The 71,260-nt window shown below is 45.4% G+C and overlaps 2 protein-coding genes and 1 non-coding gene across 3 annotated transcripts in view; 2 read left to right on the forward strand and 1 right to left on the reverse strand.

The window, feature by feature from the left end:
• Positions 1 to 7,323: 7,323 nt before the first annotated feature.
• On the forward strand, positions 7,324 to 7,430 carry LOC130038689 (U6 spliceosomal RNA). The gene has a single exon (XR_008794758.1). It is a non-coding gene; the product is annotated as a U6 spliceosomal RNA (small nuclear RNA).
• A 9,323-nt stretch (positions 7,431 to 16,753) lies between these two features.
• Positions 16,754 to 42,951, forward strand: BMPR1A (bone morphogenetic protein receptor type 1A). The gene is made up of 11 exons (XM_056130468.1): positions 16,754 to 16,972; positions 22,088 to 22,250; positions 25,424 to 25,526; positions 30,898 to 30,994; positions 31,126 to 31,225; positions 34,509 to 34,653; positions 35,281 to 35,473; positions 36,986 to 37,283; positions 38,352 to 38,527; positions 41,082 to 41,212; positions 41,299 to 42,951. Exons 1-11 carry the CDS (start codon positions 16,906 to 16,908, stop codon positions 41,422 to 41,424), a joined length of 1,599 nt encoding a protein of 532 aa, XP_055986443.1. The 5' UTR covers positions 16,754 to 16,905; the 3' UTR covers positions 41,425 to 42,951.
• Positions 42,952 to 54,108: 11,157 nt separating this feature from the next.
• MMRN2 (multimerin 2) overlaps positions 54,109 to 71,260 on the reverse strand; it is an 18,027-nt gene continuing 875 nt past the window's right edge. Inside the window, exons 2-7 of the mRNA XM_056130508.1 lie at positions 63,342 to 63,470; positions 63,143 to 63,249; positions 62,977 to 63,057; positions 62,243 to 62,401; positions 59,955 to 61,811; positions 54,109 to 55,327 (exon numbers count right to left, since the gene is read on the reverse strand). Of these exons, the coding sequence (XP_055986483.1) occupies positions 54,954 to 55,327; positions 59,955 to 61,811; positions 62,243 to 62,401; positions 62,977 to 63,057; positions 63,143 to 63,249; positions 63,342 to 63,470 (2,707 nt within the window). The 3' untranslated portion in view covers positions 54,109 to 54,953. The remainder of the gene's footprint in view (positions 55,328 to 59,954; positions 61,812 to 62,242; positions 62,402 to 62,976; positions 63,058 to 63,142; positions 63,250 to 63,341; positions 63,471 to 71,260) is intronic.

The raw sequence follows: 71,260 nt of genomic DNA on the forward strand, positions 1-71,260 counted from the left end.
TAAAAAGTTGTCCTTTCAGGGCTGGAGCAATAGTTCATTTAGGTCATTTCTGGGAAGAATCTTGTCTTGCATGGGGCTGAACTGGGTTCAATCCCCAGCATCCTTTATGGTTCCCTAGTCCCTGCCAGGAGTGATCTCTGTGTGCAGAGACAGGAATAACCTACCTGAACGCCGCCTGTGCCTTCCCACCAAAACAAAGCAGAGCAAAACAAAAGTGCCCCTTGGAAGTATAAAAAATACACTTCCTTGGGAATATCCACCAGAATATTATTAGATCCAGAGGCCCACTTCTGACTACTGTATTCTATAAATTTATTTGCCCAAACAACAATATCTAGTCAAGTTTATTTATTACAGCATCTACCTTTAAAAATGTAGAAATGACCTAAAATGTGTATCATCAGAAAAATGAATAAATAAAATGGTACAATATTCAGAGAAGAGGTAGAAGAAGTAGTACAGGAGGTAGGTGCTTGCCTTGCATGCGGCCAGCCCTGGTTTAATCCCTGGCCCTGAGCACTGCTGGGAGTGATTTCTGAACCAGGAGTAAGCCCTGAGTTTTGCCAGGTATAGCCCAAAAGCAAAAAAAGGGAAGAATTGTGATTTCAACAGCCTCTGCTTCTTATTTAGGGCCAGTTTATGCAATTTATATATAAACATTGCACCTGACTTTTACTTGTGTCTGTTTATTAAAAGTTTGCTGTTTAGTTTAGTGTTCTGAAGTTCTCCTTTTTTAGACCACAGTGTTTGTACCAAAGAGAAAGCTATGTTTTCTTTCTGTTTGTAATTATTTCCACAATTATTTAACTTGCTATAACTGTGGTAGTGTGAGAGTATAATTGAAGCCATTATTTGCCTTAAGCAGTCTTTTAGCTCCTGGGGAGTGATGTTTACTTCAACAGACCCTTCTTAAAACCATTTAGTTTATCTCAAACAGTGAAAACAATGGAAAAAACTTTTCATTGAATCTTAATACAAGTCAGGGCTTGAAGTGAGCAAAAGGAAGTGGTATGGTTTTTGTATCATTTCAGTTGTGTTGTGATAAGGAAATGGATGGTTTATCTACTGCACAGCCCCTTTGGGAAAGTCTTATATATGAAAGGAAAAGCATTGGCACAGTGTTTTAAATCTTCCACTATATTCATTCATTCTCTTAGGAAATATTTATTCAGCACCAGATATATGCCAAGCACTGTTCTAGGTTTTGGAAATACACAGTGGGAGAAAAAAAAATACGCTCAACTCCCCTCTTCATGTAGAGCATACATTCTGGAGCAGGTGGCAGGCAACAAAAGAAATAGGGTATTATAAATTAAGCTGTAGGTAGGCAGGTGTTAAAGAGACAGAATTACATCCGTGAGAGAAAAAGGAATGCCAGGGATGAGAATAGGTCTGTCTGTAGTTTTAAATAGGGTAAGCAGGAGCACTGTCAGTAAGAAAATATTTGAGTGAACGCGTGGAAGAAAGCAGCAGGTCATAGAGATGTCTTGGGAAGCAGCGTTTCATGCAGCGGGACCTGTAGGTAGGAAGACCAGTGTTGGTGCAGCCTATTTTAAAGTTACAGTTGCACAGTTAAAAACAAAACAATAAAAACTTGACATAATGGTCATGTCCCACTTTTGAAGAAATTAATTTTGTAAAAAATAAAATTGTCACAGATGCTATGTGATGATTGTTCAATGGAATACATTCATATTAGGGCTGTTGTAGACATAGGAGTTTGTGGGCCTCTGTAAACCTGCACTTTAAAGGAGTTGGTGAATCAATGGAGGGTTCGAACAGAATAGTGCTTTGGTGTAATAATGCTTTTTGTTAGCCTCACTTTGTGTACTATATTGAGAATACGCTGTAGACTAAATAACGTAGAAGCAAGAAGAGACCAGTTAGGAGGTTATTTCTATAATGCAGACAAAAGATGTTCGTGGTTTGGACCAAGAGGTAACAGGGAAGACAGTGAAAAATGCATTCATTCTGGATATAGCTGAGGTGAGAAAGCATGAAACAGACTTGAGCGAAAGGAGGCAGAGCAGGACTAATAAATCGAGTAGCTGCTGGGGTTGGAGCTGTATGTAGAGCAGGTAAAGTGCTTGCCTTGCACTCAGCTGACCAGGATATGGTCCCTTGCATCTCATATAGTCCCCTGTGTATCGCCAGGGGTGTTTCTTGAGTGCAGAGCCAAGAGTGAATCTTAAGTACCTCTGGGTGAGGCTCAGAAAGGAAGAAAAAAACACAGTAGTACAGAGGGGTAGAGCATTTGCCTTGCAGGAGGCCAACCCAGTTCAATTTCTGTCATCCCACATGGTCCCCTGAGCACTGCCAAGAGTAATTTCTGAGTTCAGAGCCATGAGTATTTAGACCCTGTGCAATTGCTGGGCCCCGAAAGACCAAAAATTAAAAGAAATAAAAGAAATTTGGTAGCTGCTAGAAATGTTAAGCCACATTTTATACTAATTGAGCTGTCTTTTAATTTATTTATTTTTTGGTCATCAAGTGTCCTTCGTTATGTTTTTACTCAGAATTATTAAAAGTGCTATCTAACCCAAAGCATTGAAATATTTTTTTCTTTAATTTTCTTATCAGTTGGAATGGTTTTGGTTGAAATAGAAAAACTGTCTGACCTGGGGAGGGAGACAACAACTTGGGGCGGGGTGTGCAATGGTTCCTATAAGTTTAGGCTTAATCTTACTTAAATATTTAGACTTCAGAAACAGTTGCTTGGGCAGCTTCAAGGATGTGGATTCTTTAATCTCTTGATTCTGCCTGCTGATTCCTGTTCTGGTCCTAACAGACCAGAGAGAGGCCAGTGGCCTCTGTGACTGCTGTGTTACTGTTTGTTTGCTTTTGGTTTTTAATTCAGATGTGATTTGAGAGAGTGACTTTATCTTGTAGCCCAGCAAAAGTCCTGAGAATGTGTTAGACTTGTTTACCTCTGAACTTTTCATTTTAGCACAGAGGATTGATTATGCCGATTGGCTTAGCCTAGGGCAGAGCCTTTCTCCAGGAGTTTGGGAGACACCTGAGTGCTTTGAATTTTCAAAAATGTGTAAATTGTGGGGCCAGAGAGATTTACAGGAGGTGTATAGGTGATTGACCTTGATTTGATCCCCAGCACTGCATTGGTCCCCTACCACTGTGAGGTGTGATCCCTGAGCACAGAGCCAGGAAAAAACCCTGAGCACAGCCGGGTGTGGCCCAAAAAACTAATAACAGGGCCTGAGCGATAGTACAGCAGTTAGGCTTGATCCCCAGCATCCCATATGGTCCCCCGAGCACCACCAGGAGTGATTCTTGAGTGCAAAGCCAGGAGTAACCCCTGAGCAACGCCGAGTGTGAACCAAAAATCCCACTCCCCGAAAATAATAATAATTTTAAATTATAAATAGAAGAAAAATAGGAATGGTTGTGTTTTTTTTTTAATTATTATTACTTTTGCAGGAAAAAGAAGAGAGAGTAAGAAGAAAGTGCCTCCCATAGAGGAAGGCTGGGGTGGGAGATGTGGTGTTGGGGGATGGTGGTAGGAACGCAGAATTTGGTGGGAAATGTGTACTGCTGGAGGAATGGGTGTTGGATAAAGATAAAGATAAAGAGCGTTGATAAAGATACATTTTGTTTTGGTTCCCTGAGTTAAATGTGGGTCTTTTGTATGACCGAAACCCAATTATGAGCAGCTTTGTAATTGTCTATCTTGTGGGTATTTTTTTTTAAAAACTACTTTTGCACGTACAAGCTTTATGGTTTTAGTGGAAGAAAATTATTTCTTTTAAAAGTGATGAAAAAAAGGAAAGTGAAAGTAAAGTACATCCATACAATCATTTAATTGAAATAATTTTCTTCTTGGAGGACTACAACACTGTTTTTTGAAAAATTGGAACTGCAGAGGAGTCCAGATTATAATAGGATCTCTTAGTCACTGTAGTTGAGTATTACAAGGAGGGTACTCTTGATGTTTGGCTTGTCCCTATACATAGAATTACGTTTTCATTTTTGTCCCTAATCTCTAACCCTCTGATACTCCAGACATTATTTCAACCAAAAGTTAACCACATATTTTCAGGTTTTCTTAGGCGTAGGGTCAATTTTCAAAAACTTGTGACTTTTTTTTGAAAGGGTGTTCTTCCTACTAGAGCATTGATAAAGATACATTTTGTTTTGGTTCCCTGAGTTAAATGTGGTCTTTTAAAATATTATTTTTGAAGCTCAGCTTTATCCCTTACCCCCACGTTCTAGACATTAGATATTTTCCCTTTAAATATGGATCTTTTTTTGCTTGGTGGAGGGCCCCCATATCTGGTGATACTCAGGGCTTATTCCTGGCTCTGTGTTCAGGTTTTACATTGGAGCAAATGGTGCTCCTGGGACCATTTATAGTGCTGGAATTGAACTGGGATTGGCAATGTATAAAAAGTCGAATGTCTTACAGTGAGTCCAATCTTAGCCTTTAAAAATTTTTATTTCTAAAGAATTTTTTTGGGTGGGGGAATAAAGGGATATACTGAAATAACCTAATCCCAAATGCCTTTGATTAAATACAGTATTGCTTAGGGAGAAGAGAAATTTGTCTTGTCAGCTAACTTTCGGTATTAAGCAGTTCAGTTTGTGTCACATAGTATGTTAGAGTAGAAAATCTAGGGAATCTTGAGCCAGTTTCTAACTTTGATAGATTTTAATTATTTTATCATAAAAAATGAAGTGTGCAGTTGATAAGAATCCCTAAAGCCAGAATGTTTTTGAATTCTCTGAATATATTAAAAAAAATTTAAGTGCTTAGAAAACGTCATACATATCGGTAAAGAAAAAGTAGTATAAATTTGTGTGTGTGTGTATGTTTAATCTGTTACTCTCTCAGATCCATTATCTAGTAAATAATATTAATCAGGATCCATCCAGGATAGCTGATGTCCAAACTGATTGTTATTGTTTAGATTTTGGACCAAATGCAGTGGCAGTCAGTGGTTACTCCCAAGGTGCTCTTGGGGACCATGTGATTGCTGGGGATGTAACCTTGGAGACTCCTGCATTCAAAGCAGCATGTATTCTTGCCCTTTTGAGCTATCTTCCTTGTCCCACATAGTTTATTTTAACAGGGAATTTTGTATAGGGAATTATCTTCACATGAATTAAGAGAGTTGAAAAAGCAAAGGAATACTAGGATTAAACAGAAATGGTAATTGTAGAAAGCAATTATAACTTGTTAGAAGTTGAGATTTCAGGGGCTGGCATGATAGCATAGCAGGAAGGGCATTTGCCTTGCACACGGTTGACCCGGGTTCGATTCCCAGCATCCCATATGGTTCCCTGAGCACCGCCAGGAGTAATTCCTGAGTGCAGAGCCAGGAATAACCCCTGTGCAAAGCCGGGTGTGACCCCAAAAGTAAAAAAATAAAGAGAAAAAAGAAGTTGGGATTTCAGAACCTAGAGTACGGATAAGTATGCCCCCTTTGGCGTGTGGCGAGATAGTACGGTAGATAGGGCACTGCTTACAGCCAACCTGGTTTCAATCCCCAACATCCCATATGTCCCCAAAGCATACCAGGAGTGATTCCTGAATGCAAAGCCAGGACTAACCCCTGAGCATCCTTAGGAAAGGCCTAAACCCTCCTCCTTAACCTCTTTTCAAAAAAAATAATCTGGCAAGCTTATTATTGGGACTGGAGGGAGAGTACAGTGTCAGGCACACAGCTGACTTAGGTTTGACCCCTGGTATGCCATATAAGGCTGAGTTCTGCCAGGTGTAGCCCCCAAAAAGAAAAAACAAAAATTATACCCCTATGGATCCATGACCCAGTCCTCTGTGGAGTGAGCTGAGCTTTAAAACCCAGTTACTACTATCATTTAAGGAGGTGACTCTCATAGTTTGATGCAAAGACATTATTGGGTCTGAATGGATCCCATAAGGCTGGCCTGGGAGTATAGAGGAAGTTGAAAACTGGAATTTACTGTTGCAGCTAGGGTGAAGGTGATTCTGACCGTGACAGCAGACAAAATCAGAATGAAGGAAGTCCTTTCTCACTCACATCTAGTTCCCTGGTTGACCAAACCTGTTGGGAGTTAGTAAACTAGATCACAAGGCAGGTGGCTTGAGAGTTATGTGGCGGGTCATCTGACTCCTGGCTAACCAAGTGTTGTAGGTGATTGTAGAGGAAGTGGGGAGAAGGAAGGTGGCCTTGAAAGAAGGGTGCTTATGCTCAACCCACAAGGGAAAGTCCCTGGGTTGTGTTAGGTCTGGTTAGGTTTGGACATGAGTGTTCTTGCGGCCTCTCTTAGGCAGCTTCTAAGCTACACCTGAAGTCCACTTGATCTGCATGACGCAGGAACCACTTCTCACCACTCAAGTTTCCAAATAAGGCTCGAGTCAGGAATTGCTCTTCGCAGGAAAAGGAAAGTCAGTCCTAACATCTGCCCAGGTTTTCTAGAAATACCACCTTCTCTTGCAGAAAAAGAATTTTAGGAGACTAATATTTAAGTAAAATAGTTTTACTTTGAGTAACATGAGGGGTGGAAGTGAAGGGTGAGAGGGGAAGGAGACCCATGCATCTCAGTTTGATGTGCCAGGCAAATCTCCTTACTCTTTACTCTGTGCTCAGGAATCACGCCTGGGGTTGAGCCTGGATTGGCCACTTGCAAGGCAAGCACCTTACCCTCTGTAAAAACTCCGTAAAAACTGCCCCTTCTGGGGTTTTGGTGATAGGGTGTGGCCAAGGGCCCTGCCTTAGACTTCTGATAGTCCTTCAGTAATCTTATCAAAAGAAGGTGACCTTCTTTGGGAGTCTTCTCTGAAGGGGGTGCCCTTTTCTGGGTGGTGTCTCATTTTTTCCATTTCTAAAACACTGTATTTGTATCTCAAAGGGACGTGGGCTAGTAAATTCCAGGTAAATTCAGTACCTGGAGCCTTGCTCTGTCTCCCTCCCTACCTCCTCTTCCTCCTTTTCTTTTTTCCCTCCCTCTGTCCCTCCCCTGCCTCCCTCCCATTCAGTGATGAGTCGAATTAGGGCTTTGTTCGCAGAGTGTTGTGTGATTTGGGACAAGTTTCTTAATTCTTTCCTTGCCGAATTATAAAGAATAAAAATTTTAAAATACATAGCTTAATAGAAAAAAATGATTCTCTATTTCCCTTTGATGTGCTTAACTCATACTTACTGGATAAGAAACTCTGCATTTGGGGGTAGGATATTTGGATGTTACTTTGCCTCTCTTGTTCTTAGCTGTGTGAAATTCTGCAAGTCAGTTTAGTTCTCTGGGCTTTTCTCTGTAAAAGTAGGGATAACTTTATTTGCGTAAGGATTATTTAGATTGTATAGAACACGTAAAAATAGTTTGTAATTTGTGCTCGCTTCGGCAGCACATATACTAAAATTGGAACGATACAGAGAAGATTGGCATGGCCCCTGCACAAGGATGACATGTAAATTCATGAAGCGTTCCATGTTTAAAAAAAAATAGTTTGTAATTTATAAAGATGGTGATTGTGCCAATACAAGAGTTTTCATTAAGGGCCAGGGAGATAACTCAGTAAGCTGGAGCAAATTGCTTGCATACAAGAGGCCCAGCATCATAGGGCCCCCAAGAATTTCTGGGTACAATCCTAGAGGTTTGTAAGGTTTGTGAGGTTCAAAAATTAGGGTTACCATTGAATACTATATATCAGCTTTCTAATACCAAATTATACATTATCTCTGTAGAAATGTTGTGCCGTACTGAATCACTTTATTACTTACCGTACTCCACCTATAAGGATAACCAAATCGTGTCCCTTTCCAGGCATTTTTGCAGTCACCAGTCACTTTACATGAGTTTCCGTCATTTTTGCTTATCACAGAGGAGATACAGAAGGAAAATACCCAAGATCTCTAAGCTAGCAGGTGGCACTAAGACTTTCTGAGCAGCCAGGAAGAGGGTTGAAAGGACGAGAAGACACGCTTTGTGTATGGGAGTCCTGGTTTTGATCGCCGGCGCCACCCGGGTCCCAAAACACAGATGTGCCAAAGATTCAAGTGTACTGTCAACTAATTCTAATTACTTGTGAGGTATCCTTTTTGTTCAACACGTTAACACATTAAAAAAGATAAGCGCTGGGAGATGCTAGGTTAGGGTTAAAGTTGAAAGGTGTTTTGAAAATAGATTTTCTATTTCTAAATATGCTTATCAGTAGAATTTACTGTGTGTCTGATCCCTATAGGGATATAAAACATAATTTCTTGGCATAGAAGGAAAGTGAAAGAAAGAGTTTTGAATGAAGAGGGGAGACAACAGAAATAAAAAGTTTAATAAATAATCGAGTGTAGAGGAAAGGCCAGAGTCTAGTCAGAAAGTAATTTTAGGGATGATGAAATTCGTGACTTCAAAGGTATGAAGATATGACAGTTAGAAATGTACTGATAAAAATGCCATTTCCCCATCGTAGGTCATTTGATCTAGATGATTGGTTCATTTTGCTCCTGGCTGGTTGGTATTACTTTTCAGGCTTTCCAAGGACTTCATCCTGAATGCCTCACCCCTTAAGGTCACAGCAGGGACTCCCGAACAGGCTTTTTGGGTTCCCTTTCCTTTGTGTGTCTGCAGATGCACTCACATAGTCATTTACTCAATCATGTTGCTTTCTTAAGTTTAGATTTGAATGAGATTAGCCCAGCAGGATTGCTCCCGTTAAAGTTGCATATGTTAGTTTAGGAATTGATGGAGATGGCGATTTACAAAAGCGGGGAAGGAGTGACTGAGTTGCTCGTTAAGGGAATAGGCAGCGTTCTGATGCTAGACCGGGCTCTAGCTGAGGAGCCAAGCAGCCATGCAAACAATGGCTGTGGAGCCAGAAAGTCTGCTGTGAGTTTAGGCCTTCTCCAAGAGCTTGTCAGACCAGGCGCCTGGAGCTGCTTAGGGGGAGGGACCCCTGGAAAGAGAAGCTTTCTCCTTACTGCTTTACGGAATTGGCAGCTGGCCAGCTTGTTGAAAATTCCCAAACCTCTCGAGAAGAAAGTAAAAATTAAGAATGGGGGGGTTGCTTAACAGGACTAGGAAAGAATGACTTGAGTCTGTTTTTTCAGCTGACTTCAGCCTTTTCCTGTTTTTCAATTCTGTTTGAACCATTGCTCCAACCTTTTTGCTCTCTGAAGAGTTTTTAATTATTTTTATTTTAAAGAAAAATATGTTTTATTGAAAAGCTTGCCTTAGTGCTGTTTTCTTGAAGAAATGGCACCAATTTGTGCATATAGCAAAGTAAATTTATTAGATGAGGGCCCGCTCGAGCAAATCGAAGAACAACGGGAGGACAGTGCTAATCTTGAGGGGAAGGAACAGGGGACTTTTATGGCAGTGCAGTGCTTGGGGGACTGTGTGGTACGAGGCACTGAACCTGGAACTCCCACATGCAAAGCCTGCTCTCCAACCCCTTAAGCCATTGCCCAGCCTCTACTTAGAATACACTTTAGGAGCCATGTTGGTAGCTTAGTGGTAGAGTTCATGCTTTCCATGATGAGGCTGTGGATTCCATTCTTAGCACCAAAATGTCTTGAAGCACAATCATCAATCATTAATCATCATAAAGGGGCTGAGAGCAGTTGTACAAAATGCAAGAAACCCATTTGCCTTGCATGGGGCCAACCTGCTTTGGTACCTGGAACAGTCCCTGTGCTTGGCCAGGGGTCACTCCTGAGCACAGAGAGAGTAGTACACAAGAATAGAACCTATTGTAGGTGTGGTCCCCAACCCCCAACCGCCCCCCCCAAAAAGGCCCCCAAACTAATCAACACTTATTATGTCATACATTTTCTGAGGAGTTCACGGGTTGATGTCCGACCCCATGTCCAGGATGGCTCACTTGTGTTCCCTGACAGAGACCTTGGTTCCTCTTTTCTACATGAGCTCCTCTTTCAGGTTGCCTGCATGTCCATATGACTTGGCATCTAGCTTCCTTTTAAACATGTGTTCAGGGAGCAAGGAGGAAGCCAGGTTGGCGTGATCTAGCCTCAGGAGTTCCATCTTATTTTATTCATTAGAAGTGTGTCACTAAGTCACTAAATCCAAAAACTTCCACGTTTTGGAGCTGAAGTATATTCAAGATGATCCCAATGATCTTTTCCTTGTATGATTTTTTGGTGCCACACCCAGCTGTGCTCAGGTCTCACTCCTGGCTCTGTGCTCGAGAGACCATACATGGGATTGGAATGGAACCTGGCCCAGCTCTATGCACAGGAAGCAACTTAACCCTTTGACATCTTTGGCCCCAGATTTTTTTTTAACTAGAAAAAGAAAACTTGTGAATAAAGTCTACTCTTACTATGATGACATATGCTACCTTATTGTACATGGTACATCCTGGATCATGAAATATATTTGTGGTACTAATGCTTTTATTAATCCAGTTTTTTAATAAATGGAATATTGTATATACCTTTTCTCTTTTCATTATTAGAAGACTATATTATCTACAGTCATAACTTTGAATGTTTGATTCAAAGTTGACATAACAGATTTATAGCTTCAGTCTAAAATTTTTTTAAGGTCCAAAACAAAATGCTCACTAGATTCCCCTTTGAATAATCTCAGATATCTAATTTGAACCTTCGATCTCTTTCTCTCCTCACTTCTTTCAAGATCCAGTTGCCCTCTTTTCAGTACTTGCTTAACTAGAGATGTAGGGATCTGTATGCCCTAACTCCTGTGTTGTCTCTCTGTGAAATATATATCCTGAACCCATTTTACCATACCACCATTACTCCATTCTCAGCCACTAATTGTCACTCTACTAAATCACTTCAGAATCCTTCCATTGGTCTGTTTACATCTCCTTTTGTACCTTGCACTCTTTTACATAGAAACCAGATCATTGCCTTCCCATTCCAATTATCTTTAATGATCCTTCATCGCCTGACTTGGCCCTTGTCCTTTTTCCTTTTGAATCTCATCTACTACCTCATTGTCCTTCAGTCCTCTTTTCTTTTTTGCAGTGCCAGGGATTAATTTCAGGCCCTTACAAATGCAAAGCAAGCGCAAAGTGCAGGCTCACTGAGCAATATTCTCCTCATAGATGAATCTTAACTCCCACCACACTCTCTGATTCTGTTTATTTGGTGGTGGGGTCATATCCAGTAAGGCTCAGTGAGTACCCTTGGCTGCTTGCTCATTTACTCAGGTGTCAATCCTGGTGGATCTCAGGGACAGTGTAGTGCTGGGCGTGGAATTGGGGTCTGCCTTGTAAGCAAAGACTTAACCATTGTACTCTTTCTCTAGCCATACCCCTTATCAACACTTGGAATTTTTTCCCTTTGCTTTTGTCTGCCTCCGTATCTTTACATGGTCTGTTCTTTATGCCAAGAATTCCTATCTGCCTACCACCTGTTTTTTTTTTTTATCTGGTTAACTCTTTTCTATTCTTCAAACCTTCATGTTACTTCTCAGCATTGCTTCCCTTGGCTTCAGTATCCATATTAAATTAGGCACTGTAGGACCTGGCTCTTTTCTCTACACTCAAAACAGGTTATGATTACATGTTGTTTATATCATCTAATTCAAGATCTGAATATATTGTCTTGTTTATTGACTGTGAACTCCAGGTCAGTTTTGCTTTTACCACTGCATTCTCATATCTCATACAAAAGCAGTCATATAAAAGACAATCTAATAAATCTTAGAGAATAAATTAATATTCGGTGGCAAGAACAATTCACACAGCACTCCATTCAGAGTTGGAAGGAATCGGATGAATCATTTCATTAATGTAGTCTCCTTTGCATCTTGCTTGTCTTATCCTTTATAAAGGTGCATTCAGACTTTGCTCCTTTAATATTCTGAGCAAAGACACCATCACACCCCCAGCCCCTGACCCCCAGTTCTCTCAGTTGGATCTCAAGTGTATTATTTCTCTGACTCTTCTCAGAGTATTAAGGCACTCTTCATAGTGGAACAAAGTCAGACAGTTACCCTCTTTGATTGCAGCCGTGGGTCTCTATCAGTGCTTATTGAGGTTGTCTTCATGTCTGAGCAATTGTCAGAAGTGCTGTAGTCATCAAAAACTGATAGTTCTTCTATTTGGGGGGGGTGGGGCGGGGCATTGAATTACACTTGCCAGTGCTTGGAGGTTATTCCTAAATCTGTGCTTGAGACTTGCTCCTGGTGGTACTCAGGTGACCGTTGAATGTCTCAGAGATTGAACTGGGCCACATGCAAGGCAAGAGTCTTTACCCCTGCACTATCTCTCTGGCCCTAACTTTTTCCCTTCTTTTTTTTTATATATTTTCATAAATTTTATTGATTCCACTGATTTTATATACTCTTCTCATCCAGCTGCAAGTTGATTATCTCACTTTGTCCACATTGTAGTAATTAGATTGCTTACTTTAACGGCATGGTAGCTTTTGCACAATTTTTTCCCAGTGACACTGCTGACACAGCACGGTTTATCTTATTTACTGCATTGTTATTATTTATTCTATAACTAACTAAGCTGCTTCTCTTGGCAATTGGCTGGGGTGCAAAGTCTCATTTCTTTCTTTTTTTTTTTAATATTCCTCAGAGAACGAGGGGTGGGAATGGGGTACACACCCAGCATTGAATTTCTCCTGGCTCTGCACTCAGGAATTACTTCTGGTGGTGCCTGGGCACCGTATGGGATGTCAGGAATTGAATCCAGATTGACTGCATGCAAGCATCCAACTGGCTGTACTATTTCAGTACTATCTACCTCAGTTTCTTCTTTTTTTTTTTGTATTTGGTTTTTGGACCGCACCCCGGGGTTGTTCGGGGATTACTCCTGGCTGTGATCAAGGGACCGTATGTGATGCTGTGAGTGGATCCTGGGTCAGCCTTACCCACTGTATTCTCTTTCCAGTCCCAATTTTTTTTTAAAAGGCATTTTCATTGTTAGCTTATAGCGGAGGCATTTGAAATCACTTTACTTTTAGCCTTCCCTTGACTGATAGCTGCTCTTCATACAGGTTATCACAGCTTATTAAAAGCCATCTCCATAGTCCTCACAGGTGTTTTGGTTCGTAAAAATTACTATAGATGGTGTTGTCATGGATAGCATACACTACATCTTTTGCCAAGTTGGCAAGTGTGTTATAAACTTTTATTGAGCACCTATTCTGTTCTAGATGCTCCTAAATACTTTACAATGTGTTTTTTCCCCCATTCTACAATACCCAGTAGGACAGAATAAGGTAGCACATGATCTGTGAAATCAGATCATGCCACTTACAAAATTTGTGGTCTGTGTAAATTCCTTTAACTTTATTTGTCTTGGTTTCCTACATCTGTAATATTTTTTTAGATGTTGGGCTGTGGAGAGAGTGTAGTGCAGAAAGAAAGCGGAAGTGCATGCTTTGCAATTTCAGAGACCCGAGTTCGATCAGCAGGAGTGCAGATCCATCCCACCCCACCCCACAACCATCACCAGCAGCACTGGATGTGGCCCCCCTCAAAGAATGAAAAAAGCAATGGGACTAGGCCTATCTTATAAGGCAACCTTGACAATTTGATAAATTGCTATTAATATACTTGTAACATTTATAACGGTGGGTGATGTATACCGGTGTATGTGTTAGATAATATTTTTATTTAGTCCTCAGAATTATGGGCTACTCCAGCCCCACTCTTATAAGAGAAGACACTCACTGAGAGAAAGGTTAGGTCATTTATTAAAATAGATCTAAGATTTGAACTTGTACTGAGGATAACAGAGTCATCGGTGTTTCTGTAGAAGGAATCGTACATCGTTCCTTTTTTTTTTTTTTTTTTTTTTTTTTGCTTTTTGGGTTTGGAGCGATAGCACAGCGGGTAGGGCGTTCGCCCTACACGCGGCCAACATGGCCGACCCGAGTTCGATTCCTCCGCCCCTCTCGGAGAGCCCGGCAAGCTACCGAGAGTATTCGATATGCCAGACACAGTAACAACAAAGTCTCTAATGGAGACGTTACTGGGCCCGCTCGAGCAAATCGACGATCAACGGGAGGGCCTTTACCTTTTTACCTTTACCTTTGGGTCATACCTGGCGATGCACAGGAGTTACTCCTGACTCATGCACTCAGATGCACTCAGGAATTAACACCTAGTGGTGCTCTGCTCAGGGGATATGGGATGCTGGGAATTGAACCGGGGTCAGCCGTGTGCAAGGCAAATGCCCTACCCACAGTGCTATCGCTCCACCCCCCCCACCCCCCCCCCCCCGTACATCATTCCTTTCCTCGCAAAGGGACTGTGAGCCTGGCAGCAATCAAGTTTTATTGATTGCTCTGCAGGATACATTAGTTATACCTCTAGTGGGACAAAACTACATATAACCATTTTTTTCCCCTTCCCAAGCCATGCTCAGGAGGCCTGAGGTCTCCTTGCAGTTGTTGGCAGGCTGGCATTTCAGTGGGATGACCCAATGACGTGGCGTTGCTTGGGCCCCGCAGTGCCAGGGGTTCAACTTGTGTCTTGTCACGTGCCTTAACTCCTGTGCTATCTCTCCTGTCCCATTAGTAGAATTACTCATTTATTTTAATTAATTAAATTTGGGGCTTGGGGCCAGCAATGCATACTACCTGGTTCTATGCTCAGGAATCACACTACTCCTGGTGGGCTTGGTGGACCATATGGGTTTCCAGGGATCAAACCCTGGTCAGCCGTGTCCAAAGCAAGCAGCCTACCTGCTGTACTGTTGCTCTGGCCCCTTAAAAATTTGGTTTATAGTTTTGTGCTACTAGGGCTTGAACTGGAGGTGGGGTGTGTGGGGGGTCACACATGCAAGGCCAGGGCCCTGAGGCAGAGCCACGCTCCCATCCCCATTACTTGGCAGCATTAAATAAATTTATGGAGAAACCCTGACAGGAACAGGTGGAAGCAGTAATGATGGTGTGTTTCCCTCCCATGTCTGTGATCTTAAAGGAGAAGCTGTTACACTCATACTTGTTTCGAGCATCTTGCACTGATGTATGATATGTACTCAAAAAATGTTGTTAGTGGATAAGTGGATTAATGAACAAATAAGGGGAAATATGGAGTGGAGGGAGCACTAATGAGGAGGATGGAAGTAACAGAGCTTTGTCGTGGGTGATTGGAAAGACGGTACCACATTTTACTGTGATGGTTAACGGCGGACGATGAGCTAGACCAGAGCAGCAAGAAAAAAAATTAATGAGTTTAACTTGAAAAAGGTAGAGTATAATTCTAGTAGATCAGGGCTGGAGCGATAGCACAGCGGGTAGGGCGTTCGCCTTACAAGCGGCCAACATGGCCAACCCGAGTTCGATTCCTCCGCCCCTCTCGGAGAGCCCGGCAAGCTACCGAGAGTATTCGATATGCCAGACACAGTAACAACAAAGTCTCCAATGGAGACGTTACTGGGCCCGCTCGAGCAAATCGACGATCAACGGGAGGGCCTTTACCTTTTACCTTTTAGATTTTATTTTTAGTTGAGATTCTGGTTTAGTTGAGCTGTTACTAATGATAATTCATTGTACACACTATTCCAACACCACCCCCCATCACCTGTGTACACCCTCTCTCTCTCAAGGACCTCAAATCCCCTCCCCCAACTCAATTATGTGGATCAGGTATTAGCTATACCTCTAGATATTTAAAGAGCAAATAGAAATGAGAGTGATCGGCATTATAAATTCAGAGATTTTTAAATGAAGCCATATATAATATGCATAACACGAATAACATCTCACACTGTAAACCTTACTTTCTCAGTATTGAATGCCTTTGGAGAACTAATTGAAAGAAAAAATTCTTAGGTAGAAAGTTCAGCTTATTTATTGTAGAATTCATGCCAAGAGCAATTGTATCATGAATAAATAAAATTACTTTCATTCAGGATTTTTATTCAGGTCATTATGCAGTAAAACTTTCAGGCAGTAAAACTGCCTGAAAGAATAGGGTGAGAAGCGGGAAACAATCAGATTCATTATTGCCAAGCCTTCATTGGATTATATATCATATCCATCTTGTTCATTTTATCCCAATGGAATAAAATTTAATTTTTTGGAAAATAATATTGGCTAGGTAGATTTCTGCTGATTTTGCTTTAATGATGAAGCAAACTAAGCATGTGTGATAGTCCAGGTGGACTTTTCTATCTATAGAGCGAATGATTTAAAAGGTTCAGGATTCGTACCACAGCTCCTAGGATTTGAAAGATTACTGATGAATCAAATGCACAACGGTAGGGCATTTGCCTTGCACGCAGCCAACATGACCGACCCGAGTTCGATTCCTCCGCCCCTCTCGGAGAGCCCGGCAAGCTACCGAGAGTATCTCGCCCGCGCGGCAGAGCCTGGCAAGCTCCCCATGACGTATTCGATATGCCAAACACAGTAACAACAAAGTCTCCAATGGAGACGTTACTGGGCCCGCTCAAGCAAATCGATGATCAACGGGAGGGCCTTTACCTTACCTTACCTTACCTTTACTGATGAATAGCTTAGCTTTGTAAAATTCGGCTTTTCCTGCTTATCTTAAATATATATTTAGAAAAAATTTTGATAGTAATAAAAGCAATTTACTTTAGGACAGCCAGAAGACACTACTGAGATTATTTTATATATTTATTTATCTATCTTTCCATAGAGTGAATCCAAAGTTAGGAGTGGTGATGACCTGCTACTAAAGTGATTAAGCATTTGGAATACAAGTGCCTTTCCCCCCTCCTTAACAAAGTTGCTTTTAATTTTAAAAGGTATTTTATTTGTTTAAGGGTATATTTGGATAATTATTTTACCTTATTTCAGATAATACCCCAAAATACATAACTTTAAAAAAGTTTTTCTTTTCTTTCAGGAGTCGGGAGAAAGCAGTGGAAGTTGAAGTTATTGTCAGATGATTGAGATCTTTTACAAGAAAATCCCATTGAATAAATGTCATTGTAATTAGTGACATAACAGAACCACTTATTAAAGGTTACTCTACAGGAAAAGTTAAAATTAAACAATGAGTCATCTGTGTATTTACATCAGATTATTGGGAGCCTGCTTGGTCATCATTTCTCATGTTCAAGGTAAGTCAGTATTCACTTAAGTAATCGTAATCTTACCTTTTTTTCAGTATGTTTCTTTTTTTCAGAAGCAATACTGTTTTATATCATTGTTTGCGATGTCTGGTTTTACATTGGACATCTGTTTGTACTACTTTTTGATCACCACCACAAGTCGAGTCTTCCATACATCACCTTGTAGTTTAATATCCATCCCCTTTCCATCCCCTCCTCCCCCAAGTCCTCTTTTCCTTTGTTAACCTCCATCCTGGCTTTGTTTTATTCGTTCTGCCATTATACTCTGTCCTTGGCCCCTGAGTCTGTTCTCTTATCTATAAGATATGCATGATCATATGCAACTGTGTGAGATAAAGAATATTTGTTTTCTTACTTTTAATTGGGGCCTCTCCCAGTGATGGCTCGGCTGGCCCAGCCCAGCAGTGGTACTTGGGTGGCCGCACAGTGCCGGGGATCAAACTCAGGCCCTTGCGGATGCTAATAGTTTTCTACTACTCCCCTGGCCTCTGAAATAAAGTATAAAATAAATACCTGGCCTGTTGTCGGCCATGATAGGTACTCAAGACTCAGATTCAGAATTGCTGTCTCCCGCAGGGAGAAAGCAACAGGGTCAAGGGCATATGCTTAGGATACTGGTCTTGATTCTGGGTGGATCCCCAGGCTGCATGACCCCTCGCACCTCTGGGCATAACAGTCATGGCCCCAAGCACTGCAGGGGTGACCCTAACCTTCCGCCCTCTGGCCTGGTTAACCAAGTATCCCTGGGTTTAACTCCCCCACTCCCAAGGCCTCCTTCCCCCTCACTTAATAAAATTCCTGTTTTTTTAAAATACAAAGAATACTTTAAGTTAAAAATTATTTCATTGTTAAAAGCCTTCAAGTGTCTGTGGACTTGTGTGGGAATACTGAAAACTTTCATAGAGTACTGTCGTTTTATGACCAGTATTAAAATTTTACTGTTGTGTGTTCACAGCTTGGGACTTCCAAACAGGAAGTTATTGTGATGACTCGTAGGATCAGATGGACTCTATTTACGCATGAACTTTTTCCTGTATGGTTTAATTAGGACAGTATTTTAAACCAGAGAGGCAGTACTGCTTTGCAAAAGAACTTTAGATAGAACTTATTAAACATCTTTATTCTCAACCTTGGCTTCACATATTACCATTTCAAATACTCTGCTTTCAGTATTCTGATGATAATCAGAAATATTGACGGTAAATATCTTTTGGCTTTTTTATTTAAAACATGAATATGCCTGAAATCTTACTTCTGTTTTTCTTTATTTTGGTTATTTTCTGTTTTTCTTTTGGGGGTAGAGCTGGCCGTGGGATATGTGGTTGGAGCCACATCCTGTGGTGGTCAGCACTTACTCCTGGCTCCGTGCTGAAGGATCCTTTTACTGGGGGAACCATGTGGTCCTGGGGATCAAACCCTAGTACAGGGCAGGCAGGAGCCCTGCCCACTCTCCTGTCTCTCCTGCCCGTCCACAGTGTTTTGTATTTAATTAAGTCCTCTATTCAGTTATGAGGTTTCAGTTTGAATCCAGCCATAATCAACATTTTTACAGGCCCAAGAGAGTACAGCAAGTAACCCGCTTGCATTGCACCTCAAAAAACCCAGGTCCAGTCTCTAGCATTACATAGGTGCCCCACACCTGACTCCTGCCAAGTGTGGGGGGGGGAGGGGGGCATGGAATAACTCGTGGTTTGTGGATGAAAATTAGGACTTGGATCCTTGATTTCTCGGTGTTATTTCTATCACTTGTAATTCTTCTTTTATGCAAGTAGTTTATTAAAAATCAATTGCATGTAATTTTGATGTTTGTTTTCTATAGTTAAATTGAACTTCCTTCTATTGTTATAATAAGATTGGGGAGGGGGGCAGGCACATCCGGGGTACTCAGAGCTTACTCCTGGCTCTGTGGATCACTCAGGGATCACTCCTGCTAGTGCTCAAGTAACCATATGTGGTGCTGGGAGTTGAACCCAGGTTGGCCGCATGCAAGGCAATTGTACAGTTTACCTGCTGTACAGTCTCCCCAGCCTTGGAAATAAGATCTTAAAATTGTTAAAGACTCATATGCCCTCTAGTTCTACACTCTGAGTAAATGAAGGAGGCCTGGAGAAGTGACATAACTTGTCCATGGTCATCCAGCTGACTGAACTGGACAACAGTAGACCAGAATCCATATTTCTTGGTGGATTTTTTCCTGCTTCCCTCTCAGCATCTCCCAACTGTTCCCTTACAGTTGATGTTTTGGGAGTTTGCGGGGGCGGGGGAGGCGGTTTGGTCCACACTTGGCAGTGCTTAGTGGCTATTCCTGGCTATGTGTTTGCTGGTTGTGCTGGTTATTCCTGACGGTTTTGCGGACCATGCACTTTTGGAAATTGAACCGCAGTTGATTGTGTGCAAGGCATGCAACCTAACCCCTGTACTATCTGTACCTTGAGCTACAATCCAAGTTCTTAGCATCAATGAGAACTTTTAAGTTCTTTAGCATTTTAGAGGATTGTGAGGACCTTATTAAAATTTAAGGCGGGCCAGTGATATATACAGAAGGTAAGGCATCAGCCACTGCTCTGGACCTTGATTCAAATCCCCAGCACTGCAGATGGTCCCCTGAGCACTTCCAGGGATCACTCTTTAGCACAGAGCCAGGAGTGATCCCTCAGCACCATTGGGTGTGACCCCAAATCACCACTACCTCCAATTTTAGCGTATGGAGTCATTAAAATTTATTTAGCAACAATTACCTTCCTGTTCCCAATATATGTATATGTATAATTTTTTTTTTAACTTACATGTATGTTTTGGGTGGATGTCCCAGGAAATGTTCTGGAGGCCTGGGCTCGTATCTAAGCAGTTCTCAGCTAACTGGGCCTGAAAATTAGTGTGAGGGTCTAAAGACGTGATGCTGCTTGGGCTCTGCAATGTGGGGGATTGTCTAGGCTGCTGGCAGGGCACCTGGTGATACTCAGGGGACCATGTGGTGCCGGGGTTGTGACCAGGGTCAGTAGCATGTAAGGTGTAATCCATGTGCTCTCCAACCTCTATAATGTATTACTGTTTTTCCTTTTCAGTGGTTCATCTCTCCAGTTTGACTAAATTTAAAGTCACGTTCACTGTGCATTAAAGCACTTATTTTTTAAATGTTTATAATAATACATAATTTCTCTTAATATTTCATACCTTTTGTCTCTACATTTCATTTCCTCTGTATGGAATAGTCTTAATCAATTTCAGCTGATTCAGAGGAAGGAATTACTAAAACGTTGTAATTCTGTTCTACTCTTATAAGCCCGTAATATTTAAGTCCCAAATATGGCTCTCCCTGAGAGAGAGAACACAAGGGATTGCCCTGCCACAGAGGCAGGGTGAGATGGGAGGGATGGGGGTGGGAGGGATATTATCCATGGTGGTGGAAAATAGGCACTGGTGGAGGGATGGGTATTTGATCATTGTATAATCGAAACCCAAGCACAAAAAATTATAAATCTACAACTGTACCTCATGGTGTTTCACTAAAAATTAAAAAAAAATTTAAAAAAAAGGGACCAGAAAAAAAAAATATGGCTCTCCCTGTCATTTGAAACTACTAGACTTTCAGGAAAAGTACAGTTTTATTTCTCTAAGCTGGCCATAGCCCTCCAGTAACCTTCAGATTCTGGCAGAATGGTCTGGATTTGAACCAGTGACCTTGAGGTAAGAGGCACCAGATAATGTGATTAGTCTCGCACTCTCACAATTCCCTTACTCAAGCAGCTCAAGTCTAAACCAAGGTGCTTTGTAGCTCCAGGGTCACATAAGTGGCACAGATAAAGGGCTTGCTTTTTAAGCTGGTCAAAGCGTGAACTGAAGCGTTTAAGCAAAGAATAATGTTTTAAAAATTGGAAAAGAAAAAAACTGATTGTTAACCCTCCTTCTTCTCTGTTTGCTGGAAGTGGCAGTGTTGCTTTGGTGATCAGGGGTCTCATGCACTTGGCTGTGGTGCTTAGGAACTTGACTGTGGGAGTTTGAATGGCTGCGCATGTCATTGCAGTGCTCAGAGACTTCATCCTGGTACTTGGTGCTTGGGCACACTTTGGTTTCTTTGCTCTCCAGGGAACACGCATTTGGTTGCAGTGCTTACTTGCTAGTTCTGCTGCCTGCTTTGGTCACCTTCTCTTTGTTGGATGAACTAGCATACTGAGGATTGCACACTTGCGGGGGCAGTGGTGATTAAAAATAGCAGTGACAGCGAGGTCACAAACGCGGGGCAGTGCTGGAGATCCAACTCTTGTGTTAAGGCTCGCAAAACAGGCACACTGCAGCTGTCCCCTTCACCCGGCCTACGGCCCAAGAACCTCCTCCTTATTATTTTATTAATAGTGTTAATTTGATTTTAACCTCCCAAACAGTGGCCTGGCATCTGGGCCATTCCTAATAGTCCAGTGCTCAGGCCGACTGGATGCATTGCTGCTTAAGGCCACACCCATTGGTGCTCAGGGGTCTCGAGGGCTACCCACACCAGTGCTTGGGGGCTATGTGCTAAGGATCGAATTCAGGTCCTTGTGCATGCATGGCGTGTGCCTTTGACCACTGAGCTTTCTCTCCAACCCATGTAGCGGTTTTTGTTGTTTTTGTTCTTGTCCCCACCCCCACCAGGGATTCAACCCAGCACCTCAAACATGCAAGGCAAGTACTCTAATGCTAAGCTACCATCCTCGGGCCCCAAATGCTCTATTTTTTAATGGTTGGCAGTAATCCCAGCCTTTCCTGAAATTGTTTCCCACTTTGTACCTTCGTGCAAGTTATGATCATATTGTACCCTTTCCCTAGTACAAAAATTGTGACATTGTTACGGATTGCAGTACATGGGATAGTAGTTTTGTGCATACTGGATTATTAGTAGATGTGTGTTAATTGTGTGGATTTATTTTTTCATTGTCTCTTTGATCAGGTATTCATTAAAAATCTAGCAGTCCAAAAGGATTTGCCTTTTTGAAATTTGGTTTTTAATTAGCACATTAGCTTCAGTCACTGTGATAAGAAAGCTCAATCTTTTCCTTGTTGAAAATTGAAATCAAAGAATTAGCTTATCAGAAATGGTTGCTTTACACATTTTATCTTTGAATACAGGGCAGAATCTAGATAGTATGCTCCATGGAACTGGGGTGAAACCGGACTCCGACCAGAAGAAATCAGAAAACGGAGTAACCTTAGCACCAGAGGATACCTTGCCTTTTTTAAAGTGCTACTGCTCAGGACACTGCCCAGACGATGCTATTAATAACACATGCATGTAAGTATTTTATACAGTCCTTCGGGTTATAAGAATAGGGTTACACTTAGTGCTATTTTAAGAGCTGTTTGCATTTTCTATTCTTTTTCCTTTAACTTTATATAGTATCTAGTCCAAGAGCCAAAAAGCTTCTTACTCTGTTCAAAGGAATGTTTATTACCACTAAGTGATTAATGGCTACTTTCTTAGAATAAATTGTAATATAGCTTTTTAAAGTAGAGAATAGGAACTTGATATTTGTTCAATATTTTTAGTTTATTTGGTGATTCCTTTTTTGTTTTGGGGCCACACTGGTGGTGCTCATGAGTTACTCCTGGCCCTGTGCTCAGGGATCACTCCTGGTGGAGCTTGAGGGAGCATATGGGTTGAATCCGGGTCAGCCACATGGAAGGCAAGCTCCCCACCTGCTGTGTACCTGCTCCGGCCCCTTCCTCAATAGTTTATTGTAGAAAATTTAGAGGTTACCCCCTCCTCCTCAAACTAAAAACAACACATACCTACATGAAAATTCACTCAAAGCATTTTGAATCTACCTTCGTTGAAATATTTTTTAGACATATAACACACATCTTTTTTTTTTCTTTTGGGGTTTGAGGTTTGGACCACAATATTTTTATGCTTAGGACCTATTCTCAGCTCTGTTCAGGGCTTACTTTGTTTTTGAGGGTCTTTTACATTTTTAATTTTTTGAATTTTTTATTAATTTGAGTTACAAAGGGTTGTTTACAGTAATTGGTTACATTCAATATTTCAACACCAGTACCACCACCATTACACCTTCCCATCCCATTATTTCAAATTTTCCCAGCACCACCCAAGCCTGACCCAAAAGCAGATGCTGAATAATTTATCTTGTATTGCTTGTTGGGCTGGAGTGATAGCACAGCGGTAGGGCCTTTGCCTTGCACGCAGCCAACATGACCGACCTGAGCTCAATTCTTCCACCCCTCTCGGAGAGCCTGGCAAGCTACTGAGAGTATCTCGCCCACACGGCAGAGCCTGGCAAGCTTCCTGTGACGTATTCGATATGCCAAACACAGTAACAACAAAGTCTCCAATGGAGACATTACTGGGCCCACTCGAGCAAATCGATGAACAACGGGAGGACAGTGACAGTGACAGTATTGCTTGTTATGAATAATTGACTAAAAATGCTCCCAAAAAGTTTCCTTAGAGGAAAGTGTGTGAAAATTGTTGTATCTCATTGTGAAACCGTTTAGTCCCTGTATTAGAGATCATTAACATGTTGTTAGAGTTTTGAGTCTTGTGTGCCAATATCTGTGTATATATACATATATACATATATATTTTTTTTTGGGTCAAGATTGGTTGTCTTCAACCTTACACCCCATCAAATGTGGTGTGCTACTCTTGGTCTATATATCAGTGGCAAAATCGTATGAGCTGTGGCACGGCAGCCAAAGCAGCATTGGCTGACTTTAGTCAGCGCTTAGGAGACACGTGCAGTGCTGAGGGTCAAGCCAGGGTCAGCTGCATATACGACAACTGGCCTTAACCCTATACTAACTCTCTGGCTCTAATTTTGTTGTTTTTTTTTTTTTTACAAGAGGCTTTCCATTTAAGTAGTATTACGTAATCCTCTTAATTTCCCTACTTGGTTATATACTTTATGCTAAAGTTTATACTATGTACTTTATGTTAGACCTTTTATATAGGATCATGTAATTATTCCTATTCCATATTCTTTGGAAAGATTGAAAAATTAGCTTACCAGCCCAAAAAAGTTCTTTGAAATACTTAGTTTTACTGTTAATCATGTCCCTGTTGTAATGATAAAGGTCAGTGCCTTGTTTTATACTTTATTAATAATTTTCTGAATGCGACCAGATATAATGCACAGAAGTTTACAGAAACTTGAAATCATGTGATGTAAAATGTGTACTCCTGAAGCCATAGGATGCTTTATCATGCCTTATTTACTGTTCATTCCCTGGGGGTTGTTGACTTTATTGTAACCGGTGGGTGGTCTACTGTATGTAGGCAATGCTTGCAGTGCTTCCCAATAGCCATCGCTAATTTTTTCATCAAATTTGTCTATGATACCTGTCCGGTATTCATGGGCTATTTATCAGTGGCTAGTAAATCAAAATAAAAGCTCAGCTATCAATTATATCACCATTTCACCCCTCTTATCTCCTCACAGAAAATTGATAATTCTGTACTTTTTTTTTGGTTTGTTGTTTTTTTTTTTCGTTTTTGGTGTTTGGGTCACTCCCAGCAGTGGTCAGGGGACTGGTCAGTGCTCGGGATTGAAGCCAGACCTCTAGCATGCAAGGCATGCACTCCAGCCCTCTGAACCATCTTCCTGGTCCTAGAATCCCCTTTTGAAAGAAATGTAGTAGCTAGTGATTAGAAAGCAGGTGGGCTGAGGATGTAGCTCAGTGGTAGAGTACCAGCAGGGCTGAGCACCAAGCCAGGAGCCTCCCCTAAGTACTGCAGATGTGTCCCCAAAACAAAACTGGTTATTTCATAGACTTTTATAAGCCAGCGTTCATAACCCCTTGACCATGGTTAACAAAGAGAAGTTACATTGTGATAGTTCTTGTTTGGGCGACTTATTTAATAGAAGTCTTTTCCAACTGACATAAGACTTTTTTGTTTTCAATTATACCTTTCGGGCTAGGCTGTGGCATCACAGTACTGCTTATTCAATTTTTGTTTGTGTTTGGGCCACCCTCAGCATTGCTCCTGGGCATCTCCCAGTTCTGTGCTCGGGGGTTGCTTCCTGCAGGCAGTGCCTGTGGTGAAACCTGGCCTGGCTGCTTGCAACATCAGTGTCTTACCGCTGGACTGTCTCTCTGGTTCAACAATTTTAATTTGCTTTGAAACCCATGTGGTGTTTCCAGTAAATCACACGTGAGTGTAATTCTAATTTTATTTCATTGTATTGCATTTGGGGTTACACCTGGAGATACTCGGGGTCTTTTTCTGGCTCTGCTGTCAGGAATCACTCCTGGCAGTGCTCAGAGATGCCGAGAATCCAACCCGGCTCAGCCACATGCAAGGCAGATGCCCTACCCACTGAACTATCACTCCAGCCCCCGCAATTCTAATTTTAAAAAAATCAAGGCGTTCACATTCAGACTCAGATTTAATTAATTCTTTCTGGGGTGACAGTATCACTTATTTCTTTTAACCTACTTTTCTTGTAGAACTAATGGACATTGTTTTGCCATCATAGAAGAAGATGAACAGGGAGAAACCACATTAGCTTCGGGTTGTATGAAATATGAAGGATCTGATTTTCAGTGCAAGGTAAGATTTGATTTGCATCCCATAAAGAAAGCGAGCAGAGCCTTGTGAATCGCCTTGTGAATCGCTGATTTCCACCTCCCCACCCCAGCCCCCAGGAGAAGTTCTCAGGATTGGTAGTAACTTGGAAGGTTGTGTGTTTCAGCCTCTTGGCTGATGTTAGAAGCCCTCACACAGTGCATGGCATCTATGTACTTAGATTCAGGTACTCGCTATTATCTCCAGTAACAACCTGATCTGATCTGTGATGCTTTTCCTGCCAGTACTAAAAATCTATGTTCTGGCCTCTCTTTGAACCATAAGGAGTAATCTGAACTCTCTTTAATATGAAAGTCACTTATGATGGGACAAAAGTGGGCTTTCTTTCGGGGAGGGAGTCCTGGTTTTCTCCTAATACCTGTCAAAACATGTCAAAGAAAGCGGTGGTTAGAGCAGCATTTCTTAGCCAGGGACTATATAGATGCTATGGGACCCAGATATTCAAGGGGGTCACAGGTAAAAATGGTGTCAATGGGGGGCTATGATGTTAGGGCCATAGAAGGCCTGCAGAATGATTTGGTCTGGCCTTGGTACCTGATGGGACAGACAGGCACGCTTCTTGTCAACAGTATTCTTGTCAGCAGCCCATAGCCATCTGTCTCTGTTGCATGACCCGCAATGATGATACAAATATCCAAATGGCCCTTGGTAGTAAAATAGAGTTTTCTGACATATTCTTCAATCGCAACTGGGGTCAGTCCAAAATTACTTCTAGAGGGGGGCAGAGTGATAGTACAGCGGGTAAGGCATTTGCCTGGTACATGGCCAACCCAGGTTTGATCCCAAGTACCCGGTTATGGTCCTCTGAGCCTGCCAGGAGGAGTCCTTGAGTGCAGATCCAGGAGTACACCCTGAGCACTGCTGGGTGCACACTCCTGCCATAGCAGCAGAGGGGGCCAGGGGCGGGAGAGGAACTGGGACATTGGAGGTGGGAAATAAATATACATTGGTGAAGGAGTGGCTGCTGGAACATTATATGACTGAACCCAACCATGAACACCTTTGTAACTGTATCTCACTGCGGTTCAGTAAAAAAAATAAAATAAAACACGAAATCGAAATTTTCTTTATCCTCTGTTGCCTACTTCTTGTTAGCAAAACAAACGTTACTTGTAGGGATTCTCGCACTGCTAGAGACCCTTTCTTGACTTTTCTTTACATTTTCTCTGAGTAAAGCCTTAAGTGCCTTTTTTGAGGTTTAGCCTTCCTGAAACTTAGATGCTTTGCACTACTTATTCACCTGTATTTTTTTTCTTTCATCCTTCAGTTAAGTTTTCTTGAGATTATTTCATCTGTGTAAACTGCTAGCATAAATCCAAGTAAATCCAAGTAAACCTGAGGAAAAGGCAGAAAATTATAAATAATCGATATAGCAAAGAAGCAATACTCTTGACCTGTCTTCCCTGACAGAATCTGCAGGGTTTTTGGAAGGCGGGGAGGAAGGCACATTTAGCCCTGTTGGGGGCTGCGCCTGGCTCTGTGCTCAGGAGTGCCCCCTGGTGGTGGTTGGCACCACATCTGCATGTGGTTAGTGAATAGTATCACGTGCAAGGCAAGTGCCTTAATCCCTGTTCTATCCTCCAGATTATTCTGATAGAATCGTGTTTGTTTGTTTTTTTTTCCTTTTGGTGCCTTGGTCACAGTCAGGGATGCTCAAGAGTTACTCCTGGCTCTATGCTAAGGAATTACTACTGGTGGTGCTTGGGGGACCATATGGGATGCCAGAGATTGAACCCGGATTGGTTGAGTCCATAGCAAGTGCCCTACCTGCTATACTATCTCTCCGGCCCCTAATAGAATCTTCAGTCCTGATTTTATCATCTGTCTAGATTGGTGGTTCTCCCAAGTAGTACCAAAATGTCAATATTCAAGTTAAGTTGCTGGATGCTCTGTTTTCAATCAAATAAAACTTCACACATAATTGCTAATGATTACAACCTTTTTGGTTCATTTGTTTTCGGGCTATACCAGACTCTGCTTAGGGGTTACTCATGACTCTACACCCAGGAATCACTCCTGGTGGTGCTCGGAGAACCACATGGGATGCCAGTTGTCAAACCCCTATCTGCCATGTACAAGGCAAACTCTCTACCCACTATACTATCTCTCTTTTATTTGGTGTTCATCTTATGATAGTTAGTGGCATATTTTATATCTGGTTAGGATTTCTTTTCTTTTTTTCTTTTTGGGTCACACCCTGCAATGCTCAGGGGTCACTCCTGGCTCTGCTGCACTCAGGAATCACTCCTGGCGGTGCTCGTGGGACCATATGGGATGCTGGGAATCAAACCCGGGTCAGCCGCATGCAAGGCAAATACACTACCTGCTGTGCTATCGCTCCAGCCCCTGGTTAGGATTTCTTAAAAATCTCTCAAGGACATTGTTTTGTTTCAGGAGGGGGAAAAAAAACCTTGTGAATCCTTAACAAAACCCTTCTCATAATCTGGAAGCTTCCCTGCTTTCCCCTTTCTTAAGTAAATTCTTTATGAATTTAACAAAAGAAACAATGAAAAACTGGCAGTTTAAAATCTTTTAATTTAATTTTTTTAATAACATTTTTATATTTTGCCATTTTCCTCACCAGGAATGATGCGGCTTGCTTTTTCCACTCCAGGTTCATTAACTTCAAAACAGTTCTTTCAGTCCTCAGTTCTGAGCATCTACTACCTGACTGCCTCTCTTTTCTTTGCACTTGGACACTCGTCACTAATCTTACATCTTCTGCATCTCAGTCTCGGGGTTACGATAAGATCATCATTACCCTGCTACGTTATTGCTGTAATAAAACAGACTGTCTTTTTTAATTAAATATGAAAAGAGCTTTTGACCTTTTCTTTTTAAATTTAAACAGTTATTGTTTTTATTTCCTCCCCTTTCTCTTCATTGTTGTTGCTGTTGTTGTGGCAGCAAGCAGGGGTTCCACACATGCCTGTCTTTGATGTGTGCACGCTGTTAGCTGTGATGGTTGTTTGGGGTCGCCCCTGGGGCTGTAGTGCTGCTGTGCTCACCCTGGGGCATGGTGTTTGCACATGTGTTCTCACACTCTCAGCTGAGACGCCCAAGGTATGGGTGTGTGCTTGCTGGATATCTCTGTTTGACTCACACACATGCTCTCCTGACTTCAGACTCCATAACTGTGGCATTGACACATGTTTTTAGTTGTGGTACATGCAGGGAGGGGTACACCTTTTTGTGGTGCTCGCAAGCCCATCTGTAGTCTGGTCAGAGATCCCTTGCAGCACCTGGCATCACAGACAGCAAAGCTACGAGGCTTCCGCTTGGCACACACGGACTCCAGGCATTTGAACTCATGACCATCTGCTTGCAGGAGAAGCATTCAGAAATGCTGAGCCATGAGCTCATGACTTTAGAATACTTCCTTTTTTAAACAAGCAACGGATTAGTATGATGAGGCAGACCAAAATTGGACTGAGGAAATTGCTCAGGGGGCTGGAGCTGATGAATGTGGGAGCCCTGGGTTCACTCTCCAGCATTCTGCATTCTGCAGTCCCTCGAGCACCACCAGTGTGGGCTTACCTCGTCTGCAAAAAAAATTAGGCCAAGAGTTTGGTGGAAAATACTTACAAGCAGCTAGAGATGGAACTCAGTGGTAGAGCACTTGCCTATGTGTTCAAGGCTCTGCGTTTGATCTCTAGCACAGCCAAAAAGGTAATTCAGAAATACTTATAAAACTTCATCTAGGTTATAGTCTGTATTCCCACACACATGTAGGTTTCCCCCCCCCTTATGATCAACTAGCTTATGATTTTCACTATTTTCGCACAGTATCTCAGTAATTGTTTTTGCTCCAAAAAATATTTGGTAGAGGTAGGGGGGGCGGGCTGCCAGGCAGTGCCCGAATGTTCACGCTGCACTGTTCAGCTGAACCAGCGGCTCAGTGAAAGGGTCTGAAGATGGGGCAGAATAATCAGGCCCCACAGATCCGGGATTACCTAGACCCCCCCTGGAGCAGTTTGGTACCCCCCAGGACTACAACCAACATTGCCCAGGGCCCGAGGTTTGTGCTTGCATGCTTAGGAGACCATCTAGTGCCAGATCGAACCTAGGTTAGACAAGGCTAAGCATGTACCCTTGCTACTATCCTTCCTTTAACTAAAGTTTTATGCATTCTTTTGATATACCGAATTAGAAATTGTATTTTTATATTTAAAAGAATTGATTATTTGAAATTATATTTCAAATAGGTTATTTCTATATTACAAATATATATTTACTGGTTTTGGCATATCGAATACCCCACAGATAGCTTGCCAGGCTCTGCCGTGCGGGCAGGATACTCTTGGTAGCTTGCCAGGCTCTCTGAGAGGGATAGAGGCTTTTGGGGCAGCCTCTAATCACCCTTGTAATATATTTATATATTTACAAATATATAAAAATATATATTTGTATTTCAAATAGATAATCAATTCTTTTATTTTTATTTATTTAATTATTTATTTGTTTTTGCCTTTTGGGTCACACCCGGCGATGCTCAGGGGTTACTCCTGGCTCATGCACTCAGGAATTGCTCCTGGCGGTGCTCAGGGGACCATATGGGGTGCTGGGAATCGAACCTGTGTTGGCCATGTTGGCTGCGTGCAAGGCAAACGCCCTACCCGCTGTGCTATCGCTCCGGCCCCTAATCAATTCTTTTAAATATAAAAATACAATTTCTAATTCAGTATACCAAAAGAATGTATAAAACTTTAGTTAAAGGAAGAACAGTAATTAGGGTGCATGCTTAGCACTGTGTCTAACCTAGGTTCAATCTCTGGCACTAGATGGTCTCCTAAGCACGCAAGCACATAGCCTCGGGCCCCTGCGCACTGCTGGTTGTGGCCCTGGGGGATTGTCTATTTGTCACAGAGGGTAGGGCATTTGCCTTGCACGCGGCCGACCCGGGTTCGATTCCTCTGTCCCTCTCGGAGAACCTGGCAAACTACCGAGAGTATCCCGCCTACACAGCAGAGCCTGGCAAGCTCCCCATGGCGTATTCGATGTGCCAAAAACAGTAACAACAATTCTCACGATGGAGATGTTACGGGTGCCCGCTCGAGCAAATTGATGAACAACAGGAAGACAGTGCTACAGTGATTATCTGTTTAATTGGAGGGCAGGTTTGGGCCACATCCTGTAGTGCTCAGAGTCTACTCCTGGATCTGTGCTCAGGAGTGAGTCTTGGTGGTGCTTAGGGGATCGGATGTGGTGTAAGGGATTGAACCAGGCTTGGGCACATACAGAGCAAGCGCCTTACCTTCTTTACTGTCTCCAGCCACTTTATTTTCCACTTAATATATCAAACCATTTCCAATTTTTATCATTATTTTTCCTCTAGGATTCACCAAAAGCTCAGCTACGAAGGACGATAGAGTGTTGTCGGACCAATTTATGTAATCAGTATTTACAGCCCACGTTGCCCCCTGTTGTTATAGGTAGGTTAACGAATGAGCATGGTTCTCAGTAAACTATTTATCTGGCTTTAACAGTACACAAGCATTCCAGAACTTAATATTTTAAAATAAAACATGATGATTGTTTACTTCCCTCTCTGCTTTCGTTTCAGGTCCGATTTTTGATGGCAGTGTTCGTTGGCTGGTTGTGCTTATTTCCATGGCTATCTGCATAATTGCTATGATCATTTTCTCCAGCTGCTTTTGTTACAAGTAAGAAGATATTGTATTGTAAGAAGATATTGTATTGAATACTAGATATAAATAGTTGTTCTTAAAGTCGAGTGACAGAAAACATTGAGCACTGCGTTCCCAATTAGGAAATCATTACACTGTGTACTTTGGTGATGTGTTTTTAGTTATTTTTATCTGGTTTTTGGTTTTTGGGACACACTCGGTAGTGCTCAGGACTTAGTCCTCACTCTGAGCTCAGGGGTCATTTTTGCTGACTCAGGAAACCATATGTGGTACAGGGGATGGAACCCAGGTTGGCGGCATGCAAGGCAAGTACCCACTGCACTGTGTTCCATTAATTTAGCTAGATACTAATTTTCTGAAAATATAAGACCTGGCTACTATTTATTAATTGACTCCAACTTTATGCTTTTATATTCATGAGTACTTAAGACTTTTTTATTTACGCACTTTAAGGACCAGAGCAGTAGTACAGGAGGTAGGTCTCTTGCCTTGCATGTTGGCAATCCAGGTTTGGTCTCTGGCATCCCATATGATCCACTGAACCTTTTCAGCTTTTCAGGAGTGATCCCTGAATGTAGGCCAGGAGTAAGTTCTGCGCACCACTAAGTGTGGCCAAAAAAATGGGAGAGAAATTTAGAGTATGTTTCTCTCTCTCTCTCTCTCTCTCTCTCTCTCTCTCTCTCAGTGCATACATATATATGTATATGTAAATCTATATATATATGTAGATAGATAGATAGATAGATAGATAGATAGATAGATAGATAGATAGGGAGGTGGGTGGGGGAGACTGTCATGGATGGAACCCAAGTTGTCACATGCAAGGCAAGTACCCTACCCATTTTACTATCTCTCCAGCCTTGAGTGTTTGAATGTTTGAAATCTATCCTAAGAAACCAATTGATTATCCATTTTTGGACTTCAGAGTTTTTTGTGTTTAGTCATAATTTCAGAAAACAGTTACCAAAAAAGCAGAGTTGTAAGAGGAGACAGAGCATAAGCTTCAGTGATGAAACCATTGTACTGGCATATCAGGTGTGTAAAGAGCCAAGCCCATTAATATATATGCAAGCATATAAAGAAATTCAATATATAATAAAGAGAACATTTCAGACCACTGAGTAAAAAATATGGATTATTTGAAAATTGATATGTCAAGGCCAGAGCAATAGTACAGCAGATAGGGTATTTGTCTGACATGCAGCTGACCCAGGTTCGATCCCCAGCATCCCATATGGTCCCCAAGCACCACCAGAGCAACTCCTCTGAGTACAGAGCAAGGAGTAATCCTTGAGCATCAACAGGTGTGGCCCAGAAGTCAGCAATAACAGCAAAAAATAATTATGGGACTCAGGTAGCCATATGATTAAAAAAAAAAAGTGAAATCAGTTCAATTTAAACCTAAACCAAAAACTTTTACCAAAAGTTACTATACCGAAATAATGAATTTTAACTAGATTGGACCTATAAATTTCATGTATTTAGTGAATTGGAACTGTATGTTCCCTGTCTGCCACCCCCACCGACCCCCACACCTGTGCCAGATTAAACCCAGAACCTCACACATGCAGAAATGTCATAACACTGAGCTGTACCGCAGCCCAAAACTATATATACAATATATAGAAGACCTCTCCACATAAACTTAGAAATAAAAAAACTTTATGATGCTGTCTATGTAAAAATGATCCTTTATTCACCAAAGGGCCCAAGTAGCACCACATCCTTGGTCTGCTGTCCCAGTTGGCTGGGTATCACTGGGAATGGCTCCAAGACCTCTGAACCCTGCTTGGCAGGTCCCCCCAAACCCAAATTAAAGTAGAATAAAATGAAACTTTGCTCTATAGCACAGTGGGTAGGGCGTTCGCCTTACAAGCGGCCAACATGGCCGACCCGAGTTCGATTCCTCCGCCCCTCTCGGAGAGCCCGGCAAGCTACCGAGAGTATTCGATATGCCAGACACAGTAACAACAAAGTCTCCAATGGAGACGTTACTGGGCCCGCTCGAGCAAATCGACGATCAACGGGAGGGCCTTTACCTTTTACCTTTTGCTCTATAGCAAAGAGTTGATTTCTTAAATACGACATGCTTCTTTAAATCAAATGAAAGAAATCTCGTAGTTTGTTGAGAAAAGCGCCCCCCAAAACAATATACACAGGAGGAGTCTGGGATGTTTACCTCAGTGGGAGAACACATGCCTTCCATATATGAAGTCCTACGTGAGATCCCTGAATGAGATCCCTGGTACCAAAAAAACAAGCAAGCAAAAAACTCCACATGATTTATCTATTAAAAAAAATAGGTCTTAAATGTTTAATTAGGAGATCTTTTCCAGAAGTATGTTGAGTTCTGTTACTAGAAGAATAATAAATAAAGAGATTAAAAAAAAAATCAGGCGAACTGGAGATACAAGCAAAAAGGCCAGCATGTAGTAAAGAAGTAGAGTAGCACATTTGCCCAGCATATGAGGCTCTGGCTTCATTCCCAACACTGAGGGGGAAAACAAAATAGTGGCAGAATGAATTAAAGCTAAACGAGATATATCGTAAGCAATTTTGCAGACAAATTAAATTTGAATTCTTGGGGCCGGAGAGGTAATACAGTGGGTAAGACATTTTCCTTACATATGATTGACCCAGGCTGGATCCCTGGTATCCCATATGGTCCCCCAAGCCCTGAGAAGAGTGGCTCCCTGAGCAGAGAACCAGGAGTAAGCCCTGAGCATGGCCGGGCATAGTTTAATGCTTGGATCATTCCCTGTGGTTCTGGGAAATCATGCGGTCAAGCCCAGGGCCTCTTCTCTGCAGTTCCGTTGTACTTTTTGTTTCCACACCTCACTGGTAGTGCTCAGGGGTCACTCCTGGCAGGGCTCAAGGGACCATGTAGTGTTGTGGGGATCAAGCCTGGGCCAGCCGCATGCAAGGCAAGTGCCCTGTCTTCTGTATTACCTCTTCAGCTCCCATTGTACATAGTTTCACAGAGGATTAATTCTCCTTCAACAAACTAATGTTGTACATGATGATTTTCGAAGAAAAGATGATACTGTTGATAACCTCATACTTAATTTGAGAGGTTGGAGCAACAGTACAGCAGGTAGGGTTGTTTGTCTTGCACATGGCCAGCGCAGGTGTGATCTATAGCATCCCAAGCCCTGCCAAGAGTGATTTCTAAATGCAAAGTGAAGAACGAGCCCTGAGCTCTACTGACTGTGGCCCCAAAACAAAACTAAAAGATCAGAAATATTTAATTTTATTGTAACTGAATTTTAATGTAAATTATTTTCTGATTTTTTTTAAGACACTATTGCAGGAGCATCTCAAGCAGGCATTGTTATGATCCCACTTTGGGACAGGTTGAAGCATTTATTCCTGGTGGCGAATCATTGAAAGACCTTATTGACCAGTCACAAAGTTCTGGTAGCGGATCTGGACTACCTTTGTTGGTAAGATGAAATGTCATATAAACACAAATGCCTTATTGATACAAAACATATTCTCATACAGTGGTAGAAACATTACAAGGCACATCTTTATTTTTGAAGATGGCTGCAATAATGCAAGATGAAATTAGATTAAGAGAAATAGTGAAACAAGAAAAATAAAATGCGCAGGTAAGGGATCCAAAGCAAAACTGGGAACAAAAATGTGGTTTGAAGACCTTGTTAGAAGTCAGCTCATAAGTTACGCTTTTGACTCTCAATTTGAAGAATAATAAGCTTAGAGATGCAATAATAAGCTTGCATCTCTGTGTCAAATTGGTTGGATAAAATAGAACTATTTCAGATTGTGAATCAAAGGAAAGTTTCTCCCACAGATCATTTTAGAGAGGATATTTGCCTCAGTGTGATACTTGATGATTTATACAAATCCTAGTAGCTCTGGGATGGGGCTCAAGTGGTATATGCATTGCATATACGAGGCCCTTGATACAGTCCACTGCACCTCAGTCATGCATGCACACCAATATATTCTGTATGTGCCCGCAATGTATCTTCGGCCCACACTTTTCCTAGTTTTATTGAGCCTCAAAAAAAAGAAAAGTCAAAGCCATTTTGCTTTTTCCTTTGAAGGTTCAGCGAACTATTGCCAAGCAGATCCAGATGGTTCGACAAGTTGGTAAAGGTCGATATGGAGAAGTATGGATGGGAAAATGGCGTGGTGAAAAAGTGGCAGTCAAAGTGTTTTTTACCACCGAAGAAGCTAGCTGGTTTCGAGAAACTGAAATCTATCAGACTGTGCTGATGCGCCATGAAAATATACTTGGTGGGTACACGTTTATTTTAGTCGGGTGGGTATATATTCTGACAGGGTTCATGGGACGCAGTGTAAGAAACCTGCTGCATGAGCTCTGGTGGGTTTTTCGTTTGGGGCTTTGGTTTGGGGGCCACATCCGGTGGTGATCAGGTCTTGCTCCTGACTTTGTGCTCACGGATCACTCTCTGGTGGTGTGGAGGACCGTATGGGAGACTGGGGATGGAACAGACCTGCCCGCTGAGCTATCTCTCAGGCCCCTAGCCACACGAATTCTGAGATCCAGTAGAATACAGTTTAAATGCAACCCAATCCTGAATGCCACCCAGCCAGTTTATGCACTAACATCTGAGGAAATTGTGACTTTCAAACTAGTTTATTGGACTTACTCATATAATGAAAACCAAGTCTTTTATTGCTAATTTAGATGATTTTTGCCTTTTTATAATCTTAACTATCTCCGCTTCCTAGGTTCAGATCAGCATGGTCGCTGGGTACATAAACTCATCTAGCTTTCCTGACTTTTCTTTTCAGCTACTATTTCCCTACCATTTAATTTAAAGTGCATTGCGTATTGCCCTGCACCCTGAAAGGCTGGGCGGAGAGTTCGCATTGGTTTTCTAGTGCCCTCAAAAACAAATCACCAAAACCAGGATGACTTTAAAGCATCGAAACTTTGCGTCTCAGAGTTTTGGAGACCAGAAGTGTAGGCTGAAGATGAGTTTTCTTAGCAGTCCCTGTGGTCCTAGGGCCTTCTCCCCTCTTGTAGGAAAGCCAGTCACTAAATTAGGGCTCACTCTTACGTAGTATAACCTCATCTGAATGTGATTGTATCTCCCAAGACCCTATTTCTAAGTTAAGCACCAAGTAGACATGAGCTGTAGGTAGGGAACACTATTCAGCCTAGCTCTCAGGGACGGTTTCCTAAGGGAAGAGAAGGGAAAAGAGGCCAGGTTTTAGAGAGACAGACTGAGAGGGGAGATGTGAGGAGGCATTTGTGGGCAGACGGGCGTTAACTTAGGAACATTAGTTGCAAGTTCTGGGCTTTATCAAGAGTGTTCATTTTTAAGATGAAGAGTCCTTTCCATATTGTTGCTTTTAGTTCTTCATGTTTTAAGAATTGTTATGTGTATTGATAACATTTCCCCCAAGGTTGTTTCATGTGATCTTTTTTGTAATTGTATTGTCATTTTTATTGTTAACCTTAAGGTTGTCTTATATTTATTGAAGTCTTATAAAGTTATTTAATTAAATCACGAAAATTTTGCTAACCATATTCAAAGGACTTTTGTCCGACATACTGAATTTGTATTGCATTCTTCATTTTCACTTTTTTTCCCCTCCTCTGGGGATTCCCCCAGAGCCTCACACGTGCAAGGGAAATGCTCTCTTGCAGAGCTACATCCCTGGCCAAATTAAGTTGATACTGTTGACACATTATTCTTCATAACCTGAATGAACACTTAAGATTATTCCTAGCCACCTCTAATAACGAACCTGTAACGTCGTCCACCCATCAAACAGGTTTTATAGCAGCGGACATTAAAGGCACAGGCTCCTGGACACAGCTCTATCTGATCACTGACTACCATGAAAATGGCTCTCTCTATGATTTTCTGAAGTGTGCGACCCTAGATACCAGGGCTCTGCTCAAGTTGGCGTACTCAGCTGCCTGTGGTCTGTGCCATCTCCACACGGAAATATATGGGACTCAAGGGAAACCTGCAATAGCTCACCGAGACTTAAAGAGCAAAAACATCCTCATCAAGAAAAATGGAAGCTGCTGTATTGCTGACTTGGGCCTGGCTGTGAAATTCAATAGGTCAGTGTGGTTCTCCTGCTGTTTCTAGTTTGCAAACAGAATAATGAGTGCAAGAGTACTACTACAGATAGGATATTTTATCCATTGGAGGGTATTTTTATAATATCTAGTATATATTTAAAGGCTATATTTTAAATTTTTTATTCAGAGTCTGTGATTTATAATACGATTAATAATGGTTTCTCATGCACATAATTTCAGTATCTCACTTCCTCACCCCCAGAGCACTTGTGTGGATCAGTTCTCCTATTATGTTGCCTTTGGCCCTTTGTTGCTTATTTTTGTGTATCTTTAATTTCCACATGTGAGAGATCATCCTGTACCTATCCTTCTGACTGACTTGATATGTCAGTAGGTATAATTTTTTGAAACACGGGTGCTAATTTTCAAAAGAGGGTTGGCAGTGTGACCCAAGTGACGGGAGCACATGCCTTATGTATGAGATCCCAGATTTGGTCCCCACGTGGTCTCACTAAGTACTGCTAGGCGTAACCCTGGTAGCCCCAACTTCCTCTGACAGTGGCCCTGAGCCTATACAACAATAGTGTTGATCGTGCCCATTTTGTATGGACTAGCCTCATGGATTTCCTTTGGGATTTTTTTAAAAATTTGGTTTGGTTTGGTTCTAGGGTTACACCCAGGAAAGCTCAGTAGTTACTCCTGGCTCGCTGCTCAGAATTACTCTTGGTGGTGCTCATGGGACCATGTGAGATGCCAGGAATCAACCCCATGTCAATCGTATGCAAGGCAAGCGCCTTACCCACTGCGCTATTGCTCTGACCCCACGTTATTTTTGGTTTGGGGGCCATATCCAATGGTGCTCTGGTCTTACTCCTGGCCCTGCACTCAGAGGTCAATTCTGGAAGTGCTCAGGGTGGCCAAATGTGGTGCCAGGGACCAAACTCTGATTTGCTACGTACAAGGCAAGCACTCTACCTGTTCCCTCTTTGGTCCTAGCTCCAAGGGTTTCTGATAAGGGAGTGTGGAAAGACAGACAGTTTGTGCAAAAGGTCACAAGAAGTCAAACTTTTATTGTTAACTCAGTCTGGACATTGTCCTCTCTTACAGTGATACAAATGAAGTTGACGTGCCCTTGAATACCAGAGTGGGCACCAAACGCTACATGGCTCCCGAAGTGCTAGATGAAAGCCTGAATAAAAATCACTTCCAGCCCTATATAATGGCTGATATCTACAGCTTTGGCCTGATCATCTGGGAAATGGCTCGGCGTTGTATCACAGGAGGTAGGCGTTATGGTAGTCTGTTTTAGTTATGGTTATATTCACCGTTTGAAAACCAACATCTGTGGTTATGTGGTTTTAAGGTCATGTAAGTCAGGTATCCTCAGGACCACTCCCCAATCTGATGCTTTTATTAGAGGGGCTCATCATGTCGCTGCAAATAAGATTTATTACATAAAGCTATGATTTTTAATATGCATATATACAGGATATATTTCAGATCTACCTTTACATGCAAAATATTTAAATACAGCTAAGATTGATTGCAGTGAGAAGATACAAGTCAGATTAACAGTGGGGGGAAAGGTCAGAAGAAAGTGAGCACCAGCTTCCAAAAATCCTCAGTGGAATGACAGAGGGTGTGCTTAATTTCTCCAGCAACTAATTGTGACAGTGTGTGAGATGTCATCTAGGGAAACTCATTACACACTTAGTACCCAAAGATTTTACTGACGGTTGGTTACATGGGCACCTTCTACCTAACATGTACGGAAGTGCTAAATTCCCAGAAAGATTGCAGGTATTCAGCATAAATCGTACTGTTTGTGCAGTGGGCCACCTTATCATTTATGGATTTTTTTTGTGTGTGTAAGGTACTGGGCTGGAGCAATAGCACAGTGGGTAAGGCGTTTGCCTTGCACGCGGCCGACCCGGCAGACCCAGGTTCTATTTCTCTGCCCCTCTCGGAGAGCCCGGCAAGCTACCGAGAGTATCTCGCCCCCACGGCAAAGCCTGGCAAGCTCCCCGTGATGTATTCAATATGCCAAACACAGTAACAACGAAGTCTCAGAATGGAGACGTTACTAGGCCCGGTCGAGAAAATCGAACAACTGGAGGACAGTGACAGTGACAGTGACAGTATAGGGTACTATTTTGTGTACAGGTAACTTCCCAGGTACCAACCAAGTACCAGATTTGAAAGGACAGCAGTGTCAAGAGCTGCTAATGTTAACCCTTTTCCAAACACCATGTTTGTCTTTCTACCGGAAAATAAAAGTCATATATTAGTGGGAGTAATTGTGCTTATAGATAATTAAAATTTACTGTGAGTGTTTCACTGTCCCTTAATTAATTAGTCTTGGTTTGGGGCCATGCCTGCAAGTGCCCCTGGCATGTGGGACTGCACTGGGCTTAGCTGTGTGCTAAGCAAGCACCCTAACCCCTGTAGCATCATTTCGGCCCTTCCTTTAATTTTCAGAGATACTTGGTTATATTCCCAGCTCCAATTAGGATCCGGATTTTTCTTTAAAAGTGAATTATCCTGCGCGTATGCTGCCCCAGCACCTGTGTTGCTGCTGCATATTTGGGGTCCCCAAGCATACGTCTCCCCTCTTGAGATGCGGACTTTCATACCTTCATACATTAACTTTGGGGTGTGTACCAGGGCTCTCTTTCCACTCTGGAGAAGCCCATGTTCTCTACAGTGAGAAGCCCATATAGCATGTTATTCTCTCTCTCTCTCTCTCTTTCTCTCTCTCTCTCTCTCTCCCCCTCTCTCCCTCTCCCCTTTCTCTCTCCTTCTCTCTTCCCCTTCCCTCCTTCCTCAGAAGTTTCAAATTAAACCTGTTTTTACTAAAAAAAAAAAAAAAAAAAAAAAAAGGTCATCAGTGGCCAACGATGTGACTCAGCTCTAGAGCATTCTCGCCTTGCATGTATGAGGCCCTTGGTTTAATCCCCAGCATGCCAAAATTAAACAGCAAAAGCAAACATCTGCTCTATGTTTTTTTTTTACTTCTTTATATAGAAGTCAGTCTCCCCTCCCCCCACCCCATCTTTTTTTAATTGAATCACAGTGAGATGCACAGTTACAAAGTTGTTCATGGTTGGGCTTCAGTCATATAATGTTCCAACACCCATCCCTCCATCCCTTCACCAGTCACTAGTGTACATTTCCCACCACCAGTGTCCCCAGTTTCCCTCCTGTTCCCCCACTGCCCCCCACCTGAGTCTATAGTAGACACTTCTCTCTCTCTCTGTCTCTCTCTCTCTTTCTCTCTCTCTCTACTTTCTTCCCATCCCACCATCCCCAGTCTCTCCCCTTTACTTTCTTCCCATCTCTCTCTCTCTCTCTCTCTCTCTCCCTCTCCCGCTCTCTCTCTCGCGCTCTCTCTCACACACACACACACACACACACACATACACACACACACACACACACACACACACCCGGTTTGCAATACAGATACTGAAAGGTTATCATGTCTATCCCATTACCTACTTTCAACACTCAGTTCTTGTCCAGAGTGATCATTTCTAACTATTACTGTCATACTGGTTCGTCTCTATCCTAGCTGCCTTCCGCTCTCCGCCCCGACCCCCGACCCCCTCACCCCCCACTTCTCGCCACACACACATACTTGTGGCAAGCTTCCAACCATTGACCAGTCTTCCTTCTGGCCCCTGTTTTTCCTAGTCTTGGATATTATTAGTCTCTCTTTTTTTTTTTTTACTGTAGGAATCAGTCTTATGACCATCCTTCAGAAAGAGTCACTAAGTAGATTTCTGTTTTTTTCCTGACTGCCAGTTCTTCCCCATTATGTTTTCTCATTCCCTTTAGGAATAGTAGAAGAGTACCAATTGCCATATTATAACATGGTACCTAATGATCCTTCATACGAAGATATGCGTGAGGTTGTATGTGTTAAACGTTTGCGGCCAATTGTATCTAATCGATGGAACAGTGACGAAGTAAGTGGAGCTCAGTTTCCTGGGGAGGTGGTTGGTAATTGTTGCGAAGTATTTTACCTACTTATTATATGGTCTTTGCTTTTCAGTGTCTACGAGCAGTTTTGAAACTGATGTCAGAATGCTGGGCCCATAATCCAGCCTCTAGACTTACAGCTCTGAGAATCAAGAAGACACTTGCCAAGATGGTTGAATCCCAAGATGTAAAGATTTGACACTTACATAATCAGGAGGAGACATTCTAGACTCAAAACTGTTTTCACCCATGGAACAGGGTGGAATTAGAGTAGAATAAGGAAGTTAATTTGGTTCTCAGACTCTATCCTCACTACAACTTCACAGGCTGCTAATATTAAACCTTTCAGTACTCTGTAGAATACAAGCTGGGAACTTCTAAACACTTCATTCTTTACATTTGGACAGCTTTATTTTAAATATGGTTTTTGATGCCTTTTTTTATTGGGTTTTTATGAACTGCATCAATACTTCAATCCCGATTAAGTCTCCAGTCAAACTCTGGGTACTGAATTAACCTGTTCATAAAATGGTGCTTTCTGTGAAAGCCTTAAGAAGATAAATGAATTCAGCAGAGATGGAGAAATATACAGTTTGCCTTCTACCAAGAAAATTCAATCTGTTTGTATTCTACCTTTGTAAACAGCCTATGGATTATGATCTGTTTGGGATACTGCTTAGTTTGTGATAGTTTTGTCATGCCTTGATAGCAGTGTGTGTGTGTGTGTGCGTGTGCGTGTGTGTGTGTGTGTGTACATGTGTACGTGTGTGCATGCACACATGTACACCAAAACTCCTCTGCTGCCATTTGAATTAGAAAATAATTTATGAATGCAGGAAGACATTGGTAATGGTTGTCGGTTTTGTGCTTTAAAAATGCATTATCTGACTGTGTTTCGCCAATTATATAAAAGCCATTTCAAGTGAGCTAGCTTTTCCAACAACTTTAATTTTTAACATAAAAGTTGATATAAGGCCAAAAGAAGTTTAAAGTGTATAAATTTGGACTGTTTTCCTCCCACAAATATCCTTTTTTTATTTGGCAGGGTATGGGTATGGGGGAATAATTATTATTTTTATCATTAGAAGATTCCTATCCAAAGTTGGAACTTCCAATGCCTTGAATCCTCTAAAGAAAAGCACTTCTTATTGGAGTGCATTACTCATTACTGCATTTGATAGCAATATAAGTGCCTATAATCATGTTCTTTATTTTCAGTAACATTTAAAAGGGAAATTATTTATATTTTGTGTATAATATGTTTTCTTTACAAACACCTCCTCTTACAAACGTATTTTATGTATGTACATACATTCTGACTGTAGAAACCAACTCACCTCTATCTCACCTTCATCTTTTAGGGTTCTTGTAAATTAAGACCATCAAAAAATTATAAAATTAGAGCTACATATTAATACATTCAAATGTAGTATATCAAATCTAGAATTTTATTGATTTCAGACAAAGACTTTCATTAAAATTATCTGTTTTCTTTTATGAAAGGGTCCTCTAATTATAAATTTATATTTCAGAGCAGATATAAAATTATCCATTTGCTGTAAGATTTGAGGTTTCTTTCCAATTTTAGTAATGTGCTCTCCAAAGCAGACTTCCAAGATTTGGGATTTTTATTTCAATTTGCAACTTGTAAAGACAAAAAAGTTCAGTATCTAATAATTTTATCTATTCTGTATAGTTATTACTCAATAAAATACTGCATATTTTATAGATGCCTTATTATCCCAGGAAGTAATTCTGATTTCTTTCAACTTACTACACTTCAGTGATGCCTTTTAAATATTAAAGCCTTTTTCTGAACAGTCAGTTCACGGGTGCATCAAGTGAGACACTTTTCTTTGAACGAAACAAAATGTGATACCATAGTAAAAAAAAAAAAGAGGAATCAGCATGTATCCATCTGTTAACAAAATTTGCCATTTAAGAATGAAGCCCATTTATGTTTTTATCATTTTATAAATTTGAACTGGTTTTACCTTTTGACTACATTTAATAATTTTTAATCTACATATAGTTTGAAATGTTTGCAGGAAGTCAATTTAATTTTTTTTTTTTGCTTTGTTTTTGGGCCACACCCAGTGGTACTCAGGGATCATAAGGAGTGCTGGGAATTCAACCCTGGTCGGCTGTAAATGCCCTACCTACTGTACTATCTCTTACCCTATACTGATTTTTAATTGGTTAAAAGTGACATCAAGCCCAGGGATATAAGTCAGCAGTAGGGAGCCATGCTTTACCCTGGGTTTGAGCCTTGGCACTACCAGAAAAGTTGGAAGTGTCTATTTTGGAGTCTGAGGATGTGGTAAAGCACGTGCCTTGCATGTAGGAGGCCTGGGTTTGACCTCATGAGACCACAGAAGGCAAAAAAGAAAGGACAAAATACATAAGGAATTTCGGAAATTTCCTCAGTGAAAAGATTTCCTACTATAAAATGTGTTTTTAAAATGGAATGCTGCCATATTTGTAAAATAACAAATATTACATCAAATTAATTTTTTCTTAAATACCAGTTTATCCAGTAAGTGAAGTATTTAAAGTATTAGTGTCATAGTTAATAATTTAAAACCCTAGAAGCCTTTATTTGATCACACTATTAAATTTTTCTTTTTATGCTTTTTGGGTCACACCCGGCAATGTACAGGGGTTACTCCTGGCTCTGTGCTCAGGAATTACCCCTGGCAGTGCTCAGGGGACCATATAGGATGCTGGGAATCGAACCCGGGTCAGCCGCGTGCAAGGCAAACACCCTACTCATTGTGCTATTGCTCCAGCCCCCACTATTGAATATTTTTAAATGGTAAACATTATTTTTTCAGTCATTCTCCTAAATAATTTAAATGTAAAGGCAAATTAAAAACTCAAAAGCTACTTGAATTAACTGTCAAAAGAAAAGTCTTCATAGAAATTCTCTATATACTAGTAAAATATTTCCAGAATAAAAAGGCACACAATATTATGTTTGATGTCTTTAAACTTTTCTTATGTTATCTTAGTGACAAGTTTCGAAAGTAAACCAAATGTGAACGTAACTTCTCTAGAATTGTTTCCAGGAGAAATATTTCAAGGGTTGGGGAGAGAGTACAGGGGCTTGTCTTGCATGTGGGCAACCCAAGTTTGATCCCTGGCACCGCATTCTCTGCCCTGAGTGTACCACCAAGAATAATCCTTGAGCACAAAGCCAGGAGTAAGCTCTAGCTGAGCAACGCTGGGTATGCCCCTCCCATCTGTCTGTCTGTCTGTGTCTCTGTCTCTCTTACACACACACACACACACACACACACACACACACACACACACACACAGTGTCTTACCTATTTATTTTGCCTTTCTAATGTTCAAAAGTATTTTTAGATTTAGTAAGTAACATACAGTTTATGAAAACTTTTCCTGATATGTTCCCAGCTTTTTGGAGCAATCATATAGCAGATGAGGCATTTGCCTTGAACCCAGCTGACCTGGGTTCAATCTGTGGCACCCCACATGGCCACCTGAGCCTGCTAGGGGTAATTCTTGAGCACAAAGCCAGCAGTAAGCAAGCCCTGAGCACCACTGGGTATTGGCCTGCTACCCCAAAGGGGTGGGGAAAAAATACATATATATATGTATTTTTTACACATACACACACACACACACACTATATAGCAAAGAACTAAAGAAAAAGGTACCATGTATATGGTATTTTTTTCTTTAGTTCTTTGCTTCTCTTTTTTTTTTTTTTTTTTTTTTTGCTTTTGGGTCATGCCCAGCAATGCACAGGGGTTACTCCTGGCTCTGCACTCAGGAATTACCCCTGGCAGTGCTCGGGGGACCATATGGGATGCTGGGAATCGAACCCGGGTTGGCCGCGTGCAAGGCAAACGCCCTACCCGCTGTGCTATTGCTCCAGCCCCCTTTGCTTCTTTTTAAGGCAGAAATACAATATTATTTTTAAGAACCATATTTATGTACATCACAAATCACACAAATCACAAGTCATCCTGTTATTCGTCGATTGCCTCGAGCAGGCCCCAGTAACGTCTCCTTCATCCTAGCCCTGAGATTATATTCAAGGCTCTTTAGGAGAATGAAACCCATCATTGTTACTGGTATTTGGCATATTGGGTATGCCACGGGGAGTTTGCCAGACTCTGCCGTGTGGGCAGGCTACATTCGGTAGCCTGCCAGTTTTTTTATGTACATCAGCCCAACATAATTATTTTAAGGGGAGGGGTGTGCCAGAGAGAGAGTACAGTTGGTAGGATGCTTGCTTTGTATACAGCCAACCTAGCATCCCATATGTTCAAGTACCACCAGGCGTAATTTCTGAGCACCGAGCCAAGAGTCAGCCCTTGAGCATCGCTGGTGTGGCCAAAAAAAACCCATATTTATAACTTTTTTTTTAGGGAGGATTTTATAAATTTCAATGGCAGAATTACGAGTTGATGCTTATTCCTTGTTGTGGCCCCTTGTTTTGGACGTGAAGTGGCAATATTTTTTGTTGAGTCGGATGCTAATCTAAGACAGCGGTTTGTCTTCTTGCCTTAGCACTGTTGCACGAGTCACTGTAGCGAACATGTTCATAGAAAACAAAATCCAGAACAGCATCAAGGAGTCCGTGTGTGATGACTGTCCCATGGGAAACATGTGAATACCGCTTTTGCGAAGCATTAACTATGTGATTGTAATTTTAGCTTGTGCTCTGTACTATGCTTTCAGTGGAATTATTTAACCTTTTTAGTGGCTGTTGTCCTGACCCATTTAAAACCTAAAATGTAGTAAACCTTGTATAAAATGGAAATGCCATTATAGCTGAATTAGGAAACGTGTACATAGACATTGAAAAAGGAGTTAAAAGAGAAAACAGTTTTATTATGCAGTGTAAAAAAAACAAAATATAGATTCATCTTTGATATGTAACACACTAAATGTATTTTGTACAGCATCTGATTTAAAAGGTGCCTTATTAAGTTTACCATTAATTGCTTTGTCCTATATATAGATTACATCCAATGTATCATTTTTAAGTAAATAACCTTATTTTAGTATACTCTAGTGATGTGTTTTATGATACACTACTTGAACATTATTATGTATACTATAAGCCTGGTGAGATTGGCAGGCAGGGGAAGGGTGTGGCTTGGGCCACAGCTGGAATGGGCCCAGCTCTGTACTTGAAGTTCACTCCTGGCAGTGCTCAGGGGACCATATGGCCCCGGGGATTGGTCCCAGGCCTCCAATATGCACAGTGTATGACAAATATTCGCATGCATGTGTTTGAGGTGTGCATTTTTAACTGCTGTAACTCAGCATGAGGAAAAGGGCAGGTAAGTGACCATGTGTTCTTTCCTTTGGATAGTTAGACAAGTATAATCTTACTATAGGGAAGATTTTTAAGGGTTTTTTTCCCCTTTAAACAAAACTTGCAGATGCTAAAACTATGCACTTGTAGGAGGAAATTTGGAAAATATGAGAAAGAATAAAGAAGCAAGGCCAAAGTGATAGAACAGTGGGTAGGGCACTTGCCTTGCATGCAGCCAACCCAGGTTTGATGCCCAGCACCCAATATGGTCCGTCGAGCTTTGCCAAGCAGAGTATCCCCAGGCAGGAGTAAGTCCTGCGCACAGCTGGGTGTGGCCCCAACCCCCTCCCATAAATGAAATAAAAATAAAATCACTTAAAATTCTATTGCTGTATGCTACACTATATATTTGGGTTTTGCTGATGGGGGAGGGTGTGCAGCACACCCAGCGGTGCTCAGGATTTACTCCAGCTCTGCACTCAGGAATCACTTCTGGCAAAGCCTGGGTAACCTTGTGGGATGCCAGGATGGAACCTAGGTTGGCCACATTCAAGGCAAATGCCCTCCCGGCTGTCCTATCACTCCAGCCCCTCCACTTTTTAAAAGCTACATAGTTCGGGGTTGGGTTTTTTGGTAGGTTGGGGATCAAACTCAGGATCTCACACATTCAAGGGAGATCGTCTGCCACTGAGCTACATCCCTGGTACATCACCTACATAATTTTTTTTTTATTGAATCACCATGAGATAGATACACAGTTGCAATGCTTTCATGATCAGGTTTCAGTCATACTATGTTCCAAAGCCCATCTCCACCAGTGTACATTTCCCACATACGTGATTTTTATAAATCATAATCCACCATGTAGATGGCATTGTTTTTTATGTTTCCCTCTTGAGTAGTTGGAATATTTACATTGCTTTAGATAATATAATCAATGTATTAAATATCTAAAATTCTTAAATTACATGCCTTAAAATATGACTAAAATTTTCAAAGATCCTTTAAGATAAAAATATAATTATTATTTATTTTTTTGTTTTGGAACCACACCCAGCAGTGTTCAGGGCTTACTCCTGTCTCTGCGCTCAGGAATTTACTTCTGGTGGGGTTCAGGGGACCATGTGGGGTTCAGGAATCGAACCAGACTCGGCCACATGCAAGGCAAGTGCCCTGCCCGGTGTACTATTTTCATTCCAGCCCGCACATTTTTTAAGTTTAGGGTTCTTGATAAACTGTTGCGATATGGTTTCTCATTTACACATGTACTGGCAGCGTTTGGCTTGCTGCCTGAACAGGTAGTTTCTTCCAAGTTTCTCTCTCCACTAGTATATTGTCTGGTTCCTTGTACTGTGATTGGCTTAATTAAAGCAGAGGGTCCCAGACTTACTTGGCCTGCTGCCCTCTCAGGTAACAGATCACACGGTGCTCCCCCTGAGAACCTACCTCCGTTAAGTGAGCAAACTGAACCAATTCCTAATGCAAAATCTATGCGTTGCATTAGAAGAAGCGGTTCCTCTTCCCCCAGCTCCGGTCCTTGCACCGCTCCGCCTCCGCTCCAGGGGGCAGTGTCGCCCACTTTGGGAATAAGAGTTGAAACTTCTCTCGTCCTGGAGTGTTCCTACTGCCACAGATGCTCTTTCACACCAGCTAGTGATTGAACCCAGGTCCTTATTACGCATGCCAGGCATGTGCTATGCCTTAAGCCACATCCTGGAACCTGCAGCAAATTTTTTCTTTTTCTTTATCAAAACAGTGCTCAGGAAGCCTTCACCAACCAAACTGTGGGTCTGATGCTGAGGCCCGAGGATGCTTCTCAGGGATGACCCAGGCCGCTGTGGCGGTATCAGGAGGCCTCTGGGCTGCACACAGAATGCTTGGACTGAGCAGTGTTGGCCACGTGTAAAGCAAGTGCCTTACCGCAGGACTCTCTCTGGCCCCAACAACCGCTTTTTGAAAAGCTTCAATTCCTGAAAATTAAGGCTTGGGCGAAGCTTTCCTTTTGCAACAATGTCACTTACCCTCCTCCTCACCTGCCAAGGCTATTTTCAGTTGTGTGTGAATGCTTTGTACTCTCCTGGTGCCTTTTCGTAGGCAGTCGAGCATGTTAAATCATGAATGACTTGGATTATTTGATATCTTCCCACCCAGAATATGGTGGTAGCCTATTTCAGACCCCCTCTGGGAATCCCCATGCAGTGTCAGTGTAGGACAGTTTATAAATGATAGTGTAAGCTCAAATGCGGTTCAGTAAGAAGTGTTGGCACTGGAGCTAGCTTGGTGGCACCATGCTTCACCTGCATGAGGTCTTGAGTTCAACCCCTGTCATCACATCATTTGCCCCTGCGAAATATCGATCATTTCCTGGGCCTGTCAAATACTTGCAAGGTTTTCTTCCTTCTGGAAAAGACTGACACCCACTCCCTAGCTGGGGGAGAGGAACTGCTTCTTCTAACGCAACGCATTATCTAGTTGCTTCTTCTAATGCAACGCATTATCATGTTCGCCTTCCCAGCATAATTTGCTCATTAACTTGTCAGAAGATTTAGGGCTGGAAGATTGCATGGTGGTTCGAATCCCAGCACCCATGTAGGTCCCCCTTGCATTGATGCTTTGGCCCACTTGGCTAAGAATTGTTGGGGAAAAGAAGAGCGAGCCATTTCCCAGATTTTCTTCATACTATTTATGGTTTGTTCGTTCGTTCAGAACTAATGGTTTGAGGCTCTACGTGTTCCTGGAGCGAGCAGATGCCACTGGGCTACACTAGTATGCGACAGGGACGGATGGAGACGTTACTGGCACCCGCTCGAGCAACTCGATGAGCAACGGGATGACAAGTGATACTATTTATAGTATTTACAGTCAAATTAATTTATAGAATTAATTAAGATCAGACTGGAGAGATAGTCCAAGGGACTAGTTCACATGTTCTGCATCCCGGCTACTACATAGTTCTGCCAGGTTTGCCCCTCCCCCTGCAAAAAAAAAAATAAAAGGAGACAACTCAGGAACACACACAAATTGTTTCAGATAAAAGCAAAGACAAGCAGAAAAGTAAGTCAATAGCTAACCTTTGAGGCAGAGATAGCTATTCTCATTTTTTACTGGGGGAGGGCGTGCAGGCGCTCACCTGGTGGTGCTCCGGCCACTCCCAACTCTGGTTTCAATGGTCACTCCTGGTGGTGCTCGAGATGGCAGACAGGCCTTCTGTATGCAAAGTATGTGCTCTAGCCCAGGACTGGAGCGATAGCACTGCGGTAGGGCATTTGCTTTGTGAGCAGCTGAGCCGGGTTTGATTCCTCCACCCCTCTCAGAGAGTATCTCGCTCGCACGGCAAAGCCTGGCAAGCTACCTGTGACATATTCAATATGCCAAAAACAGTAGCAACAAGTCTTACAAAGGGGACGTTACTGGGCCCGCTCGAGGAAATCGATGAACAACAGGAGGACAGTGACAGTGTTCCAGCCCATTGGGCTATCCCTCTGGCCCACCTGTTCTCTTTTTGTTTGTGTTTGTTTGTTTTCTGTCTTTTGGCCACACCTGATGGTGCTTAAGGCTTATTTCTGCCTCTTTGCTCAGGGATCACTCCTAATTGGGCTCAGGAAACAAATGGGGTACTGGGCTCAAACCCAAGTCAGCCACGTATAAGTCAAATGCCCTACTCGTTGTCCTGTCTGGTTTCCTGGTCTCAATTTTACGTGTGTGTGTGTGTGTGTGTGTGTGTGTGTGTGTGTGTTAGTATTCAGTTAATACTCTGAACTTTGTCTTCCTGGTCTTTGTCCAGTCACTTTCAATCAGAAAGTGTATATGTACATGTCAAATGAGATTCCAAGGCCATTTCAAATGCCCAGTGAAGCTGGTGCTGAGATTCCTGTACTCGCTCAAAACTGTATGCAGGGAATGTGAAATTCATTGCCATTATTTAAAAAGCCAGTGTGGAATGCCTATATTTGAAATAGTTCAAGGTAGTGGAAAGAAAGACTTTGGCAGGGCTGGAGCAATGTGATAGGGCATTTGCCTTGCACGCGGCCAACCCAGGTTCGATTCCCAACATTCCATCTGGTCCCCCAAGCACCTCCAGGAGTAATGCCTGAGTGCAGAGGCAGGAGTAACCCCTGTGCGTTGCGGGGGGTGTGACACAAAAAATAAATAAATAAATACAAGTTATTTGGCCTCTCTTATTGAGAAGGGGAATTTCTAAAGCACATTTATAAGCAAGTAAAAATCCAGGTTGATGAGGCATATCTGTTGCTCCAGGCCAGGGCTTCTTAGATTTCTTTGCCTTGGAACTCTTTCCACCTGAGACATTTTTAATGACCCTAGGTATGTAAGTGTATAAAGTCGAGTCAAAAAGTTACTGATAATCAAATAAATTTACTTTAAAATTACTGCCACAGGAGCCAGAGAGATGGTTCAGTGGGTAGGGCGTTTGCCTTGCAGGAGGTCGATCAAAGTTCGATCCTGGGCATCCCATATGTTCCCACAAGCCTACCAGGAGTAATTTCTGAATGCCGAGCCAGGAGTAACTCCTGAGAATTCCAGGGGTGGCCCAAAAAAGAAAAAAAAATAATAAAAATGTTTTAAAAATTAAAAAGACGTACATAGGATCACAAAGATAAGTAAGAGGTTATGGGGCCTTCTTACACTTGGCAAACCTGGTTTAATCCCCAGCACTGCATTATGAACCCCTGAGCACTACCAGGAGTGACTTATAAGCACTGCTGGATGTGTACCCCAAATAGAAATAAATAAAAATGAGCTGCACATTCAGTTCCCTGATCTCATATAGGGTTGAAAAACCTAGGCTCTATCTAAGCATATGTCTGCAATCCCCAAAATTGTTGAAAACATTCCCCCCCCCCCACAAAAAAAAGACTCAAACTTCAAAATTTTTGGCATAAAAAAGCTACTATTGTAGCGGGTATTTAAATCAAACACGAAGCTCTCGTTTTATGATTTGGTTCTTTCCTCATACTTAGCCGGTAGTTCAGGATAGAATCTAACTCTGAAGATGGTCTTCAGCATTCCTTGTCGCTCTTAAGGAGTCTGCCAACGAGAGAGCTCGGCTCACAGATGCTGAGCGTGCTGGAAAGAGACAGGACTTCTGCCTGGTGCCACTGCCAGGAGTAGCCCCTGGGCACCACTGGGTGTGGCTCAAACCTCCCTCCTTCAAAAGTCACATATAGAATTGTGTGATAGAATTGTTTGTACTTTCTTTTTCACTTAAAAAGACAAACATTGGGGCGCGGGAGCAGCCAATGGGCACCACCAGGAGTAATTATTGAGTGCAGAGCCAGGGGTTACCCCTGAGCATCGCTGGTTGTGCCCTGCACCCCCTAACCCCACCCCCCAATTTTTTTTTTTAGGCTTGTTTTTCAGGGCATGCCCATATTCTCTCCTTGAACACAGTATCTTGCCTGTTCGTCTCTGTCTCTCTGTTTGCTTTTTCCACTCTGGAAAAGCCCGTGTTCTCTCTTGAATACGTACTTCCTCTTTTTTCTCTCCCGTGACATCTTTCGAAGTTCAATTCAGTAAAAGCTATCTTGCTTCAAAAGCCAATCTTTTACATTTTTATATTTTTTGTTTTAATCTTGTCAGAAAAGCTGTAAAAATAGCAGAAAGAATGCCTTTCACCCCAAACTGGCTCAGACTTTGCGCTTTCCCACTCTACTTAACTTTCACACCTCCAAAAGTGTTGCCATCCAGGCTAGGGAGGTGGCTCAGTAATAAAGCTGGTGCCTTACATATGTGAGACCTGAGTTCGGTCCCTGGTGAAGCTGGGTGGGGAAGGTCATTTTCAGAGCACGTTCAGGAAGCAGCTTCCGGGATGAGGAGGTCGGAGGAATAGTTTAGGCTGAGCTCAGGCGGAGCTTCTTTTTAAAAAAAAAAAAATTATAGCACCGTGCTTTACAACGTTTTTCATAGTTGCGTTTCAGGCATATAATGTTCTGGTGCTGATCCCACCAACCATGCCAACTTCCTCCACCAGTATTCCCAGGATCCCTCTCCTACCCCCATGCACCCAGCCTGCCATTTTGACAAGCACCTTCTGAAGTTCATTAGTTTAAGTTTGGGTCTGATGATTTCAGTGTTGTTGACTCTGGTTGGGATATTTGGCTCTATCATTCCTTAGCACCATTGATGGAGCTTTTGAAGATAAACCCAGGATTCCAAGAGGAGTGGGATTTGTTTTTTGTTGTTGTTGTTTTGTTTTGTTTTGCTTTGTTTTGTTTTCAGTGTCTGCAAACTAGGCACAGAAGCAGAGAAGGACAAAGATTTCCTAATCAAACCCGACTGATCCCAAAGATGGTTTCAGCCTGGTGTGCCAGATGCCCATGGGCTCTCACCACGTGTTCATGCCATCCTGTCTGCTTTTCCTGCAGACACAGCCTAGTTCTAGAGTAGTGTCTCCTCTTAGACTTGTACGTGATCTTATTACCAGTTTCCACTAAATCCACGAAGGAATTCTATTCTTTCTCCATGGCCAGGGACCACTTGAACCTAACGTCTTGTGGAAAGACAGCCAAGAGCCATGTTTTCTGGGATGGTGGAGAAAAGGACAAAGAAGTGGAAAGAGGGCTGGCGTGATAGAATAGCAGGTAGGGCAACTTGCCTTGCACATGGCCAACCCAGGTTCAATCCCCAGCCACCCATCCACCATATGGTCCCCTGAACACTGCCAGGAGTAATTCTGAGTGCAGAGTCAGGAATAAGCTCTGAGCAGTGCTGGGAGTGGCATAAATTCCCAAAACAAACAAAAGGCAACAAAAATTAAGAGTGGAAGAGAAATTTTGTGTTGGACCACACCCAGCAGTGCACAGGTCTTATTCCTGGCTCTGCGCTCAGGGATCACTCCTGGAGGTTTTCTGGGGGGCCATATGTGTTATCAGGGATTGAACTTGAGTTGGCTAAGCACAAGTCAAGTGCACTCCCCACAGTACTATTGCTCAAACCCCAGAGGCAGGATTCTAAGAAACATTTTACGAGACCGTAGCACCTATTCATAATGTTTCTGAGATAAAAGTGAAATGAGAAATTATTTTGATGGTACCTCTGGATTGACTTCTGTAGGTTTAGTAAGGTGACTTGTGTCTGCATGTGTGGGCTTCCTCCTTCTGTGGTCCTAGCTCTCTGTGATGGGTGCTCAGTGCCAGCCTTCAAGCACTATATCCAGTGCTTGGGGCGCAGGGCATGCAGTATTGGGCATTGTACCCGGACCCTTGTGCAGACAGGCGAGTGTCCCTGACCCCCAAAGCTATCTGCCAGTCCAAACTACTCCTTTATTACATCAGATACATGAATATTAGTGGAAAATAAATTCTGAGGGACACTTATGCAAGTGAATGTCCCCTTGAAAATAATGAGAAGGGCTGGAAACCATGTGAACCCTACTAAGTAGACTGCATACCTGCTTGCTCCAGGATCTGAGTAGGAGAAATTGCATCAGAGTAATACTATTTAGTCCAGTATCAATGTCAATGTCTAGAGTGGAGAAAATTGAGTGTTTCATGTTGAATTAACAAATCCTGAGGCTAGACATGGATTGGAATCATGAGAGTCACTTTATCCCAAGAGGTTCTTTTGGTCCCACATTTTACCACTTTTCCCAAACTTTTTTGCTCTCCATAAGCAAACCAACAGAGATTTGAAGGGCATCGCTTTATTCAAAAATTGACCATTATTGAGGGAGATTTTTTTTTCTTTTACAGTCTTCAGTTCCTTCGTCCCTCAGTTCCCTTCCTGGTTAGAGATGCTAAATAATAATCGTGGTGCTCCTGCAGAAGGCCAAAATGGGAATGGCTATCCCCACGGTGCTTGTGTCTGAGCCTTTACCCTACCCTCACTAGGCAAGGAGAAAAAAAGAAACGGAAGTTAGTAACGGATTGAAACTAAAAAGATAGCTGGTTTTGTTTCTCTTGGTTAGCTCACCCAGAGATTGATTTCTCTATCTCATGAATGAAATCAAAGAGATTGATTTTTTTTCCTATTATTCTGCAGGCCTTGGAGCCTGGTTAGCTCTATTTTAAATATACACCTTCGGGGGGGCGGGGGGAATATGATTTCTGAACCTAAGAGTAGGAAAAAGAGGACGTGGGGGGAAGGTTTTCAGTGCTGTAAGGGAGTTCCATTTGCAGAAGGAGCGAACCTACAGTCTGTGCCACAGCTGAGTGGAGGGCTGAGTCCAGTCCCTGCCGCCTCCAAAGGCTCACAGGTCCCTTAGACCAAATCCCGCCCAGGAGACGCGCTTGGGAACTTCTCATCATCAAGAGTGCTCCAGACCCAGCGTTCTAGAGGAAGGCCACACAGCCGTGCCTACACAGGTGTCCAGGGAGGAGCTTGGCTGCTGGATGGTCATCAGACCAAGCCTACCCGGAGCCCCCCGCCAAGCAAACCGGGCAAGTCCTCACCGGCTCACAGAGCTATCCCAGCACTCAGGTCTGGAACATCAGAAAGCCCCCAAAGGCAGTGCTCGAAGGGTTTTTCTTTACGATGGATCCCCGGGTGAGCTCGAACCACACTCTCTCTCCCTTCTGCAGCTCCGCCAGAGCAAAGGTCGTCACCGTGTTGCCCCCCAGGCTGTGAACAGGGGTCCGGTGGTGACCTCCGAATACCAGCTGCCCAGCGCCTGGCCCGGCGCCAAATTCAAGGCTCACTGCAAACAGGTAGACCCCGCGCTCGGGAGCTTGGAAGTAGCCGGTGTCAGGAAAGTAGCCGCTGCCGATGTTGAGGTAAGTGGTGTTGAACTTCACCGTCTCTAGAGCAGTTGTTCCCTTCGAAAAACTGGAGTAGAAGGCCACAGGGGAGCCTGGAACACAGGAGGAAAGGGTCAGTGACCAGTCCCTCCCACCCTCAGCTGGGATCTTAAACCTGAGACCTGTCTTCACCTTCTAAACTTTAGAAATAGGTCGCTATTTTTAGGTGGCCCAGAAATTCCCAGCAGCGGTTCCTCTTGGACTGGGAGGGAACCGGCCAAGGCTCAGTATCTCACTAGTTGTGAGAAGGAAGATACCGTCTCTGCTTCTGCTAACGTGCATTTCAGCCAAGCACTTCCCTGTGCGATCCCTTTGCCTTCCCCCATTCTGGACAAGAGGACAATGCTTGGGTGGGGTGGGGTGGGGGGTCTCCTGCACCTGGTGGTGTCTGGGGGATCAAACCTGGGCCTCCTGCAAGCAAAAATGTCTCCAGCCCCTTAAGAACTCTCTCTGACCCAGTACCTGTTTGATGTTATTTGTTTTTTTCCCCTTAAATTTTTATTAGTGAAACACCATGAGGTACAGTTGTAGACTTACAAATTTTTGTGCTTGGGTTTCAGTTATATAAAGATCGAATACCCACCCCTCCACCAGTGCTCATTCTCCACCACCACTGATCCCAGTATCCCTCCCACCCCCCCATCCCCGGGGATCATAAAGTAACAAAATAGGAGACTAACACCCAAGAATAGCCAAGATAAGTACCAGGAGGATTACTCCATGGCTTTGAAGCCAGCCGCACAAGCTAGGGGATAGGGCAGCTCAGATAGAGAAGGGAGCACCAAATAAAGGGTGTTGGGAGGTTCCTCTTAGGATGGGAGTTGCTGTTATTGTTTAAAGTCCTGTTTGAGTTCTTCACATTCTGGGAATGGTTGGTGAGCTATCAAGTGAAAACTTGCTGTAGCCATGAGTGAGGAATGTGGGTGCTTTGCCTGTGGGATGTGGGATACTCAAGGGGCAAGTGGCAGATTGGGACTGAACTCTGAGTCTCCCGTCCCCTGTGGGAATCTTCAAACACACAAGAGAAAAAGATGTCAAGGGGGCAGAGAGACAGCACAGTGAATAATGCACTTGCCCTGCACGCGGCCAACCTGGATTCAACCCCCTCCCCCCCCAACACCACATATGGTCCCCTGAGCCCTGCCAGGAGTGATCCCTGAGCACCGAGCTATAAGTAAGTCCTGAGCACAGCCAGTTGTGGCCCACCTCAAGCCCCCAACAGAAGAAAAGAGATGACAAAGTGGGAGCCATCCTTGGAAGCCCTGATTTTGGGTATACTTTGCCCTGGAGGGGGCACAGGAGTCAGCTTTCGGAGGGTAAGGATGGCAAGACACTCAGAGGGGCTCCCTGGCCCTACAGTGCCAGTGGCGAGGGCACTTGCCTGGTAAGGAAGGAGCCCCAGAAGCTCAGGCAGGGGAGGGAAACGTGACACAAAGGGCTGAGTCCCACTGGGATCCCAGCCATGACCTGACGCTCAGCTTGACGCTGTCAACGCTCCTGTCCCTCCTCTGCTCTCCTTGAGACCAACCTCCCTGTTTCTCCCGGAATGAAAACAAGGGACAGTTCGCATCACATTGATGATTTAGGATCCGGAACTGAAGCCCCAGCTCTTTGGCTCACAGTCCAGTAGTAGTCTTGAGCATGATTCAAAGTTTGCTTTCCCCGAGTTCTGGAAGATTTTCTGGGAATTAAAAGAGAATAGCTTTCCTGTTTATGTAAGATGGGATCACAGGAAAGGCCCGGCGCTGGCTCTGCAGTTCCCCCAACATCCAGGAGGTGGCGGGCTTCTCCAGCTGACGGAGCCCCTGTCTAGAGCGCCCTCTGCTGGCAACTCATTTCCTCTCTGGGTCTCCACGGCTGGCTTAGAATTGGGCTTTATGGTGGCGACTTTCACACACCCCACCCACCCCCTCTGCTCCTCAGAAGTTGGGAAGGTCAGATTTGATCACAAGCTTACTGAGGGGTTCCCCAAGGGCTACAAATTCAATAAGGAAAGTATCTTTTTTCAGGGGAGGGAGGTTGGAGGAAACCAGGCCACACCCAGTGGTGCTCAGGGCTTTCTTCTGGCGCTGTGCTCAGGGGTCTTACGAGGGTGCTGGGGTGAAGGTGCCGGGATGAGGGTGCTGGGGATCAACCAGGCCCAGCCAGGTGCAAATCAAGGGCCTTAATCTCAATTCTATCTCTCTGGCTCTAAAGGGACCTACCCACCCCCTTTTTATTTCTTCCCCCTTTCTTTTTTCTTCTTTTCTCTCTTTTATTTATTTATTTCTAAAATTTTGGGCCACATCCAGCTGTTTGCAGAGCTTACTCCTGACTCTGCACTCAGGAATCACTCTTGGTGGGCTTGGGGACCATATGGGGTGCTTGGATCAAACCCAGGTCATCCGCATAAAAGGCAAGAACCCTACCTTCTGTACTCTCTCTCCAGCCCCAAGGGAACTTTTAAAAAATAATATATTGCAGAGATAAACAAGTACCAAAGCCATCAGGCAAATTCTGAAAGTGGGCATTCCTAGCACCACTCACAAGAGGGGAGAAGGTGATCGTTCCTGCAGAAGCAGACAAGGCGGCAGCCCCCAAAATGCTGGCGAAACAGGAAAAACATTGACAAGTTTCTATTTTTAAAACTACGCTGGGAAAGTTTACTTCTCAGTCTCCATAACATCCTTGACAGGTCTGGATTCTCCTATTTAGAGAACGATGCTGAGATAAGTGAGTGGTGGTGCTCTGTCATGACATCTGGGGTCACAATAGAAGGTCACCCGAGCAAAGTCTAGAACTTCTGCCAGGCAATAGCCCGGGTGACTCCCAAGGGAAACAGCCCAGGGGCTGGCTCGAGCGTAGCCCCGAGTGTGGGTAGGGAGGTGGTCATGGCCCCGAGGGCAGCCTCTCTGGCAGGAAACTCATTTGAGGTGTAGGGCCTGGCGGGTCTCCCTCCCGGGGACCCCCCCCACAGGACGGGGATGGAAGGTTGGCTGCTCCTCACTGCAGCCTGAACTTTACTGGGACCCTGGGCCTATAGGGACAACCACTGTGGGTTTGCACAGGGAAGGGTCAGCACTCTACAGATAGCAGGGTTGGGGTGTAGGGTCCTCTGTACCTTTCCAGTGACAATACAACAATGCTGGGATGCTTCATTGTGGCAAGGACACTGCTGAGAGGACACTGAGCCTGGAGACGGATCAACTGCTCTGTGGAACGAGCAGCCTTCAGGCCCTGCATTCAGCCCCTACACACACACACACACACACACACACATACACACACACACACACGCACGCACATGCACACACACACACAAACACATGCACATACACTACACACACATACACACATACACAAACACGCACACACGCACATACACTGGTCTACACAGGAGAAAGCTGGTTAAGGACATCTGGGGGTGAAGCGAGAAAGAGCAGTGACAGAGGAATGTGAGGTGGAGCGTGGAAGGGAGGCATTGCCTCTCCTTGTGCCTCTGTGGCAGCCACCCATGCATGACTGCACACATGAAGGGAAGGGGCCAGCTCCTGGGCACTGCACTGGCCATTGTTCATGATTGTTCATGACTGGGTTTCAGTCACACAATGTTCCAACGCCCACGCCTTCGCCAGCGCACGTTTCCCACCAATGTCTCCAGTTTCCTTCCACCCTGACTGTTCCCACCCCAACTGCCTCTAAGGCAGGTACTTTTCTTCTCTCTCTCTCTCTCTCTCTCTCTCTCTCTCTCTCTCTCTCTCTTCCTCTCTCTCTCTCTCTCTCCTTTTGGACATTATGGCTTGCAATACAGATTCTGAAAGGCCATCACGTATATCCCTTACCTACATTCAACATTTATTTCTCATCCATAGTGATCATTCCCAACTATTACTGTCACACCGGTCCGTTCTCTATTCTAACTGCCCTCTGCCCCCCTCCCCCATACTTGTGGGAAGCTTCCAACCACTGACCATTCCTTAACCCCTGTACTCTCTCCTGGCCTGTTTTCCCTGGCCTTGGATATTTTATAGCAAACAAATGAATGCAGTCATTCTAAGACTTCTACCACTCTATACTGCAGGTTGCAGGTAGGGTTAAGAGGCAACCGGCCAGGAATGGAAGGTGGGTCAAAGGCAAGCCCCAGCCCATCCATCTGGGTAGGAGTTTTTGTTCTGCTTTTTTTTTTTTTTTTTGCTTTTTGAGTTATACCCAGTGATGCTCAGGGGTTGCCCCTGGCTCTGCACTCAGGAATCACTCCTGGCAGTACTTGGAGGACCATATGGGATGCCCGGGATTGTGCAAGGCAAACACCCCCGCCACTGTGCTATCATTTGGCCCCTGTTCTGCTTTTTAAGGTTGGGTTAAAAGATGAAAGAAAGAAAGGAAGGAAGGAAGGAAGGAAGGAAGGAAGGAAGGAAGAAAGAAAGAAAGAAAGAAAGAAAGAAAGAAAGAGAGAGAGAGATTGGGGCCACACCTGACTGTGATCAAGGCTTACTCTTGGCTCTGTGCTCAGGGCAACATATGTGGTGCTGGAGACTGAACCAGGGTTCGATGTGTGCAAGGCAAGGGCCTTAATCCCTGTACTCTCTCCGCCCCCTGAGTCGTCTTCACCGAGGATTTTCCTGATGTCCGTAACCAGACCCCGTGTCTGTGTGCAGAGCTGCTTGCACTAGTCCCCTGCTAGGCGCGCCCAGAACTCACCTGCCGCCCGGAGCTTTGCTCCCAGCGTGTCCAGCACGGGCCGGAGGCCCTGCTCGTCCGCCCAAGGGTCGGCTTCTCTCCTGTCCCTCCTCCTGGGAGCTTCCAAGCCTTTCTTCTGCTTCTTCCCTTTCCTGTTCAGCATGGCCTGCAGTTTCCCCAGGTCCAGGCTGACATTGGCGTCCAGAAGCCCTTGGAAGTTACCAAAGAGGCTGCGGAACAGCATCTGGTGCTGCTCCCAACCGCGCTCGGCGGTGGACAGAGCCTGGCGGAGCCCCTCGAGGGAGCTGTTGGTGGCGGCGGCGCCGGCGGCCTCGCAGCACAGGCCCACGCGCTTCACGTCGGTGCTCAGACGCTGCAGCTCCTGCGCCAGCCCCGCCAGGTCCGTCCCGCTGGCCTCCTCGGGCGACGCGTCGTGGCTGGGCTCCAGGTGCGCCGTGGGCAGCAGGGGCCGCGCCCTGCCCACCCCGTCCCCCGCAGCCTGCTCCTCCAGGGCCGTCACCCGCGCCGCCAGCACGTCCCAGCCGATCGCCTGCTCTTGCAGCCCGCTGGCCGCTTCCTGCAGGCCCACGCGGATCTGCTCGTAGCCCAGCGGCAGCGGGCCGGGCGCCTCGTCGTTCATCGCCTCCATCACCTCCTCCCCGAAGAGCGCGGCCAGCACGGCCTCGTGGCGCAGCGCGTCGTCCAGCAGGGCCGCGAAGGAGCTGTGCAGCAGGCCGATCTCCCGGCGCACGGCGCCCTCGGTGGCCTGCAGCGCGCTCACCTCGCGGCCCAGCGCCTGCAGCTCGCTCCGGAGCCGCGCCAGGTCGACCTGCGCGCGCGAGCTGTCGTCCCGCTGCGCGTCCACGGCCAGCGACAGGGCGTCCAGGGCGCCGCGCAGGGCCCGCAGCGAGGAGCCGTCCTGCGGGCGCCGCGCGCCCTGGTGCACGCGGGTCTCCTCCTCCTCCTCCTCCTCCTCCTCCTCCTCCTCCTCCTCCTCCTCCTCCAGGGCCCGTGGGGTGTCCCTGGGGATGCCTTCGGCGTCCAAGTCGAGCTTCTGGCAGTTGCAGCCCTTCACGTACTTGATGAGGTCCGTGTGGCCGCCCTGCACCTGCTGCAGGGTGAGGTTGAGCTCCAGGATCTGGCGCTCCAGCTCCGCCTTGTTCTCCTCCAGGATCAGGGACTTCTCCATGAGGATGATGCGCAGCTCGCGCAGCGCCGTGTGGTTCACCTGCAGCTCCTCCACCAGCCGCTCCACCCTGCTGATCTGATCGAACGTCTCGTCCGACTCGTTGTACAGCTCCTTGATCTCGTCCCGGTGCTGGGCCAGGGTGGCTGCCATGTCCGCCAGCGTGACGCGCAGCTCCTGTTCCCTCTGACCGGTGGCCACCAGCAGCGCCGAGAGGTTCCTCTGCAGCTGGCCCAGCCTGGCTTGCAGGCTCTCGGGTTCCGGCCGGGCCCCCGCTGCCGCCGCCGCCGCCAGCAGCAAACTGCCCTCGGACTCCTGGGCCTTTAGGAGCTTCTTGAACTTGGCGTCCACGTCGTTCTCCACCTCCGAGAGGGACATCTGCACGGAAAGGTGCTGAGCGTGCAGCCGGTCCTCCACGTCCTCCTGCAGCTGGTCCATCTTCTGGGCCGTCTCCTGGATCTTGGTCTCGAATTTGGCACCCAGCTCCTGAAGGTCAGCCTTGGCCACGGTGCCCGCCTGAAGCTGCCCGAGGGCCTGCTGGTGGGCGTCCAGCTCGCGGGACACGTTTCGGACGGCCTCGGAGAGGCTGTGCAGGCTCTGGTTGAAACTTCTCCACAGGGGCCCGAAGTGCTGGCGCAGGAAGGAGTCCACGTGCAGTAGCAGCGCTTGCTCCAGGGGTCTCTCGGGAAGCCCTGCAATGACAGGCGTTTTTTACCCCATCCCCTGGGGGGTGGGGGACTGGCGGGACTCTTAGGAACCCCTGCAATGATAGACTTTTTGGGGGGTAGGGGTGACACCCAGCGATGCACAGGGGTTACTCCTGGCTCATGCACTTAGGAATTACCCCTGGTGGTGCTTGGGGGACCATATGGGATGCTGGGAATTGAACCCGGGTCAGCCGCATGCAAGGCAAACGCCCTACGCGCTGTACTATTACTCGAACCCCAATGATGGATGTTTTGATCCCATTCTTGGGGGGGGAGAGAACCTCTGAAATGATGGGTGTCTTTACGTCGCTCTCTGGGGAGTGTGGGGGACTTGGGGGGTTGGGCCTTTCCTGTCTCCCCTCCCACTTATCCCTTTGGCTGTGGCTAGGCTTTTCCTCACCTGGCCTGTCACTCACCAAAGGCCGTCTGGTTGGCTTCAGTCTGGTTGATCTCTGTCACCACAGCTGTGAGGTTGTCCGCCAGGGCCTCCCACGCGGCAGGGGGGAAGTCATCCTCCTGGTCCAAGTCATTCTGCACATCTCCCGGGGCAGTGCTCCACCATGGGGCCTGGCGCTCTGCAGACACATGGCAGGTGAGTGGGGACTGCCGCTCCTTAGGTTTGAGGGGGTGCAGGGAAGGGGTGGGGACTGAGAGCAGGGAGGGGGTGCTACGAAGGACCCACCCCAGGACAAACTCAGGGCTAGCGAGAGCCAGGCCCGCCTGCTCAACCTCTGTCACGTGCACCTGGCCTTCTTGGCCTCCCTTGCTGGAAGACAGTTAATTCACCCGGTGAGGAAGAGAATCACTTTTCAGGCCTTGGGCCCAGCCCTGGAAGAGTCCTCAGTAGCATCCCCATGTGGAGTCAGGCTCGGGGGCTGCTTTCAGGCCATGGGAGCTTGTGAGGGGCCAAGGAAGATGTCAGATAATGGGGTACCAGGTAATGGGGTGCGCCTTCTGATCCAGCAGGCAGATGGTAGATGTGCTGTTGACCTGGCCTCCTCGCTGGGGGCAGAGAGCAGCACAGGGCCACCGGAGGGCCTTTGCTGATGCCGAGGGTCGGAGATGACCTGAACTGGTACTGGCCTTCTGATGTGGGGGCTCTTTCAACCTGCCCGTTCCCCTCCCTGGACCTCTCGGGAATGCACTGTACCGGGTTCAAAGCTGACAGGCCTGTCCCAAGGCTCCTGCAAGTCATCACCTGGATCGGCGGGCTCAGGGGTTGCCATGGGATCTGTGGAGAGGAGCAGCGGACAGTGACCCCAGAGGGCAGAGGGGCTGCAGGACCGTGGGGTCAGGGGTCAGGCCAGGAGCCCTACCGTGGAGCTGGCAGTCAGGACCGGCAAAGCCTGGGCAGCACCGCCAGGCCACGGAGGCCAGGACCTTCTGCTTGACCTGGTACACTGGCTTCTGGGCCACTCGGTACCTGGGGGAACAGAACCAGCTCAGCGTCCCCTCCCCCCAGGGAAGCCAACAAGGGTCCAGCCCAGGCCCGGCCCACCCCCCTTCCCCACTCACATGACTTTGACCTTCTGGCAGTCTGGTGCCCCCTGTGGGCACGGTTGCTGTGAGTGGACGAAGAATTTCTCCGTTTTGCAAGCGGCCACAAAGGTCACCAGCCTGGACATCTGGTAGGGACACAAGTTACTGGAAAGGAAAAAGAGACAGAGGAGAGTGTTGCTGAGCCATGAGCCAGGATGTGGGGCTCGAGTGTGGGCTCCTGACTGCCTTCCCGCCCCACCCAGAGGTTGGTGGGGATTCTGGAATCTTCTACGGAGCAAGTGGTTCTGCATCATCCATCCCTCAGTGCCAAGCTCCAGAGACACCACCCGCCCATCCGCATCCAGGAAGCCCCTTCCCGAGGCCAGCACGCGAATCCATGAAAGCCTCAAAGACCACATAGAACATTCACTCTCGGAGTCCAAAAGGGTTCTCGATATCCTCTCGGACTAGAGAGGGGCTGGGAGTCCTGGGTCCGAATCCTTCACACTTTGTGACCCAGGTAACCTTGAACAAATACAGGTAACCTTGAAAAGTACTTGGGGAGTGTCTGTCTCGGCATCTGGTGGGTGAGACTGTAATAGTGTCCTCAGTGGGGACTGAGGGAGGGTCTCGCCCCTCCCCACATGTGTCTAACGAACCTACTGCACCACACCAGAGAGAGTCTTGGCGGGCACAGGGCATTTGCTCGCCAGCTGTTCCTCAGGGTGGTCATCAGAAAGAGGCTTTCCAACGGGCTAGGGGGCTCATGGACTGAGCGGATCCTCTCTGGGAGAGGCCATTTCATGTCCTCCAGGGACAGGACCCCCTTCTGTGTTGTCCCCCTGTGCAGGAGCAGGTCAGGAGCGGGGATGTTCATGGCTCAGAGTCCTACTGGCAGGTCTGATGGGCTGTCACGGGCTGGACGGGCTGTCCCCTGCCTGTTGGCCCCAGAAGTGACCCCCATGGCCCAGGTCAACTCAGCATCTCCTGGGTGCCAGGAACGAGGCTTAAGCTCTACTGTGCCCTGCATCTGTATGGAGGTGCAACCCTTCCCTGCCATCAAGGGAAGAGGGGGCCACACCTGAGAAGATCAACAGAAATTGTGATCACCAGGGACACGATTGAGAGGAAGCACCAGGCACTGTGACAGAGGCCCGTGACCATGAAGTGGGGTCAGGGGAGGGGCTGCATTGAGGCCATGGAGCTACAGAGAAGCCAGATACTGGGGGTCTGGAAAAGAAGCCAGGAACTGGACTGTGTCCAGAGACCCAGGGACTTAAGCAGGGAAGGGACATAAAAGAGTCTGGGTTCTAGGGGCTAGAGTGATAGCACAGCGGGTAGGGTGCTCGCCTTGCACATGGCCGACCCGGGTTCGATTCCCAGCATCCCATATGGTCCCCTGAGCACCACCAGGAGTGATTCCTGAGTGTAAAGCCAGGAGGAACCCCGGAGTATTGCTGGGTGTGACCCAAAAAGAAAAAAAAATAAATGAGACTGAGTTCTAGTCCGTCAGAACTGGGATTTTACTCTCTAAAGCTGATCTGTTTCTCTGGGGGGTGGGGGTACACTCTTCAGTGCTCAGGGTTTACTCCTGGATCTGTGCTCAGGGATCACTCTCAGAAGTGTGGGGGAACATCTATGGTGTCAGGGATCGAACCCAGACTGGTCACGTGCAAGGCAAGCACCTTACCCCTTGTACTATGCTCCAGCCCCCCAGTAACCCATTGTTTTTTTCATGTCCCAACTCGTGTCCTTGTATGAATGAAAATATTCTAAATGACAGTGTGGAAGAATGACAGAAGTGTGTTCATGTGTGTGTACATTGTGTTTCATGCGTGTGCATGAATGCATGTTGGGGTCTGGGTGAGGCATGGGAATGAGAGACAATTCATAGGTCATGTCACTCCCCGAGCAACTACAATATAAGCATGTTCTTTCAAGATAATTATGTTATTTCAAGTCAGTGCCAGAAGAATCACCTGAATATGTAATATGTCATTACCTTTGGGGGCCAGACAGGCCTGAGATTTCTGATGATCTCACATCTCATTGAAGGTTTGACTCTAATCCAGGGGGTCAGCAAAATTTTCTGTAGAGGGCCAGAGAGTAAATCTTCCCCATGGAGTTCACTCCTTAATATATGTGATCCTATGCACAGTGTAAATAAGGGGACAATGGAGATCAAAGCAATTGTCGGCCCTGTCTCAGCACCTCTCTTGACTGGACAGGTTACAGGTCCACGAAGCTGGCCCTGATTTGGGTTCTCCAGGACATGCAGACTTTGTCAGATCTGCTCAAATCTGATGCTGTGCTTGTTTGGGGTTTGGGGACCCACCCAGGGTGCTAGGGGACCATGCTGTGCCAGGGATCAAATCTGGGACTCCTGCGTTCAAAGCAAAAGCCATCTTTCTTTTGTTTTATTTTTCAGGGTCATGCCTGTGGTGCTCAGGGGCTCCTTCTGGCAATATGCTCAGGAAAATGCTTCCATCTGTGCTTGAGGGAACGTAGGATGCCAGGAATTGACTCTGAACCTCCAGCATGCAACTGCATTCAACTCATTGAGCTCTCTGGTCATAGTGCTGTAAATATATATATATATGTATATATATATATATATAGCACAGCGGGTAGGGTGTTCGCCTTACACACGGCCAACATGGCCGACCTGAGTTCGATTCCTCCGCCCCTCTCGGAGAGCCCGGCAAGCTACCGAGAGTATTCGATATGCCAGACACAGTAACAACAAAGTCTCCAATGGAGACGTTACTGGGCCCGCTCGAGCAAATCGACGATCAATGGGAGGGCCTTTACCTTTTACCTTTATATATATATTATATAATTGTCACTATCACTATCCTCCCATTGTCCATCGATTTGCTCGATCGTGCCCGGTAACGTCTCCATTGTAACAATTGTTAACGTGTTTGGCATATCGAATACACCACGGAGAGCTTGCCAGACATTACCGTGCGGGCCAGATACTCTCGGTAGCTTGCCGGGCTCCAAGAGGGGCAGAGGAATTGAACTCGGGTCGGCCATTTTGGCCGCTTGGAAGGCAAACGCCCCACCCGCTTTGCTATCGCTCCAGCCCATACATACAACATGTATATCAATTGATATATGTTATATATACTATATATGGAGAGTGATCTCAGCATGTCTGTGGCTGGGTTCCCGGAGGTCTTCAGCTGCTGGGGCTCTGCTCAGGGTGGAGAGGGGAACTAGCATGTCCACCCTGAGCAGAGCATGGCAGCTGAAGACCTCCGGGACCCAGCCACAGCCGTGTTGAGCCCACTCTCCACATGCTAGGATGAACCTCACACATGAAGGAACTGGCAGAGGAACCCAGATGTGCGGGACCCAGGGCTGAGATCTCCAAGGCTGCTCGGTTTGGGACTGGGCCTCCTCCACTCAGCTCCCCCACCTTCCAGTAGCTAGCCAGTTACAGCCACCAACTGCCGTGTAACCCCATCAACAGCCAAGATCCAGAGACTATAAAACCAAGCTCCCGGAAGCATGCAGCCGCATTTGTGGTTGTGCGACTTCTTATTGTCTAATTCTCGCTTTCAGAGAACCCGGCAGGCTACCAAGAGTATCCTGCCCACATATATGCCTGACTGGGAACCCCTGTAAAGGTGATTAGAGGCTGCCCAAAAAAGCCTCCATCCCTCTCCGAGAGCCTGGCAAGCTACCGAGAGTATCCCGCCCACATGGCAGAGCCTGGCAAGCTACCCGGGGCGTATTCAATATGCCAAAAACAGTAACAATAATGGTCCTCATTCCCCTGACCCTGAAGGACCCCCAATATGCCATTGGGCTACACTAGCATGTGACAGGGACTAATGGAGACGTTACTGGCACTCACTCGAATAAACTGATGAACAATGTGATAGTGATAGTGATTATATATATATATATATATATATATATATATATATATTTCAATGAGGGCGACTGTGTTCCAATAAAACTTTATTTGTGAAAGCAGGTGGGGGCCAGATTTGGACCACTGAGTATAGTTTTCTGAGCCCCATCTAGAAGTGTGCATGGAGGAGAAATTATAATTATAAATTATAGAAATGAAAGAAAAAGGTAAAGGTAAAGGTAAAGGCCCTCCCGTTGATCATCGATTTGCTCGAGCGGGCCCAGTAACGTCTCCATTGGAGACTTTGTTGTTACTGTGTCTGGCATGTCGAATGCTCTCGGTAGCTTGCCGGGCTCTCCGAGAGGGGCGGAGGAATCGAACTCGGGTCGGCCATGTTGGCCGCTTGTAAGGCGAACGCCCTACCCGCTGTGCTATCGCTCCAGCCTCCAGTATAGATATTTTGTATGGCACCTACAAATGAGAAATTTCTTATTAACTACCAAGACTGACTCAAAAGCAATGAAAATCATGGGACATGGCACAGGCTTTGCAAATCCCTAAGTGAGAATACTTCAGGAAGGGGCTCACATGTCTCTAAAGAATCGTTGTTAGGGGGCTGGAGTGATAGCACAGCGGGTAGGGCATTTGCCTTGCACACGGCCGACCTGGGTTCGATTCCCAGCATCCCATACGGTGCCCTGAGCACTGCCAGGAGTGATTCCTGAGTGCAAAGCCAGGAGTAACCCCTGAGCATCGCCAGGTGTGACCCAAAAAGCAAAAAAAAAAAAAAAGAAAAGAATCTTTGTTAGGGGACAGAGCGTTAGTACAGTGGGTAGGGCCTTTGCCTTGCCTGCAGCCAAGACTAGTATAAGTGTGCGGCAGAGCCCTGGGACCGTGGTGAGCCGACGCCCGCACAAAAGCCACGGCCCCCACAGGAGCATAGCAGTTCCCAGTGGGTGGCAGTAGGGGTGTATGTGCAGATCCACCCCACCCCACCCCGCTCCATTATTTGGTGGCTTCTGGAGATATTTACGGTTGTCATGCCTCTGTGTTGCAGGTTGGCTGTGCTGCTAGCATCTAGTGGGTGGTTATGGACACTGCTCAATGCCCTACAACGCACTGGACAGCTGACACCCCCACAACCAGGAATTAGCCCAGCCCAAACGCCAACAGCGCTGAGGCTGAGAAAACCAAGTGTCATTGTTAACCAAGTTTGTTCCTCGCACGCGCATCTGAGCCACTGCAGAGCAGACTGGAGGCCTGTGTCCCGGGCATGCCAAGTTCGGTCCAGCGTGCCAGGGAGTGACTGGAACTTTCCACGGCAAACTCCCGGAACTGAAAAAGGCGCTGCCCACCCTTCCTGCTTAGGAACTTTCTCTCCTGACCTGCCGGAACCTCAGGCTCCAGCAGCCACTGTTCTCCCCAAACCATTGCCCCCCCAGCCCACCCCCACCACTCCAGGCAGCCCCATCCCCTTGGCACGCTCTGAGCTGCTGGCCTGGAAATCCTGGGAACATTCCTGACCTTTGCTTTGGTTTCCTCCTGCTCTTGGCAGTGTCTTGCCAGCCCTCTGGGCCTGAGCCCCCAGCCCAGCTCACTGAAGTGTGTCATTGTTCTCTCTGCCGCCTACTCCCAGGCCTGTTCCTCTGCCCCTGCCCGAGGGAGAGGCACTCTGGGTGCTGCCTGCCTGTCCCAGTGGTCTGCTGAGGGGCAGGGACCAGCCTGGGCATGCGTTCGGGGGTCCTCCAGCTTGACTTGGGCTGCTCTAAACATCTGACACAGTCCGTCATAGAGGAGGGGAGTCAGTCAGAGCTTCTAAGCCAGGGCTCTCCTCCTCCCTGGACTAGGGGTGACCTTGAGCCAAGTCCCTCCCCCGGTCCTGGAAGGTGGTAGAAGAGATTCTCGCCCCATCCTCCCTGGGGGCTCAGGGAGGCGGCCTTGTGGAAAGCAGACGAACCTTTAACAGGGAAAGGCTATTAGCCGAAGGCTTCTGAATTATGAACGAACTGGAGCCTTTGCCCCCTTGGGATGCTTAATTGCCTCTTAGCCAAGCAGCCGGCAGGACTGCTGGTCTTCCTGGGAGGGAGACGCCTCTTAGTGGCCCTGTGTCCGGGCCCCTGCATGGGCCGTGAGTGTGAGCACTACCAAGAGAGTCCTGTCTCTTGGCCAGCAGGGGAAGCCCGCGAAGCCCAGAATACCCAGGTTCCCTGGATACTCTCGTAGGTCCTTCCTGGTTCCACCCAGGGTCCCGTGCTGTGGAGAGCAGGAACTGGGGTGGGAGGTGCCAGCTGTGGAGCCCCAGTTCTGCGGGTCCCCCAGTCTCTGTCCTCCCCAGCCTGAGGTTCCAGCAGGTCAGAATTGGTAACAGAAGCCTGAGAGCTGCAGCCTGGCTGTCCCTGGCCCTGACCCCTCGCTTGTTGCTACGTGAGGCTTCAGGTGGCCTCCCACCCCGCTGGGCCACCTGACGAATGGAAAGCACAGCAGCAACCCAAGGGACTGTCCCAGTGAGGCAGGACCGAGGCAGACTGCTGGGGCCCAGCTCCCCGCTGCAGGCCCGGGAGCCACAGCCGTGTCTGAGACCCACCTCCCAAACAGCTTCCCCCCCTGGCCCTAGCCGAGCCGGGGTCCCCAGGGAAGGAGGCAGCTAGCTGGGGGCCTCCCCCTGCCACCCCCACTCGGGACCTGGTGTGCAGGCACCAGCCGTCAAGCTCTTCTTGCCAAGGGGCTGAGCCCAGGCCTGCCCTGTGGGGGGCTCTACCATCAGGTGCGCAGGACAAATGCGGGGCGAGAGGCTGGAGGTCCCCCGCCCCATCCCGGGACGAGCCTTAGAGTGTTGGCTTGTGGTGGGGGCGCCTGCTTGGACCCCCTCCTCTTCCCCGGGTGCAGGGGCACTGGACAGCATTTCCGTCTCTCCACAGGAAACAATCAGCCCAAGGAAGCAGTGCGGCTCTTCCTTCCTTTCTCACCAGCCCCTCCGGGGCCCTCGGCAACCCGAGCCAGCCGGTGTGGACTGCGGCTTCCGGGTCAGTGGGCAGGACGCCCTAAAACTGGCTGGGACCTGTCTGGATGTTCCTGGGCCAGTGTCCTCATGAGCAGATAGGCACACAGCCATGCACACACTGGGCACTGCGAGAATGGCTGAGTGATCGCAGGCAGTGCCTCGCCGCCTCTGGGTGACCCTCCCTGGGGAAGGGGGACCAGGCCCTCCTCCCTGCAACCAAAGGAATGGGATGAGGAGCTCCTCCTTCCCATCCGAGTACCCCTCACCCTGCTCGCCAAAGGAGAAGGGAGGCAGCGCCCACGTGGATCTGTGGCACAAGTGGCTTTGAGGAGGGAAGGTTCAGTTCTTGATCCTGAAATCAGAGCTGAGTGCCCGGGAGTCCCACCAAGTCACCTCAGTCTCACAGATCTGGACAAGACAGGGGTGGAGGGAGGAAATAAGGTCTCCCCAACTCCCTCTCCTCCAGCCCACTAATCATCACTTACTAGCTCCTCTGTCACAGAGAGTTCATGTGCATGCACCACACACACACACACACACACACACACACACACACACACACACACACACACACACACTCATCTCTAAATGTTGTGGCTGAGGGCACTGTCCCATTCAGCCCGGTACTTTCTGCCAGTTTGGCAACGAATCTGGCAGCTAGATGAGCCCCTTGATGATGAGTGGCCACCCCACATCCTCTGAATCTATACACTGATAGACAGGAACCAGGGGACTGAGGGGGGGTGGGGGACATGCATGTGGTAGCATGTTATGTCTGTGTGTCTGAGCATGTATCTTTGCGTGTCCATGTGTGCATGCATGTCTGTGTCTACGCATGTATCTCTGAGTGTGTATGTGTGTGTGTGTTAGACAGAGAGAGAGAGAGAGAGAGAGAGAGAGAGAGAGAGAGAGAGAGGAGAAGCGCTTGGTTTCCAGCTGCTTCTGAGTGCTCCAGGGAACAGCCCTCAGCCCTGAGGTCACACCCAGATGCTGGTTCCAGTTCTCCTAGGCTGTGTGCACCGGGCGGGCTGCTAAGGCTTCTGTCCTCTGCAACCAGGGCTGTTGGGAAGGTTCACAGAGGTGCCCACT

This window comes from Sorex fumeus, unplaced genomic scaffold, assembly GCF_029834395.1.
Source record: "Sorex fumeus unplaced genomic scaffold, SorFum_2.1 ptg000078l, whole genome shotgun sequence".
NCBI lineage: Eukaryota > Metazoa > Chordata > Mammalia > Eulipotyphla > Soricidae > Sorex > Sorex fumeus.

Excerpts from the sequence above, each read along its gene's own strand:
- BMPR1A (XM_056130468.1), top strand. The coding sequence starts at position 16,906 with ATGAGTCATCTGTGTATTTACATCAGATTATTGGGAGCCTGCTTGGTC. Across the intron at positions 16,973-22,087 it reads CATCATTTCTCATGTTCAAG|GGCAGAATCTAGATAGTATG; the intron begins GTAAGTCAGTAT and ends CTTTGAATACAG. Across the intron at positions 37,284-38,351 it reads CTGGCTGTGAAATTCAATAG|TGATACAAATGAAGTTGACG; the intron begins GTCAGTGTGGTT and ends CCTCTCTTACAG.